The sequence below is a fragment of the Macrobrachium nipponense genome, chromosome 14, assembly GCF_015104395.2.
Source record: "Macrobrachium nipponense isolate FS-2020 chromosome 14, ASM1510439v2, whole genome shotgun sequence".
In the NCBI taxonomy this organism is placed as follows: Eukaryota; Metazoa; Arthropoda; class Malacostraca; order Decapoda; family Palaemonidae; genus Macrobrachium; species Macrobrachium nipponense.
Window position 1 is genome coordinate 24129968 of NC_087207.1, and position 72089 is coordinate 24202056.

At 38.4% G+C, this 72089-nt stretch overlaps 3 protein-coding genes and 1 long non-coding RNA gene across 10 annotated transcripts in view; all 4 read right to left on the reverse strand.

Moving 5' to 3' along the window:
• Positions 1–13111: 13111 nt before the first annotated feature.
• On the reverse strand, positions 13112–25374 carry LOC135226391 (eukaryotic translation initiation factor 3 subunit L-like). Its single transcript, XM_064265872.1, has 10 exons — positions 25241–25374; positions 19370–19557; positions 18750–18976; positions 18005–18234; positions 17445–17585; positions 16756–16968; positions 16493–16612; positions 15283–15411; positions 14680–14898; positions 13112–13371 (listed from the first exon to the last, which is right to left on the reverse strand). The coding sequence occupies exons 1-10, from the start codon at positions 25262–25264 to the stop codon at positions 13237–13239; spliced, it is 1626 nt and encodes a 541-aa protein (XP_064121942.1). The 5' UTR covers positions 25265–25374; the 3' UTR covers positions 13112–13236.
• Positions 25375–26295: 921 nt separating this feature from the next.
• LOC135226392 (ubiquitin-conjugating enzyme E2 T-like) lies at positions 26296–38991 on the reverse strand. 4 transcript variants are annotated; one of them, XM_064265874.1, is made up of 6 exons: positions 38756–38991; positions 29886–30102; positions 29057–29126; positions 28249–28453; positions 27584–27661; positions 26296–26726 (listed from the first exon to the last, which is right to left on the reverse strand). In XM_064265874.1, exons 2-6 carry the CDS (start codon positions 29995–29997, stop codon positions 26616–26618), a joined length of 576 nt encoding a protein of 191 aa, XP_064121944.1. In that variant the 5' UTR covers positions 29998–30102; positions 38756–38991; the 3' UTR covers positions 26296–26615. The 4 variants fall into 4 exon arrangements, with proteins under 4 accessions (XP_064121944.1, XP_064121943.1, XP_064121945.1 ...); XM_064265873.1 differs by having other exon boundaries at positions 38744–38991; XM_064265875.1 differs by having other exon boundaries at positions 38853–38990.
• A 2321-nt stretch (positions 38992–41312) lies between these two features.
• LOC135226393 (uncharacterized) lies at positions 41313–43317 on the reverse strand. Its single transcript, XR_010317218.1, has 2 exons — positions 41892–43317; positions 41313–41838 (listed from the first exon to the last, which is right to left on the reverse strand). It is a non-coding gene; the product is annotated as an uncharacterized LOC135226393 (long non-coding RNA).
• Positions 43318–43788: 471 nt separating this feature from the next.
• The window catches only part of LOC135226394 (inactive peptidyl-prolyl cis-trans isomerase FKBP6-like), a 125005-nt gene continuing 96704 nt past the window's right edge, over positions 43789–72089 (reverse strand). For all 4 annotated transcript variants that reach the window (XM_064265878.1, XM_064265880.1, XM_064265877.1 and 1 more), the window contains exons 2-9: positions 71335–71450; positions 69833–69996; positions 53408–53490; positions 52754–52990; positions 50784–50945; positions 49934–50086; positions 46213–46319; positions 43789–44468 (exon numbers count right to left, since the gene is read on the reverse strand). In XM_064265878.1, coding sequence (XP_064121948.1) covers positions 44018–44468; positions 46213–46319; positions 49934–50086; positions 50784–50945; positions 52754–52990; positions 53408–53490; positions 69833–69996; positions 71335–71438 — 1461 coding nt within the window. In that variant the 5' untranslated portion in view covers positions 71439–71450 and the 3' untranslated portion in view covers positions 43789–44017. The remainder of the gene's footprint in view (positions 44469–46212; positions 46320–49933; positions 50087–50783; positions 50946–52753; positions 52991–53407; positions 53491–69832; positions 69997–71334; positions 71451–72089) is intronic.

Below are 72089 nucleotides of genomic sequence, written 5' to 3' on the forward strand. Positions count from 1 at the left end.
TCTATTCGCTTCTTTTGTTCTTTATCAATCACCGATTTGACGCGAGATCGTTGACAAAATCCCGCCTAATTAATTTGATCTTCGTTCATTTCGTTTTGAGGACGGCTGGTCATTCATTCTAAAAGCAAAACTGTATATCTTTTATTAGCCTGCGAGACACACACACACACACACACACACACACACACACACACACACATATATATATATATATATATATATATATATATATATATATATATATATAGAGAGAGAGAGAGAGAGAGAGAGAGAGAGAGAGAGAGAGAGAGAGAGAGAGAGAGAGATATTATTATGCCCTCGCCCGGTCCCCGACCTCTCTCTCTCTCTCTCTCTCTCTCTCACACACACACACACACACACACACACGTACGTTACCAAAAAAAAAAAAAAAAAAAAAAAGTAGCTCGTGTTATTCCGTCAACTCACCGCAGGCCAATCGCCACAGATAGTACAATTCATGACGTCACGTCTAGTACTATGCAAGGCGGAAAATTGACCGAGTATGACATGTTACTTGCATTTGACGTAACTTTCTCGGGACGTGACGGCCTTTTCTCCTGCCTGGGGTAGCCGCCCTCACGCCCACGGTCTTATTAGCCTAACAAGGAAGCATAAAGCAAGCAGATGTGGCGATTGGCGCGTGGACGCAAAAAGGGCGACGACTTTCGCCTCGCACCGACGGCTGAAGAGAGAGAGAGAGATGCTACGGACAAACACACACGCACACATACACACTCGCTCACAGCCGCCGAAGGGCAAAATGTAGCGGAGCCGACTGGCGCCTCCCGAAGACGGTAGGATTCCCGTGGAGACTTTCGTTTCGTTTTCCTCGGCGTCCAATTAAATGGGACTGGAATGAAATTTGCATTTGCGTTTGCAATTAAATTAGAACGAGAGAGTGGCCGTTGACTTCCTCACTAAATCTCTGTCGATATGTCAAGCTTTGGTGACTTTTTTGCAAGCTTCTTCTTCCTTTTCATTATTAGTCTAGGCATGGGTTCCAGCAAGAGGTCGTCACAAGTGACCTCAGTTATATAAATTGTGGATATATAACGTCAGCGCCAGATAACTAAAATATGAGTTGAATATAGAATTTAGGCCAAAGGCCAAGCGATGGGACCCTAGAAATGGAAATTGACAGTAAAAAGTTTGAAAGGTGTAACAGGAGGAAAACCTCGCAGTTGCACTATGAATCAAATACTGTTAGGAGAGGGTGGAAAGTAAGATGAAGAAAGAGAATATGAAAGGAGGTACAGTAAAAGGAACGAAAGTGTTTGCAACTAGTGGTCGAAGGCACACTGCAAAGAACCTTAAGTAATGCCTACAATGCACCTCATATGCATATCTCTACATCATCAAATTGTGGTATTCATAGTCTAGCGTGTCGAAGACAGGAATGTAGTACAGTAAGTTCGAGAAGTGAAGCGACAAATTTCAGAGGATTTCGTTCGAAATTCACTAACTGGCAACTACAACTCGTAGCTGAAAAACTTATTTTTGTCTACAGTGAAAGCTCTATCAAGCAAAATAAAGCTTAACATATAATGCACAAATATCAAATCTATGATATTTATAACAATCATAAGAAAAATTACAGTAATAGTAATCATCTTAAAGTATGGCAATTACTTCAAACTATAGAAACGAAACAATTTGAAATTCTCGTTCAGCACAGGATTACCAACATTACCAATATATATTTCGAGCAATGTGGAAACAAATATTTAATATCATTGTGTATTATCAATTATTTTAGCGAAAATGCATAAAACCATGCAAGTATCAATAGAATGTAAAGGGAAAATCTCCGCGACATTAAACATAATCAACCATGAATGCACCTAGATTCACTAGAGAAGTTGGGTGTGATTGGTAGTTCTGATTCTAGCTTCTAGGACCGAGCATAAAACACCATGTTCGAGAAAGGCTCTAACTGCTGCTGCTACCTTCAGGTGACTAGGCCTAGTTCCGGGCATAGCAAGGCTTACAATACAGGGCCACTGTCTGTTATTTAGGCAAAGATAGAACCTTCAGGACCGATACCAGGACCTGTCCTTGCACCTGGGAAACAGACTCTAAATAAAAAATAAGAAAGACGGTCCCAAGCAACCAGAACACCCGTAAAATCACCGCCTGGTTAAGTAGGGAGACGACAGACCCCAACCACCCCTCCCCCCTCTACCTCTACCTCTACCCACAATACTAACTCCACCTTTTTCACTTCAACCTTTTACCTCAAATCTTCGAATTTGCGTAAGTGGGCGTATCATAAGGGACTGATATCACCCAAATTCATATTTCCGCGGACAACCAGTAATCAGTTCGATCCAGTCAAGCATTATTGTATAACAGAAATTTGAGTTTTTTGGGATATATATATATATATATATATATAATATATATATAAAGGTTTTTTTGCCACGAAGGAAAAAATGAAAAAGCGAGATAGCCAAGTACTTTCGGTCCTGTTCGGACCCTTTACTGAGGCAAACTGATTTTACAGAGAACAGCATAGTCAAAACAAGGCTTAATATACAAACTGACACTTCAAGATTAGCAATAAGGGCGATTTTCACTCTACAGAAAGGAGGAGCCGCTTGAGGGTAGCCACACCTTGAAGGATACACGCAGTAAACAAGTGATTCTTCCAGAAAACAGTACATTTTGAAAAAACACGGGAGCATATACAATTTAATATCATGAATTTTTACACAAATTTTCCCAAAAAAATTAATATTAATGAAAAGACGAAAGAAAATATAAATATATATATATCAAGCAAGAGAAAGAGGGAGAGAGAATATCGAACCAGAGAGAGAGAGAGAGAGAAAGAAATAATAACTATATACATGTGGGACTAATTTATTAGTTGTTCATTTATTTTAAGGTCCTTCATAAACATCTTACAAATATATGGGTCCAAATGGTATATTCCCAGACTAAGATTTAGGTTGTTTTATTAGTGGTTTGTATAATTGCCGATTCCAGTAAATTTCTTGAAACATAATCATTAGATCTAGCAATTACCGAGGTATCACCCCAATTAATACAATGAGATTTTTCACTGAGATGGATAAACAGTGCATTTGAAGTCTGGGCTGTTCTAACTGAATACATATGCTGCTTAATACGTACACATAAATTTTTACTTGATTGACCAACGTAAAACGATGGGCAATCCTTACAAGGAATTTTGTAAATGATGTTGTTATTTGTTACGGGACTATTCTTAATTAGCATATCTTTAATGGTATTGTTATAAGAGAACACTACATTAACATTAAACGATTTAAATATTGATTTTATGGTTTCAAATCCACGAAAATAAGGTAAGCTAAGTACATTTTTAGGCATTTCTTTTTCATTAATAGCAACACTATAAAACTTTTTGTGAGCTTTTTGATAACATAAATCAATTAAATGAGGTGGGTAGCAGAGATCGTTTCCTATCTTTTTTATGTATTCTATTTCTTGGTCCAGATATTGTGGACTCGTGATACGCAAAGCGCGTAGGAACATAGAAGAAAAAATTGAAATTTTAATATTAAGATGGTGGCCAGAATAAAAATGTACATATGTTAAATTATTTGTGGGTTTTCTATAAATACTGAATTTGCATTGGAAAGATTCTCTATGTATTAATACATCTAGGAAAGGGATGACATTGTTATTTTCAATTTCAACAGTGAATTTTATGGATGGCACTAAATTATTCAATTTAGATAGTAAATCATTTACATCGATACCACCAGGTAAGACTACTAAGATATTATCGACATATCGGTACCATTTTAAGGGGATAAGTTTGATATTCGGGAGGTGTTGTCTCTCAAAAAATCCCATATATAAGTTTGAAAGGAGAGGTGATAAAGGGTTACCCATGGCCATACCAAATATTTGTTGGTAATAATCTCCATTAAAAATAAATCTGCAATCACAAATACATAACTTAATTAAGGAAATTGTGTGACTAACAGACATAGGCAATTCATGCAGTACAAGTTCATTACTTAAATATTCTAGCACAGAGTTAATAGGGACTTTTGTAAACAAAGAACATACATCAAAACTGACAAAAATATCGTGGGTTTAGTACAAAACTCATAAGGAAAACAAACCTATGCGCCCAAATATTAGTACTGTAGGATCAATTGCTTATAAACTATCTAAATATCTTACTAAACTGTTATCCCCGCTACTAGGAACTGTATCTAATTCACACATCCGGAATTCACTTGATCTTGTGGAAAAATTAAATAACATTGTACTAAACCCTAGCGATATTTTTGTCAGTTTTGATGTATGTTCTTTGTTTACAAAAGTCCCTATTGACTCTGTGCTAGAATATTTAAGTAATGAATTTGTACTGCATGAATTGCCTATGTCCGTTAGTCACATAATTTCCTTAATTAAGTTATGTATTTGTGATTGCAGATTTATTTTTAATGGAGAATATTACCAACAAATATTTGGTATTGCCATGGGTAACCCTTCATCACCTCTCCTTTCAAACTTATATATGGAATTTTTTTGAGAGACAACACCTCCCGAATATCACACTTATCCCCTTAAAATGGTACCGATATGTCGATGATATCTTAGTAGTCTTACCTGGTGGTATCGATGTAAATGATTTACTGTCTAAATTGAATAATTTAGTGCCATCCATAAAATTCACTGTTGAAATTGAAAATAACAATGTCATCCCTTTCCTAGATGTATTAATAGATAGAGAATCTTTCCATTGCAAATTCAGTATTTATAGAAAACCCACAAATAATTCAACATATGTACATTTTTATTCTGGCCACCATCTTAATATTAAAATTTCAATTTTTTCTTCTATGTTCCTACGCGCTTTGCGTATCACGAGTCCACAATATCTGGACCAAGAAATAGAATACATAAAAAAGATAGGAAACGATCTCTGTTACCCACCTCATTTAATTGATTTATGTTATCAAAAAGCTCACAAAAAGTTTTATAGTGTTGCTATTAATGAAAAAGAAATGCCTAAAAATGTACTTAGCTTACCTTATTTTCGTAGATTTGAAACCATAAAATCAATATTTAAATCGTTTAATGTTAATGTAGTGTTCTCTTATAACAATACCATTAAAGATATGCTAATTAAGAATAGTCCCGTAACAAATAACAACATCATTTACAAAATTCCTTGTAAGGATTGCCCATCGTTTTACGTTGGTCAGTCAAGTAAAAATTTATGTGTAAGTATTAAGCAGCATATGTATTCAGTTAGAACAGCCCAGACTTCAAATGCACTGTTTATCCATCTCAGTGAAAAATCTCATTGTATTAATTGGGGTGATACCTCGGTAATTGCTAGATCTAATGATTATGTTTCAAGAAATTTACTGGAATCGGCAATTATACAAATCACTAATAAAAACAACCTAAATCTTAGTCTGGGAATATACCATTTGGACCCATATATTTGTAAGATGTTTATGAAGGACCTTAAAATAAATGAACAACTAATAAATTTGTCCCACATGTATATAGTTATTATTTATTTCTCTCTGTCTCTGTCTCTGTCTCTGTCTCTGTCTGTCTGTCTGTCTGTGTCTGTCTGTCTGTCTCTCTCTCTCTCTCTCTGGTTCGATATTCTCTCTCCCTCTTCTCTTGCTCAATATATATATATATTTACATTTTCTTTCGTCTTTTCATTAATAATAATTTTTTTGAAAATTTGTGTAAAAGTTCATGATATTAAATTGTATATGCTCCCGTGTTTTTTCAAAATGTACTGTTTTCTGGAAGAATCACTTGTTTACTGCGTGTATCCTTCAAGGTGTGGCTACCCTCAAGCGGCTCCTCCTTTCTGTAGAGTGAAAATCACCCTTATTGCTAATCTTGAAGTGTCAGTTTGTATATTAAGCCTTCTTTTGACTATGTTGTTCTCTGTAAAATCAGTTTGCCTCAGTAAAGGGTCCGAACAGGACCGAAAGTACTTGGCTATCTCGCTTTTTCATTTTTTCCTTCGTGGCAAAAAAAAAAACCTTTATTTATACATAGCATCACGTTTTATATACTTTGTGATCAAGTTATTCACTATATATATATATATATATATATATATATATATATAAAGAAGCTCCCGGCATGACCAATAGGCCTAGTGCTCGATTCTTAAAACAGACCTCTGGTTATTCCTGACTAGATAAAAAGGTCCTGAAGAGAGAGAGAGAGAGAGAGAGAGAGAGAGCATAACAGGAGATACTCCAATTAAGATAATGCTCGCCAAGCATATTCACACTCCTGATCGTATGTACAGGAATAGTCTCACTTATGCACTGAAAAAAAAGGTGGAAACCTACGAAAATACTTGTTTGGTGCGACCCTGAACGCAATTCCACATGCAAAAATTTGCACAATTGAGAAATTCGATGAAATTATTAACTAACAAGCTGGAAAATCAAATTTTTTAAATAGGCGTAACCATGTAACCAATGCTAAACGCGCATATAACTTGGATTTTTTTTTCTTCATACCAACTTGTGTCTTATTTATATTTCATTTAATCAGATGCTAAACTTCTCCGTGCTTTATCAAAATAAATCATAATAACTTTCGATATAACGCTATAAAAGTAGAAAGTTAATTTACAAATATTAGGCCAACGCTTAAGGTAGGTTTACACTTACGCACTTCCGTGTTGCGGGCTGTTACGGGTGGGACCGCAAGAAACCGTTACAAAATTGACGCGGTTGGGAGAAAAAATGACCGTTATTTGGCGGCGTGGGGCGGACCCGGGCGGTGGGTTACGGGCACCTCACGGCGTGTTCCTGTGGTGTCTTGCGGAGTGTTACGGAGTTGGCGCAGAGTTGGCGCGGTGTTATGGTCGTTGTTGCTATGCCAGGCCACGCGCTCTTGCGGCTTTGTTACTCCGTGTAGCGGTGTGTTGCGGGTGGGTTGCGGTGATGTTGCGGAGTAATAATAACATCATTCATAATAATGAGACAAATGAGAAGCAAATGATGGACATGTAAAGCATAGAAAGTAAGAAAATGAACATGAAAAGCATAGAAAGTAAGAAAATGAACATGAAAAGCATAGAAAGTAAGAAAATGAACATGAAAAGTATAGAATGTAAGAAAATGAAATTGGGACTTGGTTTATTCCATAACATTTTCAACCGCAAATATCATATATTAACAACTGAGGTCAATATGTCTTTAGTCTGTTACTGATTTTTCATTGTTCCCCTGTTAATAACTATGTCCAGTCAATGTTAATTATTGTTTTATTGTCATATTTGTATGTGTTCATGTTCATTTGATCATGTTCTCAATATTATATTATTGTTCTTTACCTTGTATGTTATTATATCATTTGATGGCCATATTTATTTCATGTTACATTTCATTTTATAGTTAAAGTTATTTTCCGAGTTCTATTTATTTCATATTTCATATATCATATTTCATGTTAGATTTCCTGTTATATTTCTTCATGTTATTATTCTTTATGGCCATGCTTTTTCATTTTTCAATTTCATTTCACCCGATCATATCATCGTATATATTGTCATGACATATAAATTAAGCATCAATAAGGAAAATGTAAATGCAAGTCAGTATTTCAACATATTTATTACAAAAAAAAACATTATGAATGATACAAAATGTACAAAATCATTTAATATTAAGAAAATAACTAAAAAATCATTTATCATTAAAAAAATAAAATTCTATTTATTTATACATTGTCGACAGGCTGTCAGAGCGCGAATGGTGCCCCAGTGGTTTTTGTTGTTTTTGATTAAGCTGACCTTGTGTCAGCACGGGCTCTTGCTCACAGAGCAACCCGTAAAACCCCCGTGGCCTGTCCGGCCCTTTTTATCCTCCCCAGATTGAGCGGCAACCTTCCATCCAATCGACCTATGTTTTTGTCAAAATTAAGAGGTGGTTGTGGAATTATTGATATTCAGTGTAAAGCGAAGTCAATCATGTTTAGCACATTTCTAAAATGTTTAAAAGATTGTTGTTTTGGTTACCAAATGATTATTTATTATTGCAAAGTCAGAGCAACCTACCATTTATAGAAAATGAATGCCAACATCAGGATTGCACTATTTTTACCCCTAGTTTTTATGAAAGTATGATAAATATATTACGAAGTGCTAATAAGATGACCTCTAATTCACAGATAAAAACGAAAGTGGTATATGAACATTTAATGAAAAACAGTGAATATGTTCCAAATATTGAAAAATTGTATCCACTATTCAACTGGAAACTAATTTGGGAACATGTAAATAATAAGTATATAGAAAATAAAAGTAGAGAAATTTTGTTTAAGTATGTTCATGAAGTTTTAAGTACAAATGATAGGCTATCCATGATCAAAATAAAAGATGTTAAGGAATGCGGTTGTGGATGCATAGAAACTAATATGCATATGATATATTTCTGTCCTTTGGTTAAGAATTTGTTGTCCTAGGTATTCGAATTGCTTAGAAAATTTTGTAAATTAAAAACTAATAGCAGTTTAAGGATTTTAAAACTAGATTTTGAAGCAAACTCAAAAAGGGATGAAAATACAGCAATGGTAATAATAGCAGATTTTATTTCAAGTATATGGATGGCAAGATATTTGGGAATAAGTACTGACCAGCAAATTATTAAGAATAGTCTGTTAAATACATTTAATGTAAATATTATAGGATTTAAGTCTAATGTTAACAAAATTTTCACGAATCAGTATGCTTCTAATTTAAAAACATATTTAGAAAAATAATAAATTGTAATATTTTTATATTATACATAGATCTTATAATGTATATACAAAATTGTAAAATATAATCTTGTAAAGTAATATTTCTTAATAAAAGAAAAAAGTATTGAGGTTCACCTAAACAAAAAAAACAAAAAAATCTACCAAGGGAGACGCCGTAACACGCCGCACGTCCCACAACATGTGCGAGCCATTTATTAATTGTGTATGAAGGTGCCGTAAGGGCACCTCATGGGCACCGCACGGCGCGGTGACATCATGCCATAGCACTCCCTCGCGGGTGGTACTACGTCGCACCATGTGGGGTGTGGTGCGGTGTGGCACGGCACAGTGCGGGTTCTTACCTCTTTTGTTGCGAGGCCGCGCTACACCGCATACGGCCTCGTGCGACTTCATTAAACCCGCCAGACGCCGCTCAAAAATTTGAAATGATTTAAAATCCGGGCGGTGGCGAGCGGCTTTATTGGTCATCGCCTGCCCCCGCCAGCGAGGCAGCGCGCTTTTGGTGCGTTTATAGTGCGGCTTGTAACGGTTTCTTGCGATCCCACACCGTAACAGCCCGCACCACGAAAGTGTGTAAGTGTAAACCAGTCTTTATGCACTCGGTTCCTGCTGCCACGCTATGGTGAACACTTGATATCACACTTTGAGAGCCGCAGATGGTTTCTATGGAATTTTTTTTTTTTAGAAACAATTATTGAACTAACACTGGGGAAATACTTTCTGTGCTTATACAGTTAATCACTGATACGTATTATCAGATAAATAGGATGACAATAATTGGAATAAAATATACTAACTGGCAACCCCACAAGAGTTTCTAAAGGAGTTCGATCAATTCCGAGATTTGTCACTTCACTTTTGGAACTTACTGTACAGTGCATTATTCTCCTGTATGTTGAGGGCACTCTCTCTCTCCACACACACACACACACACACACACACACACACACACATATATATATATATATATATATATATAGATATATATAATATATAATAATATATATATATATGAGAGAGAGAGAGAGAGAGAGAGAGAGAGAGAAAGGAAGCAGAGTACTTGCTCTACCGATGAAATGGATAGATAAACGATGACTTTCAATTCTATTTAGAATTCAGTGTTCCCTTGTTCGCGTAAAACAATAAAAAGAACAATAAATAAAACAAAGAAAAGAGAAAACGGGCAGTTTGTCACTCGATGACATACAATTGTTTATTGTTATACAAAATGATGTAACAATATAAATATAATTGTCACGTATAAAAAAGCGAGTGTAGTAGTATTTCTTTTTTACCAACATGCATCAAAAGTATAGAATAAGTGTTATATTGACGCTCCATTTTGATCAAAGATAACAATAGGAAACAATGTGTCTATAATGTATACATGAACGCGAAACGATGAAATAGGAAACAATAGAAAAAACGGGTCGTACCATTCAGGTGAAATACGATGATAAACTATGCTATTTTTCCTAAGGTGAAAATCTTCGTTGAATGTTGCTAGATTTTGAGACAAAACGGCCCATTTTTCAAAAATGTATTATTCAAATGTAAGCCTAGAGATGCGAATCATCTCATTGTCTTCAAAAATTCTATTTAAAGGTTATTCAAAGAATTCTTATCGAAACTGGAGGCTAAAATGATATTCACTCTGAAAGTTTGTTGCAGATTATAGTAGAGAGAGAGAGAGAGAGATAGTGTTACAATCGCTACATTAAAGCCTATATATATTGTAAAGCACAGAAAAAGAAAGAGAGACTTTAAAATCTTTAAATCAATGCCTACATTGAGAGAGAGAGAGAGAGAGAGAGAGAGAGAGAGAGAGAGAGAGAGAGAGAGAGAGAGAGAGAGAGAGAGAGAGAGAGAGAGAGAGAGAGAGAGAAAGTGCTCCAGAAAAGAAGCTTAATTTTTTGCTAGTGGGAGATTCAACCCCCTTGGGCTTAGCAATCAATGACTTTGACCATAACATCACGTGAAAAAATATGGATAGTAATTAGGAATTTAGTTTTTTTTTTAACCGCGATTTATATGCAAAATTTGCATTATTTTTATATATTCGTTTTTCCCGTGTGTTTTACTATCTTTTAGTCTTTGACACCAGAATGTTGTCGAAACTTAATGAGGAATATTTGACTTTCGTTTAACAGAGTTTGCCTCTTTCTCGAGCCTACTTTCTTCAATAAGGGTTATTAGTATCTCGATAACTGCAAAGTAACAGAGCAAAAGACAGTTGCTGGCCACTTTGAAATCTTTCTGGCCCAGGGTCATTAAAGGACAAAGATTTTACTCAAAACAGTATATGACTAATTGACTGATTTTATGAAATTTGGGCTGTCAACTTGTCAACCCAAGCAGTGGGGCACCTCTGGCCATTCAGCACTCAAGACAATGAATAGAGGCAGTTGGAGTGGCTGGACAGAAAAAGAGAGAGAGAGAGAGAGAGAGAGAGAGAGAGAGAAATGCAGTTCAAGGATCTCAAACTGGAACTGGGAGAAAACCTCACAGTTAGAGAAGTTGGACAGCAAGATTGAAGCAAGGACTTGAAAGGTATTAAAGTCAAAAGACTAAAAAGTTATTGTAGCTAGGTGCCAGAGGGAGGTAGTACACTCACTGACCTAGTTACTTAAAGATTCTAACTTTAGTGAAAAAATTCAAAGATGTATGCGGTAATCAGAGAACTGTTATGTTTACTCCGATAGTGCAAAAACTCACACAAAAAATATATATGTGAATAACCACTTGAGAAGAAAAATAATCAACTGATAGAAAATAAGAATCTACTGAAAATACTGATGCAATAGCAAAATTGTTAAAATAAGATATAAAAAAAAACATATAGCAAGACCATTGTAAAGTCTTCTTTCCCATCCTCTTTGTGTGAGTTACTTACAGTAATATTTCATCAAGGGTTAGCATAAACACCATTCAACTTGATTACATTAAGCCCTATTCAATGAAGTTTCATGAACCCTGATTTAGAAGTTTGTACACATCAAATTATACATGAAAATTGAGGAAACTTTTCAACGTCTGTATTTTCGCCCCTCCTCCCTAATTAAAACATCTAGAGAGATCCTACCATAAGGCAAAATATGAATTAATTACTTAAAGTAACCTAAGTTGTTCCCATTACAAAATGTACACACACACAAATACTCTTTGATATCCATCTCTTTAATCAGTAATCCGAGTTAGAAAGGGCCTCCTGTAAATAAACTTCCAAAACCAACAATGAAATGAGCCCTTCAAGATAGAAGCAGCTAGAAGAGGATCAATAAGAGAACCCAACTAAGGATTAACTGCAGTTTAGAATTTTGATTAAGAGCAAATAACATCTGTTGATGAAACATTCTTGATTAAGAGCAAATAACATTTGTTGATGAAACATTCTTGTTTAAGACAAAGGAGTAAAACTATTAGATTTTGGAGTACACCCATAAGGACTGCCTACTAGTTTGAAAATTATTCAGATAAAAAAATGGACCTCAACATACATTCAGCCAAAGGAGCTTGTAACCCAAGACTGGATGGTCATGAATTATCACTTAGCTGTATAAGACATCATTGCTACCTAAATCAGCAGCAAACATATTTCCCACAATTTTACAATAACTTTTGAGCAGCTTAACCAAGACAGGTCAAAATATCTAACCCTTATAGGGTTGGCTTTAAACTTCAAAAATTTATGATCTGGATAAATTGAAAATAATTGAGTTTCCCAGCTTGTCTTATTTCTTAAAATTGACATTTGTCGTTGACTGAAACTTGGACATCCCAAGATATGCATGCCTTTTAGCACTGACCTGCATTCTGTTTATACAGATTGGGTCACAATACAATGTTTGACCTGGTTAAACTTTGTAGTCATCAGGGTCATTATTCCCTACAAATGAACTTATTGTTTTCAAGCAAATCTTTACATTTCATTTGGTCACAGTAGTTGCAGCTTTGCTCCTTTTTGTAAGCATAATTTCCCTCCAGGATCATAACCTCCTTTACAATACCTTTAGATAATTTATGAAATGTGCTCTTAATTTGTTTCCAAGTTTTTATACCAACTTTTCTGAAGAACTTGAATAGCCCTTTGGTTCACTGAAAATAGAAAATTCCAATGGAGGACTATTTGTAAAATTCTAAAAATAACCTCCCGCACATTTTTAAAAAATTAACAGCAATTGGTAATTTTTTTTTTTAAGTTGTAGTAAACAATCCCAAAAATTCTGGCAAATTTCAAACATAGACTATTCACAGTTCTGCCACATACTCTGCTACACAGTCATACCTATGATTGAAAAAAATATTGATATGAAGAGGATAGAAAAACAACTTAAAAGTGTTACCTTTTATTTAGCAACCCCACAGGCTATAGATGAAAAGATATATAAATTTGTTTTTCAGTTACTAATTTTTACTTATCGCAAAACCTGAAGGTCTAGCTACTGAATGTCTTTGTTAAACTTTAACCTTAGCCAGGGATCGATTTACTTCTTCTAGCTTGTGAATCTGTCTGATAAAGAAGTCACCATACCTCTGTGCAACTTTCGTATCTGCGATGTGGATCATATTTCGGTCAATGAAGAAGTCGACCTGTAAAAAAAGGGAAAACAATAATACAATTTAGATCATAATTATTGCTTACAAGATGAAACACTTAAAAGATCACTGGTAAAAAATCTGAACTACACAACATTCGACCAATAAATTATCAAGCCCTCAGCAAAAATATCTTGGTTGCCACAGTGGTAAAAAGAAAAAAGTATGTCATAAAAAGGAGTCTGCCTAAAGGGATTACCACCTACAGTGTGCTTTGAGTTATATACTAGGTTCTTTGCAGCCACCCAGCATTAATTTTAAACTTCTACTTTATTTCATTACACATCTTCCTACTTTGCCGTTCAACTTCTCTAAATATGTTATGAAAAATATCAAGACTACAAGGACAGAACATTCATTCATGTACCTGCGTCTGAGAGCTTCCATTGATGGATGCCAGTAAAAGCCACGACAAAGTCTTCAGATACTATTAAAATAAATGTAATGCATCTACTATACAGCTAAAACCTTTAAGCCCTACGATGTGAAATATTAGTTTGTGTAACTAAGAACTGGGCGGAAAATAAATATGTGACTGTGGCAAGTCACAAAAATGTCCCATACATATTGTGGTTCTTAACCTGTAAAAAGTTCTTAATTATTTTTGCCAGCTGCCGGAATATTTGTGCTATGGGACATTTCTGAAGTTTCCTATATCCCACACATAATCTATAATAACTAACTTTATGCCAAATTATTAATTAAAATTTTTTACCATGATACACCTAGATCCTTTACAGCTTCTGTCAAAACTGCATCAAATCTGCACTTCAAAATTCCAAATTATGTATCAACATATGACCCTAATCTTATAGAATCTGACACAGAATCCATACCTAATTTACTTCATTTGCTGTAGCATTATCAAAGATTAAAACTGCATAACAATAGCAGGGCGAGATTGCAAATAACAATAATCAAGCAAAGCTGAAAGATTCACAGGCCCATACAATCATAAAATCCATATGCTACCATTTTCTTAAATTTCATTTTATCAAATAAAATTAATGGGGATTTGTAATACTGAGCTATAATCTTGTTGATATGGTCCTCATACAGATTACAGAGTTATGTGTAAAGTAAATTCTATGCTCAACAATAACAGGAAGACTAAGCTTTCACATCATTCATTTACTCAGCAAAATTAAGCTTATCATGGGTAATACTGTATTCTAATCAAGACCCTAAGCCAAACAAAACTATACAAAATTGACTCGTGTACCAATGTATGTACACCAAATATATTTGAAAGCTCTAGGAGATTTATGAATGACCAAAACTTAAGAAAAACTTGTTTCTTACCTCAGAGTCACTCTGGAAATCACCTTGTAGCCCAGATGTTCCCTTGGTCCAAACCATGTTGCGCATTTTGTGTTTAAAGCACAACAAAGCATTGCGGAAATCATCCTCGGTCATTTCTTGGAAAGTGGCCATCTTCTCCATCGGCATTGTGGTGTAGAGCTTGAGGTAAGAACGCATCACACTGATCTGCTGCTGCTGCTGAACTTCGTCTAAGAATACCTATGAAAATAAAAGATGAAGTTGTAACGTTACATTAACTATCTGATGTTAAGAGTAGTCTTTCTCAATTTTTACTCTTGGCTTGTAACTTCTTTTTGCTTTTTTGAACTGGCTAAAAAATTTGATAAACTACACTATTTACACGACTAGTGAAAGAATAACCATCAGGGATAGTGAGTTATAAAATCTCTCTAAATATAACTTAAAAAATTTAAATGTTATACTGAAAATAAATTGGAATAACTTAAATAACTCTCCTGGAGGGCACATCTTATCTGCATGAAAGGACCTATCATTCCTCAGGACAACCAAGAATTTCAAATACCTATAAACAAAGCCTTAGATAAAGTTAAAAAGTACTCCTGTATTTTTATGCACACATACCTTCAATTGCTGCTGGAAGGGCTCTCTGTGATAGTTGGTTAGATTTGAATCAAAAGGTGGAGGGACAGGGCTCAAGAATTTAGGACAAGCAAATGTGAAACAAGCCGTGAACTCTTGAGTGTCATTACGCTGAAAGAGAAAAAGGAATATATATCACATTGACTTCACTTCCCACATAAATATACAGTCACTATCCTAACATATGAGGACTATGAATTTTTGGAATGGTTTGTGATTACTTTTCCAGTTAATGGAGGTGTAGATCATCAACATTTTCTAATTTGAAATTTCAATCCATTATATTTAACTTTACAATCTGAAAAGCTATAAGGAAATGGACTAATTTATTTTTTACCTGTTCCTGTAAAATCCTTAATGTATAAAGAAATAAAGATTACTTCAACAAAAATGTATATACTAAATTTGAAATGTTAAAATTAAACTTTCATATAGTTTGCTATGAGATAACTACCTCAATTTACCTAATCAGTCAAGTACTTGATGCACAAACACACCAATATAGTTATAGATAGACTAAAAAGCCTCACAATGTCAAATAAGTTGGTGAAGCTGTCCTGACTAGAACACTTACAGAGGACCATTTTTAATCACAAATCTTACTTTAAATTGGATACTTAAGTCATATGGTACAGCATTTTCCAACCTTTTCAAAGCATACTCAATTTAATTAAAACCATAGTGCAGTTTTCATTCATCAGTGTTATACAGACACAAGAATTTATCTATATGAACTATATGAAGACTTGACATTAAAATGGTCTTCAAAATACCTTCGACTTATACACCCCACTGTTAATAGCTCACAACTCAAGTGTTTCAAAAATCAAGCCCAGATACTTTAATACAGAATGAGAAGTGAAGACTACAGTAAAAAATAAATATTCAACATTCCCAGAAATTCTCTCTACATAGGTCTTGAGATTTTTCCCCAGCTTTGTATAACTTATCACATACTTTGCTCTCTGTGAAATAATAATTCATAACAACTTATTCTTTCCTGTCCTCTAAAGTTCATTTGATTTTAATTTTAAGGCCCCAGCAGAGGTCTAATTTGATTTGGACTTTACTGACCTAAGTCAATTCTACTTTAACACAGCACTGATGTCCTGCTCTCTATCTTCAGTTATTGATTAGACATAAAATATATGAACAAACATGAGAAACATTTCCTCGTCCACACATTACTTACCGACATGCGAGACATTTTCTCAGCCAAAGTTTTCTCTCTCAATGAAGACTGTACAGCTTCATCTATTCTCTGAGGATGGAGCACCATGCATATAGCAAGAAGGGTATACATTTGCTCTGTCTGAAAAAGAAATCGCAATTCTCCATAAGTCACCAGATCCAATTGTGTTCAGTGACCTTAGGTTAAGGTATTACTGCCTTTTTTCATTGACTATTACTCTTTATTTTACACTTGTACATGAACAGAGGAGCAAGTTTCCTTACCTGTTTATTTATCTGATCATTCTGGTAATTTCTAGTCTGAAACATTGCCTTCGTACGTTGAATGTACACCAAGATGTTTGAGAATGTACGTATAGCATCTGCATATCTTCGCATCATCATGTAAGCAAAGCCAACATAATAGTAGGTTGTGATCTGACAGGCTGGCACACGAGAATACATGGACTTCTTGTTCAGCTCAATATTTTCCAGAACCTGCAAAATGAGAGGGAAAACTTATCTTACCACATACAAATGCAATTCAGTGCAATTATAGTTTCATCAATTACAAATGTAAAAATGATTTTATCCTTATTCATGACCTACACTCATATGGAACAAGCCAAAATGTCCTTTAGTTTCATAAGAAACTTTCATGTGAAAAAAAATAAAAAATAAATAAAAAATTATATTGAAGTTCTGTATATATAAATCAACTATGAAAATACTAATCTCACGTACACACTGAATATGTGATCAACTATGTTAATGTGTCCACGAAGATGAATACAATATCCTAAGATAACTGAGGGTTTATTATAAATGTTATGACACAGTTAAAGAGAGAGAGAGAGAGAGAGAGAGAGAGAGAGAGAGAGAGAGAGAGAGACGAGAGAGAGGAGAGAGAGATGAGAGAGAGAGAGAGAGAGAGAGAGAGAGAGAGAGAGAGAGAGAGAAACTACATACTGTACCTTGATAGCTTGGTAATAATCTCCAAGAAGTGAGTGGAGGCGGAGCAGACCAATCAGTGAAAAATATCCCAACATCTTGTACAAAGGATGACGTCCAAACTCTCCAGCAACACTGTCTGGATCTCCACCACTAGTGTACACCTGTAAGAAATTTCTTTAGAATGAAAGGCCTCCATAAATGAATCTTAGTACTGTTTTAAGAAGTCTAAAATAAAAGTAAATTCAAACTAAATGAATCACTTTGACAGAAATATCTACCAAACAAATTGTCCAATTTTGTGGTGTTCCAATTAGTAATATGTTGTACCTAGTCTCATTAGAGGTGCCTCACACTGAGGGACCTGGGGCAACCCGAACAAGATGTAAAATCATGTAAGATCACCAGGAGCAGTTACTAAATATACTGGTCCCTTAAGTTAACGGCAGGTAAATCTTGCCCCCCATTGCGTACATGCAAAACACTACAGCTTCTGAAGTTTTAAGTGTGGATACTCAGCAGTTAAATCTACAATACATCAGTTGCAGAGAACAAAGTACGTAAAAGAGAAAGGATAACTCACCTCAAGCTGTCTGTTGATATTGCTTTTATCCACAAGACAATGGAGAACATTAAGTACAGAATGTACATTCCAGATCTTTGGGGATTCTTTCAGCAACTCAATCTCAGGTTCACTTTTCTTGCCCAGCTTGGACCTGGACTGAGAGAAGGACTGGAACTGGTAGATGAATTCATCAATGATCTCCCAGAGCCACTGGTTGGGAAGCTCTAGAGGAACAGGAGTCTCAGCACCTGAAATATTTTAACAAAATTAATCAAAACACCCTAAAAAAGACAAAATGATAAAACGTCTGGACACACCTCCTTCTATCAAGTAACTTAGTAGAATATTTTTTCCATACCCAAACAGAGACTAAGTTTTTCTTCAACGTCAAGGTTATTGTAACGTGATCTACCTCAAAGATGAGACACAAATAAACGTAACAAAAAATGTGAAAATTAGGTGTAAACTGCAATGAAAATTATGAAAGGAAGATATTCATATCTGAATTTTCAACAATGCCAGCCATTGCTCTTCATCTGCAGTTAATTTCAACCAGCAGCTGTATCTTCCATTACACTAACCCTGTTTTTACATTAGATGTTTTCCTTGTCAGGTTCTACAGTAAAATATTTTCCAGGTGATTATGTTTAAAAATTATTCTTCCTTGATATAGATTACACATACATTTCACCACCTCTGGCAATCACAGAGGCTTACTACAGTACTTATCCAATATCAATACTTACAAAGACAGGCCACTTACTCAAAATATAGTTGAAGAGATTGCAATAATTGTAGTAGGACTCGAACCGTTGTGGTATAGTTGGCCCACCTTGGACTCTTGCATAGATGTGCCGATAATATAACTCCCGATAGAGTATAAGGAAGATGTCATCCAAACCAGCCTGCTCCACAAGTTTATTTCCATACAGATCTTCAACATCAGGCCAGGACTGTGTTTTATAATACTCCTCTGTCAAGCGGTTAAAACTGCAAATAATTAAAAACACCCAAGTTACGAAATACCAATTATAGTAAAAGTAGTTAGGCGTTCAAAAGGCACATTAATGTTAATGTGACAGAAAAGTATTGTAACAGTGAAGTCTTGTTTCCTTCGAAATCACTCTCCTAATATTCCTCTAGTATAACAATTATGATACTTGACACTAACCGATATAAAAACCTCAGAATCTTACTGTCCATTTTATAGAATTTATAATTTTGGATCACTAAGATACACTGTTGAATAGTTTTCATCCATTCAAATCTGCCTAAATTCAATTCCATAGTGATGACACTGCTAAAATAATGTACAGTACGTAATTCACATTTACTTGAATCAACTTTCTTATTATACAAAAGAACATCATACATCCTACTTACTCAATGTAAAGTGAAGGTATGTCATACACATTTCCATCTCGGATGGCATCACGGAAATAGGTGATGTATTTCTTCACCTCTTCAGGTATGGCATATGTGGGGTAATGGCCCCCCCGCTCACCATATTCACCATCAATTCGTTCCGAATAATGATAGTTATCCGTGGCCTCCAGAGGATAACTATCATACTGAAAGGGAAAAGAGAAACCTTAAATAAAATACTTTACAGCTTGACTCTAATGTAATACAGTGTAGCTGAGGGATACTGAATATATTGAAATGTTTGTTACACACTGTGCCTTAATGATACAATACAATGGTTATGACTTTAGAACCTAGGAGTCCTGACAGCTGACAGCAGATCACACGTATCAATCATTCAATTAGTTATCCTTCAATATCTATAATTCAAAGGCATATGTCCCAAGTGTACTATCAAATGTGAAATTTCAAATGCCAAGGAAACAGTAATGTATTAATTTTTACGGTTTTACAGAAATTACACAATGACTGAGAAGTAAAACATTCTACTTTTTAAACTAAAAACTAATAACCAAACAAGCTAGCTATTACCAATAATCAGTTACAAGCTCTGCAACATACAAAATAGGGACCATACAACATAAATATTAAACTCTTCCTTGTACATGTCTGAACTAGGTCAACTTTAACTCGACACAACCTACATAACTCTTGGCAGAACAATATAGTACACAAAATAAAGCCAAGAAAAAGAAACACATAGTAGGATGTACAGTACCTATTCACTCACAAAATGTTAGCATTATTTTCTATTCCCTCAAAAGTTAAGGTAATAACACTAAAGAAATAAATTTGTTAGCAGTATGGTTGACAAGGGGAATCAGCATTATAAATGGATCATCTTGGAGAAAAAAAAATACAAATTAAAACCAGCCCATTTGAGTTCTGATCAATGGCTGTTTCTTTAAAATCCATGTCACTAAATATGAAAATATGTATAACTGCAAAGCATCAAAAATACTTTCAAATTCCTACTAACAGTCCAAAAACCTTAAGACTAACTAGACCAGACAATACATCTGATTGAGCAGTTGAGAGAAAATCTTCCTATAGTCTGTCTAGAATGTCATGAAACATCGAGTAGGTTTGCGACGATGCCAAACTTCCTCAAGACTTTTAATCTGACTCAAGCTTATCCCAGCATCCTTCCATTCCGGGTCCTTTAATACGGTCGTAAAAGTTCCTTTTTAATCCCATAATCTGAATCTTTCCAGTCACACAAAAGCTGAATGGTTGCTGTGGATTAAGTTGACCTTGTGTTTCAAAAACAGCTCATAAAGTTCATTACTCTGTTTATTTTAAAAACATTCATGTAAAAAAAATTTTTTTTAGGAAGAATTCGAGTCCTTTAATACATATCACAGTTTTTCTACAACTTTTAACGTTCTGTATGCTACGATCAATATGGTTCAGTACAATACTGGAATCTTAATGTACTAAATGTTTTCGAGCTTTATTATTCTTTATATAATTTGAATTCTGATTGAATCAGTTTATATTTGAACATTATCAAATGTGTTGTCAAGTTCTTGAAGATATCTGTAGCCTGGCATCGTCATTCTCTCTCTCTCTCTCTCTCTCTCTCTCTCTCTCTCTCTCTCTCTCTCTCTCTCTCTCTCTCTCTCTCTCTCTGGTTTACCATATTTGTTGCAGAATTGATGAATGTGCCAAACATCAAATATTTCATAAAATAATATTTTTCTCCATTAAAACAATTTCTTGGATGTTAGGATGATGAAACGATAAAATTAATAGACATTTTCTTTAAAATAAGGCATTGTTTTCTCCCTTTTGAAGTACTCGTGGACATTGAATATGACTTCTCGTGTCTGAGCACTTAATTGCTGCCGTGGGAAGCCTTCCATCTTAAACCGTTACGCTTGGGTATCAGAACCAAAGTGATAAGCTACTTACCCTTCCTGACCTGAGACAGAGAGAGATGTGGCAAAGTGTATGCCAAATCTACACTGTTTTTCGCCTTAAGTGAGATTTAATGAATGAAATTGGCACAAAGCGGCAATGTCGGAAACCTACTCTATGTTTCATGACATTCTGGACAGACTATAGTACAGTATATCGTGCTGACAGATTCATACAAGGAATTTGATTAAATATAGACACATCAATTTTCTTAAAGTAATCAATTGCAATTTACTTAGGCTAGGCAGTCTCTCCTTTGTAACTCAAAAGTTATAAAGGTAACAGAATATTTTCTCACTAGAATACTAAAAATACAGAGCTGCCATCAGAAAAAAAGACAAATCTTTCAAATCTATTTGTATTTTTCATAGCTAACAAACCCTCGGTCTCAACAATAGGATAATCTTCTTGGGCACTGGAAACCGGTTAAAAACAATAAGAAATTGTAAAGCAAAGAATCTGTGACATCTAAAATAAATACAATAATTGGCAACTAATACTGAGAACCAAGGAATTTTTGCAAGTCCCAATATCATCTCATACATGTCACATGATCCATTTGGCAATTCTGCATAAGTATGAAAAAAGACATGAAATAATTTGGAGACCACTCATTCTGGGAAGATCAGTATAGAGCATGTTGAAGGGTAATACTTATACATACTTAATTCTTCACCAACACATAATTGAACATCACATATTATTAGGGGGAAACACCACCTTGGATCCATCCTCATCAAGTGGATCAGCCTTATTCACTTGATATTTAATTGGTGAAACAAGAATACAATAACTTTAAGCATATCATTCAAAAGATCGAAGTTTCGTCAACATAATGTGATATATGAAAGCGCCATACGAACTAAAATAAGCATGTGACGTCTTTGTAAAATATGTTTTCAAGGCAGTTTTTAAATCCAATATGGCGTCGACCGACTGAGGTGCCGTTCTTAACCGGCATTGATCCAACGTCCTTCCCAGCGCTGATTTGAACAATATTAGCGTATATATGTAACGTTTATTGATCTTACTCAAGATTGCAGTTGTAATCACCACAATAAAACATTTTGTTGCCTATATTAGTGAAAGTATGAAACTTCTTATTCCTGGGGTCATGGTTTGAACTGATATTCCTTTTACCTTGTAATTGGTGGTTTTATCCTTACTACCATCACAACTGAAACTCCACAGGGCTTATTTGATTGTAATTATACACATTTTGATCTTAATTCACTCCAAATTGCACTTGAACTACGTTGTTGTTCATGGTTCTTAAGCGCTCACTCCACAAACACAATTGCGGGCAGCACAAGACTACACTGTTTATGAGGTAAAGAGCTTTATTCCCTTAACTGTTTACCTTACTCATTATTTAGTTTAACTTTACTTTGTTATTTCAAAATGTTTATTTTAATTCATGTCTATTATCCCTTTTTTGCAACCCAATTAAACCCGAAAAATTACAGATATTTCTAAAGTAGATATGAACAGATGACAGCAAAATGTCACTGTAGCCAATTTAGTGGCGCTTCACACATACGTCGATGGATTTACAAACTGCTTCCATGAATTCTAATATGTATATATACAACAAATAGATATGCTAATTTCACTTATTTCCCTGGTTTTTTGTAAGTCTTATACCCAGTTTGGAGGGTAAACACATACCAATTGGCAACACTGATAAACAATAGAAGAGCACGAACAATGCCGTAGCTACTGTTCACAGGAAAACTGTTGATATTGGAGTCAAGAATCTGTTACTTTTTCAACAACAAATATTTTCAAATTAATAATCATATGTAAAAACTTTATGCAATTCATGACCTTATACTACTGCTGTTTAATTATTTATTTAAATAATTATCTAGCACACGCTTCTTCTTTTTTCTACCAAAAAATCGTAGATTCCTTGGACGTACCAGGCGGTTGGTTTCATTGTTAACAATTGTTGTGAAGAAAATGCCCTAGCGTCTATGGGTAAAAGTGGTGTGCGGATTGAACACATGGAATGGAAAGTTCATGGACACAAGCAACTCCGCAAACATCGAGATGGCGTCAATCTTCGAAATATTTATAGTTGTAAGTAAAAATTTCATAAGCGTCATGGCGGTATGTTTGCACTGCGCATGGCTAGACATCCATTAACCTCTGTTTAATCTTGAAATATGACCTTAATTTCTAACTTTGGAGAAAATACTAACTTCGAAAGGATAGTAGAGGTCTCAAGCTGTTGCTCTCACCACTGATGACTCGTGACTGGTGCCCATCTCCTGTGTCAGGATGTGTTAAAGTACTTTTTTGGAGGGTGGATCCACATGCGGTGAAAACTGGATCAACTGGTCCAGTCGGTTGTTTCCCCTAGTGGTCATGTTTTTTTCTTAAGAAGTATTAGAGCAAAACACCAAGTGGTATATTTACCAAGGAAAATATGAATACAATGCATCGTTGTTTATGTTCACCCCTTAGTATTTGAATGGAGTTTGGAAGGCCATCACCACTTGTAGTACATACACTACTCACAGGTGCTTATGTAACCTTTTTTGTTATTCTATTACACAAAATTTAATTTGAATTTGCACTTTTAAACAATTAAAACACAATAAATGCTTATGCTTGAGTAAACATGTATTTTGCAATTTTTGCATAACAGTCTACTCAGCTGAACAATGGTTTCTTGTGTGCAAGATGTGATAATGGAGATCATAAGTAGTTACATCTTTTATGTGAAATATTAAGTTCTGTATCCTTAATCTATCCCTCTGAAAGTAATGCTTTCCACTAATAAATCCATAGGTCAATCACCTAGACAGACAAAATGGAACATCAGTTGGCTAGCTGTGTAAATTGCAAATTTCAGGTAAGGCACAAAATGTATATACAATACCACGGTTGAAGAGACAGGGATGTTGCCTTGTCAGGTAGGACCTAGTGTACAAGATTAGATGATGAATTTCCATATTTCACTATCAACTTCAAAGTGAAATAAGGAATTTCAAGATTATGTTGCTATGTTGCTGGAGGTCAGGTTATAATGGGAGAAGGGGGGGGGGGAGGGATCTCTTGAGTAAGTGTCTGTCCCTCAACCTCCAATCAAGTATGACTTGGCAGCCTATATTAGGTTAGGTTAAAGAAAAGAAAGGTTAGGCTGCATTATTGTAATTAACCCATAGACTTAGAGCACTGCAGGTCAAATGGGGGTGGGGCCCTGTCAGGTAACTTAGTAATTCCAGTGAGATTAAAGCCTCCTAATTTGCAATATGGCTTACAGCACTTTATGGCAGATTATTCACGGAGGTGGGGTTTTCACCCATGCAAGACAGCAACTTAAGGTTAAGATGATCCTCTCCCACAAGGTCACAGTATGGCATCCTAAGTTAGGTTAGGAAGGGAAGGTCTGGTCAGGTCAGGACACAGCAATTTGGGAAAGGTTAGGATGTCTCACGCCTACGCCCCGTCTCCCTACTGTGCATCAGGACCCATTTTTAACCCAGATTGTACCCCTGCCTGACCTTACTACCTACTTGTCCCTAGATGGGTACAAATGGGTCCTGAATTTGGGCTAGAAAGTAACATGGGCGGCTTTCTTAACAGGCAATTACCCGGGTACCTAGCTAGGTATACGAGTGCTCAAGCTCAAATACGGTCTCCTAGTTGGCCTATACTTTATTCCTCGTTCTTACAAACACCAAATAAAATACGGAGTTTTTTTCAAAGCTTAAATACACCATACCCTACAGTTATATGTATGAAATTAACCCACAAAAAGCCTCGAACACGTTTCGGTGGGTCCCGGGATTCGGGAAGAAAGACGGGCACTTACGCCACCTTTATCTGTGAAATTACTCTACTTAACTCCATAATTATGCTTTAAACAAACACCATTCGACCTTCCGTAGATCATATTACCTCGTCGACGAATTCGTTGTACATCGTGAGCGAATTCAGTCGCTAAATATTGAGGAATTACTTGAGGCCGTACAACACAATGTTGACGTCCTCGGGAGAGAACGGAACTCGAGTACTGATTGGCTGCTGCGAAGGAGCTCTTTGTAAACAAAGAACAATGCTCAATTGTGATTGGTCCGCTGACTTATTCGCTAATAGACTGTAGCGATGCGCAGTCGAGAATTGTAAATTGTCAAAATATGACCTCATATTCCATTTATGATTCATTAACTCCAAGTTATTGATTAAAAATTAATAATTCCTGATTTATATGAAAATTATTCTATTGCCAGTAATGTTATAAAAAGATATTAGCAATGCGATTGTCGAGAATAGTTCATGACAAATATGACCTCAAATTGCATTCAGGAATAATTAATTCCACATTGTTTATTGCAAAAGTAAATACGTGAGCCCTATATGAACAATATTCTATAGCCATAATGTTCAAAACTAAGAAGTACTTCGGTTATGGTTGCAATTATGTGCTCTACTCAGTGTACAGGCAATTAGTTCATCATGAGGTAGGCTAAGCCAATCTATTGAGGCTTATGCTAATTTGACATCGGAAGGCTAACAGGTGTTACGTCGGTTAAGTATTTAAAAAATATATATATATTTTCACCAAGGAATTAGCATTTATCGTTTTTCCATTTTTAGTGTACATTAAGTACTTGCTATAGCTAGTAAGAAAGGGTTGATAGGCATGTTCATTTTTTTTCCACTATAAGGAGGATTATGGCTCAAAGTTGCTACTTAGATCATCATGGAAAACTTGCTGTGGCAAGCACTCTAAATAACTATGATCAACTTACACTTAACTGAAGTTAACTGTGTTTGGCTTCTCTACTTTGCCTCTATTACCTGCACATTTACATCTACTATAGCAATTCTCTTACAACTTCAGCATTGCCATATGAGAGAATGTTTAACTCTGAGGAGTACAGTAGTTTAGAATGAATAACATCCTTTTCAAGGTCCACATTGTTTTACATTTAGGTCTATAAAACTAAAGCTGATAAGTGGGATCATTCTATATTTTAATCTTACATCTTTTAACATAGTTCAGTCTTGTTGCTTATGCAGTGAGTCAGTGAGAAAACCTAGAAAAAAACACAACTAAGAATACTGGAAATTTGAGGGAAATATTTTTTAAATCAATAAATCTATAGTAATGTATATCAGTTCATTTAAAAAATAATAATTTAATCATAATGTACACATGGAACATTCTTCTTCACGTGCATATTACTAAAATTCTTACAGTAAAAGAAACAGGTTATAAAAAATATAACAAATATTCCTAAATTACAATAACTCGGTGGCATACAAGTCTTCAGGATTTTGTTTTTTTATTTAAGGACTTCCCTTCCTCTTTCTCTTCTGATTCCAGGGGTCGCTTCTCTGATTTTGAGCTTCCAGCTCTTGACAATTTTTCACACTGATCCTGGAAACATAAATGTGTACAAAATCAACACAAAATAATCAGTGCTCCTTTCTTCTGATTGTACCTAATACTATAATACACGATTAACTGCAATATATACAAAGATGAAGGCTGTATGATCATGCTTATGACTGACCAATCAGCATTTATGTAAATAGTTGGTCTGAATCACCACTGTAATAACTATCATTAATATTTTGGACATGTTGGTCTGCACTGTGAATACTTATTACAATTCCTGAATCTCTCTGAACATTTTCCAAAACAAAATTAAAATCTTTTATTTTTTAACTCTATAAATATTATCCCTAAACCTGACTCAGCATTATTGTTGATCAGTCAATATCCTGTGCAGCCATAGAGATTATGCTGTGATAACTGTGTTGTATCCCATAGATTCTAATAGTATTAGCATCTTCTATCCTTGTTCCACACGTAACTGACATGTACAAAATGGCCACTCATTGCCAATTCATGATGACTGCCTGAATAGTTAACCATTATTATCATTATATGAAGTTTAATGAGACCTTTTTTGAATGAAATGGTTAAAGTTAAAGTTGGGCAACTGGATGGGGATACTAAACTGTAATGGACGAAAAGTAACAGACAGAAAACAATGCAGCTGGAAGCTGGTGGGGGGAGGGGCCAGTTATACCAACTAGTATTACTATGTAGCTTGCAAGACCCAAGTGATCTGTTATCCACGACATGAATATTTCCATGTCTACCAAGATGGATACAATACCCTTAACCATTCTACCATAACTCTGTAGTTGATAAAGACTAGCATTATATATTGTTTTTGTCATCAAAGAAAATGATTTTATTTATACCAGGTCCTGTACAGTACTTACTTCACTCTTGGCAAACTTCAAAGTCCATTCACGAGCCGTTGCTTCATACTGGGTCTTCTTGAATTGGTATTCTTCTGCCTGCAACATAAATTATAGGTACGTATATATTAATTATTTATCAAGTAACATTTACAAATTTCTATATGATACAATATCATCAAAATGGATAACTTTTGAGTAGATTTCCAATTCATGATGTCAAGTAAAAGAAAAAATCAAAGCTGAACGAAATTTTCAATATATTACGTACTTCAAATATATAATAAATCCAAATATCTTTTAAATAGTCTTTAAAATAATGCTTTCTTCAAGCCTGTCTAAAACTTAATATAAAAAACTGAAAAATAAAGTACTACATATATACTGTACATATACATAAATCATTTTGAATTACACTATCGTTAAATTTCAAACTACCTGTACAACTCTTTTTTTTTTTTTTTTTCCATAAAAGCTGTACACACAAATGTGTACTGCTCAATAATTAGCTAAAAAATTAATAATTTTTTCAAATAAGAAGTACAGTATCCCATCTCCTACTTCATTGTTCAACTGCTACAGGGTTCATGGTACATAACATGCTGCACATGTAGAGTGAAAGGGTTCATATTTCAGTGAAAGTAATATGATAAGACTGTCAAAATTAAATATTAATTTTCACTTACAATATCAGTCATCAAGGGATCGTTTGGATTTGGACTTGCCATAAGAAGCCGAACTGATGTTAATACACTGGAAAGGTTATGCATGGGCCGCCAACTACCATTAGGCGGTAATTTTAAAACATCAAGACAAATACGTCCAACAGAGTCTATGTTGGGGTGGTATATTTTTGTAATGAAGCGTACATTTGGTGGCTGGAACGGATATCTGAAATAGCAGACTGAGTTACTTCCTGGGATTATATTTACATCTTAAAAAGCGTAATAGCCTATACAGGTTATATCAAATCCCAGACAAAATAATGGCTCTTTTACATTCTCAACATTTCCAACATAATGAAAATCCCCTACTGAAAAGCATTTAATGTTTCAGACATGCACAAAACTGTTTATTCCTAACATATAGCACCAATTTTAATACTACTCACAAAATTTTCACACAAGCAAGAATGAAGGTGAAACAGTCAGAACATCTTTTATATATGAAGAAATTTCCTTTGCAATATTTGTAGAATTTAGTACACTATCATATAATTTTTGTATAATTTCGTACACTATCAGATAAGTTCCAAATTCTAACAAATGATGGTCTTACCTAAATATCAATAACATTGTTTGAAATTTTTTTTTTTTTTTTTTTTTTATGAAAATAGGCCTGTTATTTGTGAATGCTATAAAACTGTCCTACTTTAGTCACATGGGAAATGCACAAAGATGTAAGAAAATTCCTCATAACCACAGTCTATAAAACAAAACTATTCACCATGACTTTAAAAACCATGGTTCAAAGATTAAATTATGCAGAACTTACTTCTCTGGAACTTCAACTTCCAGCTTGAACACACCACCATCATATACAGTGCCTTCTTCACCAAAGATAACTGAAAAAAAATATCAATATTTTATTAAAACACTGGAGCTCTTTAAAATCACACAACAGCTTCTATTAACATGTTTTACAATCCAAATGATTATGAAACTGAATTGGAAATACATAAAGCATTTACATATAGTTGAACATCATAAAGAATAAATTAAAAGTAATAAGGCTATACTATACTGTAAATATGGGAGAAACCCTTGAAGAATTAGCTGAGGGTTTTAAGATTAAACTAGGCTCCCACTTTGGTAATGAGTAGCACCTTATCAAAATTATTTTAAAAAATTATTATTATTTTAATACTATTTATAACAAGAATCATATCAAACAACAAAATTAAAAGACATTATATGTAAGTTAAGGACCCTACTTTTATACCATATCAAAAATACAAAAACATCGTCATTACTGCAGACCGAATTGTAATGTAACATTATTCAATCTTTCTTTGAAAGCTTTTCATAACAACAAGACTCAAACACATCAACAGAGTAACCATGGCCAGTGAAAATGTTTAATAAAGTCAATTAGTATATTCTAATTCTAATAAACTTCTTAATCTTTATTTCAATTATACAAAGTAAATTTACTTTTTGAGTGTATCAGTTTATATTATCAGGATATTTTATAACCTATTACAAACCACCTGCTAATCTACTCTTGTGCTACACTGATCCAAAATACAGGCTGAAAGTAGCCACATTAGTAAGGTGTTGATGAAATATGAAACAAGCAGTACTAATCTATAAGGTAAACACACCTGCTGTGAAAGTAGTGAGATCATCTGCTTCAGGCCAACAAGAAACTCCAACAGGAGGGGATTCAAGCAACTGTTGGCATTCTTTTTTTAAACGTCCCAGGCGGACAGCCATGTTTGCCTGAGATACAGCTTATTATGGAGGTGCTTTGCAGAGCTGCAAATTTTTCAGTTTATAATTATCCACTTTTTAGGGTCACCATCCACAGTGAATTTCTTCCTGTTGGTAAGATTTAAATTACAAACATGAAAATGAGGATGATTATACTATAACAATTATCATTTAGCTATATACAAAACCTGGTACGTGTTCATCACAGATCACAAACCTTGTTTTACAATAGCCAGAACTACAATATCCAAGGTCAATAAGCTAGTCTACAGAGTCAAAGGCCTTTTAAGTAATATTATCTTTAAAATTCTACATCAGTCTCAAACACACCAAGGAACTTCCAACTCTTTCCTGAGTTGGTGGACCCTTTTGTGTCAATCCTCATACCAGTGTGTTCTTTGCTGACCTGGCCAGAAGCTGGATTTCTCTTAGTTGATCAGAGGTATCAGCCATACTCAGTTTCTATAACATAATTGTTGTTAGCCTATTAACAAAGGTAAATGTTCATGAAATGCAATTATTACTACTGCATAGCTACATCAGCTAAGAATGGTAAATCACATTATTTAAGTAAAATTTTCAAGTTACCTATCTCACCTGAACTGCATCACATACAACATTGGCTATACTGTTCAGTAAAAAAATTTCATCAAACAATATTTGTGCGAGGAGCTCGTACTTAAAAATGATATTGTTATTTTACAATAAAGTTTTGTACATACTTACCTGGCAGACATATACTTAGCTTACATCTCTGACGTCACGACAGAATTCAAAACTCGCGGCTAACGCGACAGGTAGGTCCAGTGATCTTCCTTACCCGCCGCTGGGAGGCGGGTGTAAGAACCATCATACCTTTCTTGCCATATTTTTTCTCTCTTATACCTGTCTCCTGAGGGGAGGCTGGGCGGGCCATCAATCGTATATGTCTGCCAGGGAGTATGTAGTACAAAACTTTATTGTAAAATAACAATATCATTTTTGTACATGACCTTTCCTGTCAGACATATACTTAGCTGATTGACACCCTTGGTGGTGGAGGGTACAAGACAGAAAATAACAAAGAAAAGGTAAACAACACCTGTTGTAGGATAAAAATAACCTTGGTTCTTACCTGTTTAGGCTGAAGACTTCATAGATACTGTCTATTAGTCTGCATAGCCATAAGAGCTACAGCGAGGGCGTGACCTACAGCTGAAAAGACTCTTTGGGTCTACTAACGGGACTTGATATCCGCTTACTTAGTAGAATCCAAGTCGGATCATGTCAATAAAGGGGGTTCGCCCTCTTCTAGACAGAACCTGTCCACTACCAACGCAGGGAGCTTCAAACCAAATCCGATCACCTAACCAAACTAACGTTATATCATTACGAAACGAAAAAAGATGCCTACCTGCATCATTTTTCATACAACCATATGAACTCAATTACCAAAAAAAAAACAAGGGAAAAAACTACTAAGGATATGTTCCAGCTCCCTGCCCCAGCACCGAATCCGCCGATACGTACGGGCCTAACGCGAAGCACTCGTCATACGTAATACTGACGTCTTTGGTTTTAGGTAGTGGTTGGCGAATACTGAATTACATCTCCAGAATGTAGTTTTCATCAGATTCTGAAGAGACATATTCTTCTTAAAGGCCAAGGAAGTGGCAATTGCTCTTACTTCATGAGCCTTGACTTTTAGGATCTTGAAATGTTCCTCATTACAAGTTTTTATGTGCTTCTTTCACAACACTTCTAATGAAGAAAGACAGCGCATTTTTCGACAATGGTCTGCTGGGGTCCTTTACAGAGCACCATAATCTATCCTCAATGCCCTTAAGGGTTTTCTTCTTCTGAAGGTAGTATTTTAAACTCCTAACAGGGCAAAGAGTTCTTTCAGGTTCTTCCCCTACTATGGCAGATAAACCACGAACCTCAAAGTTCCTTGGCCACGGATTTGAGGGGTTCTCATTTTTGCCAAAAACGAAGGAAGGAAGGAACAAACCACGGAATCTCCTTTGAAACCTACCCTTCCTTCTAGGGCATGAATCTCACTAACCCTTTTAGCTGATGCTAAAGCCATGAGAAAGAGAGCTTTCCTCGTGAGATCTTTGAAGGAGGCTAAATGTGGTGGTTCAAACCTAGCGGACCTCAGGAAACGAAGAACCACATCCAGATTCCAACTTGGAACTTCGTTAGAAGTTTTCTTGGCAGATTCAAAAGATCTTAATAGATCATGAAGATCCTTGTTATTCGAAAGATCTAAATTCCTATGTCTGAACACCGCAGCCAGCATGCTACGGTATCCTTTGATAGTAGATACTGCCAAACCGCATTTTTCTCTGAGGAAAACTAGGAAATCTGCTATCTGAGTCACAGAGGTACTGGAAGAGGAAAAAACTTCTGGTTCCTGCACCAACGGCGAAAGACGTCCCACTTCGACTGGTAGACTTTAAGGGTCGAAGGTCTTCTAGCTGAGGCGATATAGCCTTAGCAGCTTTTGTCGAAAACCCCTTCGCTCTGACAAGACTTTTGACAGTCGAAAGCCAGTCAGATTGAGAGCGGGGAGGTTTCTGTGATACCTGTCGAAGTGGGGTTGTTTGAGCAAATCTTGTCTTTGTGGAAGTGCTCTTGGAAAGTCCACCAACCATTCCAGTACCTCTGTGAACCAATCTTGGGCGGGCCAGAACGGAGCTACTAGCGTCATTCTTGTCCTCTCCGAGATAGCAAATTTCTTGAGGGTTTGTCCTAGTACTTTGAAGGGGGGAAAGGCGTAGACGTCTAGCCCTGTCCAATCTAGGAGAAACGCATCCACTGAAACTGCTCCTGGGTCTGAGATCGGGGAGCAATAAAGTTCGATTCTTGCGTTCTTTGCTGTTGCAGAAGAGATCGATGTAGGTCTGCCCCATCTCTCCACAGGTCTTGGCATACTTCTGAGTGGAGGGTCCACTCGGAAGGCAGGAGTTGATTCTTCCTGCTCAGGAGCATCGGAGGCCCTGAAACGTATTTCCTGTTTCACCTGTACGAATCTGGTGGGAAGACTGATCTTCCTCGTTTGAGACCACAGCAGAAGATCCCTTGCTGTTTCGTACAGGGAGAAGGAGTGCGTCCCCCCCTGTTTCTTGATGTACGCCAAGGCTGTAGTGTTGTCCGAATTGACCTGCACTACTGCATTCCGGACGTGGGGTTCGAAGGCTTTCAATGCCATCCAGACTGCCATCAACTCTTTCTTGTTGATGTGCCAGGACACCTGATCCCCCTTCCAGGTGCCTGACACTTCTCTTGTCCCGATGTCGCTCCCCAACCTGCCTCCGATGTCGGAAAAACAACACATGGCTGGGGTTCGGCATGTAGAGAGACATTCCTTCCACAGTAATCGAAGTGGTCGGGTCTTCCACCACCGAAGGTCTCTCTTGATTTCTCTTGAGATCTTGAAGGAGAACTCCAGATCTAGGGAGAGACGCCTCCAGTTCTGGTATAGGAAGAACTGTAGAGGCCTGAGGATGCAACCTTCCTAGAGAAACGAATTGCTCCAGCGAGAGAGTGTCCCCAGCAGACTCATCACTCCCTCGCTGTGCATGCATCTTTCTCTAGGAAGGTCGTTATTTTCTCGTAGCAACGAGCTATCCTCTCTGGCGACGGAAAAGCCGAAAAGCCAGAGAAGCTATCCGAATCCCCAGAAGATCCTATCTTGACTGGGGATTAATTGAGACTTCTGGAAGTTCCACCAGAAGTCCCAGCGAACTTGCCAATGTAAGGGTCTTTTGAAGGTCCTCCAGACATCTTTCTTGAGACTCTGCTCTGATTAGCCAGTCGTCGAGATAAAGCGACACCCTCACATCCCTCCAAATGTAGCCACTGCGTCCATGACGTTTTTCATTACACCCCTTGTGAAAAACGTGGGGTGCAGTTGATAGGCCGAAGCACAAGGCCTTGAACTGGAAGATGTTTCCTCCATCATGAATCGTAGATACTTCCGTGAAGAAGGATGGATCGGCACATGAAAGTAAGCGTCCTGGAAGGTCTAGAGACCACCATCCAGTCCCCTGGACGAAGAGCCGCTAACACTGAGGAAGTTGTCTCCATGGCGAACTTCCTCTTCTTTTCCACAAAGACGTTCAGGGCGCTTACATCCAACACCGGTCTCCATCCTCCTGAGTTCTTCGGAACTAGGAAAAGTCTGTTGTAAAAGCCCGCAGAGCGGGGATCTTTCACTAGTTCTATAGCCTCCTTCTCTAGCATGAGATCTACTGCTAGAGAAAGGGCTTGATTCATGATGGGGTCCTTGTACTTGGCTACCAACTCCCTCGGAGTTGTCTCAATGTGTCTTGACGAGAAGGGAATGAGGTATCCTTTGCTGACAATCGATAGGGACCAACTGTCCGCCCCTTGTGGGCCCAGGACTTCGGCAATCTCAGTAGTCTGGCACCCACTGATGTCTGGAGTCCTTGACCGCTATTTCTTCCCTCTTGACTGACTTAGAGAAGGTTTTACCTCTCTTAAAAGGTCTAGTCCCTCTGGTTGCAGGAACCTCTGACAGCGGGTCCTCCTCGAAAGGGCTCCTGTCTCAGAGGAGTCTCTTTCTTGGTCTTGGTTGGAAGACAGAGCGAGGTTTCCTGGCCGCCTGGGCTAACATGTCCTGAGTAGCCTTAGCTGAAAGGGCACTCGAGACATCTTGGATAATTTTCTTGGGGAACAGAAGAGGAGAGAGTTGAGCATACAAGAGCGATGCCCTTTGTGCATGAGCACTGCCTTCGTGAGAAACGAACAGTAGACCGACCGTTTTCCTTAAGCCCACTCCAGCTCCAAACAGTGAGGAGACTTCACTCGATCCGTCTCTCACTGCTTTATCCATGCAAGTGAGTACACAGTTAAGATCTTCAGGAGACAGAGCATCTGGGGTCTTGGTCTTATTAGCCAGCAACACCTAAAGACCAATCAAGGAAGTTGAAAACTTCCAGGACTCGGAACATTCCCTTCAGTAAGTGGTCAGTCGTTCATTCCCACGTAGTCTTGGCGGACAACGAGGGCGGAACGAACGCGAGCAGCATCCACTAATGAAGAGAAGTCCGAGTCCGCAGACGAAGGGAGAGGCGAGGCCTAAAGGTTCTCCCGATTCGTACCAGAATCCCAATCTGCCGGTCAGTTTAGACGGAGGGAAAGAAAAAACCGTTCTTCCCTTTCTCTTCCTTCGAAAGGAGCCATTCTCCAAAACCTCTCAGCGCCTTCTTCATGGAAACAGTAGTTTCATCCTTACACAAGACGAAACCTTCGACGTCTTCGAAGTGGAGAATAACGAAAGAGGGAGAGGGGGCCACAGGAGAAAGGAGATCTCCAACTCTTGCAGGAGTAACTCTGTAAGTTTCTTATAGGAGGAAACTGAGGCGTCTTTAGGTCCTTCTTCTTCTGAGGGGTCCTGTTCCTCCTGAGCCGAGAGACCCTCCTGATCCTTAGAGGCGCGACTATTCTTAAAGGAGTCTCTAGAGGCAGTTAGACGTATACGTCTTGGAGACAATGCTTCAGGCAAGTGTCTACTTGCAACATCCTTCTTGTCTGGAGGAGTGCGTTTCCCAGATCCTTGAAGCCTAATAGGAGTCAGGCGGCAGTCAGGTGCAGAGCGCCTGTTTGAAGAAGAAATTCTATCAGGCTCTTGGCGCCTATCCAAAGGAGAGCGGCTACCAGGCGAACTGCGCCTGCCATACGAAAAGCGCCTACTAGGCTCTTGGCGCCTGAACCGAGGCGAGAGAATCTCTGGCGACGAGCGCCTACTAGGTGAGCGCCTACCAGGGGAGAAGCGCCTGCTAGGCTCTCGGCGCCTGACTCGAGGCGAATAAAAGTCAGGAGAAGAGCGCCTGCCAGGCGAAACGCGCCTAACAAGCTCTTGACGCCTGTCCAGCGAAAGGCGCCTGTCCGATTTAGGGCGCTTGTCAACCGGAGAGTGGAGGCGAGACGAGGAGCGGCTACGAGGCGAGTAGTGCCTACTAGGCTCTTGGCGCCTGTCAACGGGGAGCGATCCCTGTCTCGGTAGAAGAGCGTCTGTAGGGGAGGATCTTCTACGCAGTTTGCTCCTTGTCTGAAGGAGAAACTTGTCTGTCAGGCGAAGGTCGCTTAGACGCAGATTTGATCTTGTCTGAAGCAGAAAGCCTCCTGCGAGAATCCGAACGCACAGGTGAGCGCGCCTCTTCCGTCGAAAAGCGAGAGTCAGGAGAGGGGAGCTTGGACTTCTTTACAGGAAGCGAGACGTCCTTCCTGCGACGAGAAGACGACGCAAAGAGAGCCAGCCAGAGCCGAAATCTGCGCCTGAAGGTTAGCCAACACCCTTGCAGGAGAATTCACAAACTCGTGAACAGGAGAAGAGGCTCGATCTCCGCTTCCGTGAACGATACTCCTGAGATCTCATTACGCTTCTTCGCTTCCACCTCAGGCTCTTCCGAAAAAACTTCAGGGCTGGAAGGGCGGGCGCAGGGAGCATTCCAGGCTCTCTCGAAAGTAAGGCGCGAGGCTTCCGAAGAGCTCCATCCTCTTTTAGGAGAAGGTGAAGGCGACGACGAGAAGCACTGGCGCACAATTTCTCTCCTTGGAGCGATCCAAGGTAGCCTGGGAATGATCAACAGGAGCTACCGAGGGGACGCCTGACCGTTGGGGATGCTCCCTAACCTTCCTGCGGCTTTCGACTTTCCTCCTCCACTGGGACTGGGAGTCTGGAAGAGGTCTAGGCCTGGAAGCATTAGGGCGCCGATCAGACGCACCCTCCACTGCACTGGGTTCACTGCACAAATCACTATTGGAATCACTCTTACCTTCTAGTTGCTTGATTTTCCTCTCCATACTGCGAATGGTGGCTTTCATTGAGGCCACTTCCGAAGGCACATCTTCGGCTTCGGTGCAGGGAGCAGGAGCTGAAAACTGACAAAGGAGCTACTTTCTAAAATAGGATTATCTACATCCAACTCGCTAATACGAGATCTACTACTGCTCCTGGAAGAAGCTTTCCTAACTTTATCCTTTTCAAGCTTCCTCAAGTAGGAAGACAAAGACTTCCATTCATCCTCATTCAGCTTTTCACATTCATTACAAGGGTTATTAAAAGGTGCATTCATTCCCTCTACACTTCAAACATACCGTGTGAGGGTCTACCGCAGCTTTCAGTAGCCTCACCTTACACTCAGTCATACAACAAACTCTAAACATAGCAGTTTTCTTAGTATCAACATCAGACATCATGAATCCAAGAAAAATCCAAAGAAAAATCCAAAGAAAAGTCCAAAACTGTCCACAAATCGCGAATGCCCAGGCCAAAAGATCGGGTACTTCACCAAAAGTCCGTAGAAACAAGAAAACCACGCGAAAACGAGAAAAGAATCCAACTGTCAAGAGTACCGACAACAGGTGTGGTCGACACCGACGACAGAAAAAATATGCCAAGAAAGGTATGATGGTTCTTACACCCGCCTCCCAGCGGCGGGTAAGGTAGATCACCTGACCTACCTGTCGCGTTAGCCGCGAGGTTTTGAATTCTGTCGTGACGCTCAGAGATGTAAGCTAAGTATATGTCTGACAGGAAAGTTCATGTACAAAATTACTGTTATCTTAACTAAGAACTTCCCTGGCCTAGCTTAGCCTGGGGCCCACTTTAGCGGCCACAACTACCCTAAATGGTTTAGCACACCAAACTAGCTTGACACATACCTACGTAATGACTGTGAGTGTGACACAGGTAATTTTGTAGTCTGGGTTATTTCATGTCTTCAAATGACAAAGCCTACTAGGCTAATGCATGTAAGTTACCTGATGATAATCTTTAAAGGTTAGGACACTACCTACTACCTAGTTGTTTAATAAATTAGGATAGTACTAGGTTACCAAAAAAAATGAAGTTAACCATAATCGTTACGCATTCTGCTATTAAAATGTATGGTTCAAATTCTGCTATTAAAATAAGTTGAATATTGCTAGGAAAAATGGGCATTAGCCTACTAAACAAGAGCTCTGCATGAGGTATTACTTTGGAAATTGATTTTTCCTTCTATCGTATTTTGGTTGCTTAGTATTAAGAATTTACTAGGTATTACCTAGGCTATCATTTGTCGGTCGACTGAAATTAACTTTTAATTAGTGTCCTCAGATGTTGTACGTTGGGTATCCTGGGATGCTATCACAAATTGTAGGGGAGCTTTGGGTAAAAAATGGAGTTTCCTTCGAAAGGGGGTCTGCCCCCCACCTATGTAACACAAGATCTGCTAGGTTGGGTTAGGTTAGGGTAGTTCCTTTTATAATAGGCTTCCTTAGCCAATCCCTTCTTAAACATAGGCTCCCTAATGACTTGCGTATGCACGGAACTAGGTAGTATTCCAGGGTAGCCATCATTTACCTACCTAATGTGTCCGTTCTCTCGTCCGGTGTTTCACTCCACCCAAAAATCCCCCATTTCAAAGGGTCTCCGATAAAGACGTGAAGTTAATAAGTGACTGACAAATAACAACAACGCCACCACCTTCCTCAACAACATTAAAAGGCTGGAAAAATCAATTTCCATGGTAATAATAAGCGCAAAGTTAGGTATCCCGTAAATTTACCCAATAAAGAAATTGGGCAGACAGGCCAAACCCACATTTTAGAGCAACTCCCCCAAAACACACGAAAACAATCTGATGGATTCTGGCAGACTGGTTCCTTAGATTAACCATCATATTTACTGGTAAACGTTAAATATCATAAAAATAGGCATTAACATAAAAAAACACAAACAAAATTAGGTAAATACCTTGTATATTACGGTCGGCGGCTGGCGGGAATCGGGCCGTGGAAACAGTCTGCACTTTTACCAGCTGTATATTAGTATTGCTTAAGAATAACCGTAGTATTAAACGTACTTCAACTAAGTTAACGCACTGCATAAATCATTTACACTAACTGAAGGTGGAATCAATTCTGCGAAACAGTGTTTTTGTCCTTTACAGTATAGAATATCCTCAATTTGTTTACAAATTTAAACAAAATATTTGGGATATCAAGGTCAGCATGTAATCTATAAAACGGCTCCTCAGTTATTTCTGCGTTTTACACGTTACCTTTTATGCCTTCTTTCTCATACATGTATATGGCAAGATGTCTTTAATTTAATTACATTTACAGCCTCGCATAATAAGAATCCTACCTACTATTTCATTCTTGACTTCTCTTTATTTGTTACAATTTAGCAACTGTATTTCACTTCGTTCTGCCAATCCTCTTAGCAGCTTATAAAGTAAATTAATTCTTTCTCTATAGTTTTCACAAAACTTGCTAACCAACACTCCTTCTCTATGTTTAAGGTACTAATTTTCGCAGTTTGCTTATCATCTAGGTTCTCAAATTTCTCTTTTCATTTTCTTGTATGTATCTAGGGTAGTTATTACCAGGTCTTTCCGGCTCTCCCCTTCATTATTAATGCTTTCCTTGATTTTTATTTCATCTAATTCTGGCTCTTTAAAGTATCCTGTCACTGTTATCAATCATTATACTTCTTTTTCCTTCATAGCAAGATTTTTTTATACCATGAATTATTATAAATATATTCAGAAAATGAACCCTGTTCATATGGAACAGTAGGTATAACAATTAAGAAATACAGGGATACGTTATTAGAAAGAAAATAAATTAACAAATTAATTCAACTAAAAATGAACATAGATTACGAGATCCAAAGAGAATTGCTTTAGGGTATTAAATAGAATACAGAATTTAGGTCAAATTCCAAGCGCTGGGAACTATGAAGTCATTCAGCGCCGAAAGGGAAACTGGCAGTAAGGTTTTGAAACATGTAACAGGAGGAAAACCAAACAGTTGAACTATGAATCAACTGTTAGAAGAGGGTGGAAAGTCAGATGGAAGATATTATGAACGGAGGTACAGTAAAAGGAATAAAAGGGGTTGCAGCTAGGCGTCGAAGGGATACTGCAAAGACCCTCAAGTCATGCCTACATTGAAGCAAGGGAGGTGCACTAATGGCTCTACCCTTCTACGAGAATAATATATCTATAATTGTTTGATACTTCAAGTACCATATATTTTACCTCTACTTTCTGCATCTTGTCCAATGCCCTTTAAGCACTAAATGGCTGAAAATGTACTATTGCTTGACTTGACAGCCCTAAAAGTTTAATCTTCATCTGCCCATTCTATTTTAATTTATATATAAATATTTTTTTTTTTGTGGGGGTTGATATTTACATATTTGCCAGTTTTCTGATATTCTCATCACACAACTGGACCATTTCAATCTTTGATATCTTAGTAATTTGTTCAGTCTCTCAAATGTCTTGCTAATTCTTCATTTTTAATGCAATCTTCCACCATAGTCCACCCTTGCAACTTACTCAACTGGACAGCTTTGAGGTAATCTATATTTTTGTCAAAAAACACCAATATTTTGAAGATATCTTTTCCTTTTATATACAGTTAACAGTGAAACGAGTTCTTGCCACTCTCCTAAGTCTTGTGCACTTTCTACCAGCATAGATATCTGATCAAGGTACTCATCTATGCAGTTTCATAACTTCCAGGGCTTTCTTACAAGTCTGACAACTACTATGTCTGTATCTATTACTTTAATGAGTAACCTGGCATCCTTTAGCAACATTAGTCCAAACCATTTGAGTGCTATTTTAATCTATTTTCAAGCTGCTGAACACCTAATTTCTGACATTTCCCATGGCCCTCCCAACAGAATCTGCCCACAAATCTTTGTACTCCCCTTGAGTCGAGTTGAATATAAAATTTAGGCCAAAGGCCAAGCACTGGGACCTATGAGGTCCTTCAGTGCTGAAATAGAAATTGACAGTAAAAGGTTTGAAAGGTTAACTAGATGAAAACCTTACAGTTGCACTATGAATCAAGTGCCAGGAGAGGGTGGAAAGTAAGAAGAAGGAAGAGTATATGAAAGGAGGTAATGTAAAAGTAATGAAAGTGGTTGCAGCTAGGGGCCAAAGGCAGACTGCAAAGAACCTTAAAGTAATGCCTACAGTGCACTGCATGAGGTCCACTGACAGAACTATCCCCCTACGGAATTGTACTTCCCTTACTTTCTCAATTCTCCATTTTCTTTGCCAATACCTGTACACATTGCACACAGTAGTATAGACCTTATAAATTCTTTATAAGTTTTAGATGTAAATACTAATGGTATATGTATGTTTATTTCTTTTCTCATCATTCAGGCTGTAGCTACTCCACACCTTAGGTCTTAGTAAGCATAGAACCACTACAGCCAGCACTATTCAGGGTGGAGCTCTGGGACCTTTGTTTTTTTGTCTATTCTAGTAACATAATTGTTGGTCTAATAAAACATAGCCTAGTTTTTTCTTAATCATTTACTTAATCAAAATATGCAGTAAGACATTGCTGCCAACCTTTACAGAGAACCAGAATATGTATATCATGAAATGATGTCACAAGTGAGGTTACTGGAAGGCTGATCTCCAGTATAACTAAGCTTTCTTGATTAATTGATTAGTTTTCCAAAGGCAATGTTGTTCTACAGATATAATAGTATTAATGCACTATGCATCCTTTCTGCAATTCTAACACTATTAGAATCTGCTCTCAAATTTGATACTGGAAGCTCTGCAGAATCTCTGTTTTCTAGAAACTATTTCTTAAAGCATGAGGGCAATTATACTGCGACCATCACCATATACAGTAATATCCTTTCTAAACATTTCTTAAAGGTCTGTTTTAGCAGAGGACCTGAGAACTAGTACGTATACGTAACTTGTTCTGTTGGAGATGAACATCATTTTCTGTTGAGACACCACATAATAATGCTTACCTTTTAAATAATCCTGTAGTGATATTAATACTGATAACTGTAAGTTTAACCTTTAAATAATCCTGCAGTGATATTAATACTGATACGTAACTGTAAGTTTGACAGGGGCTATAATACTTTTTGGAAGTGGTATGCAACATTGCCTGTGTTTTCTTACTCGAGAGCCCGCAACATCATGATATAAGGACTCTCCATTATCATTATTATTATAACACTATCACTGTCAGGCTAGCAAAGCTTCCAGGTCTTACCTCTTGACACCAACAATCTCAATAGTTATCACATTGATTAGCGGACTGTCTATGAACACATAAAACAAATGCTAACTTAGTTGTCTGTTTACACCAAATTATATTAATAACATAAACTTCTTAATTACCAATTTCTAGATTACAAAAAATTTCAACTGCAACCTAACTTACTCTAGAAAGCCATGTATGGTAATATTAATGCTAATTCTACAAAGAAACATATGTACTATCATTAACTAAACTAGATTTTCTAAGCTTCATAATATTGCTTTGCTGACAAAAATGGTACAAAAAAAGAAGTGTGTTTACCTTTCATGAATGACTTCTGGCATACACTTCATCACTAAAATTTTTAGTGGCCCAATTAAATAAATTTGCTTTATAATGGAAGAAATACTCATAAAAAAATAATCTAACTCTTATAAATGAAGTACTATGCAAGTACGTACAGTAGTACACAAAATCCCAATACTACCTGACTACAAACCTTGTATTACAGTATATCTACAGCACCAAAAATATAAGAAAATTAAGATAAATAAACCTACACATGAAAGAATACACTTTCGCTTAGTAATAGAAGTTATTCTGATGTATGAATTGTGTTCTAAACAAAGGTACTCATTGAGAAATTTATATACATAATGTTATATAAATTCAATCAAAAACCAAAAATAGAATGTTCCAAAAAAAAGGAGTCATCTATGAATAAGGAAGTTATTAAAAAATCACAAGTCTATGTGAAACACTGAAAAAATAACAAAAGTCACAAGCAAAACATATATAAAATGTATGTATGTGTCACTTTTACCAAATACATATGTAAATGTAATACCACAATGCCCACGTAACTTGTCAAATTCTTTGCTCTTTTTTTGGATACACTTGTCACTACAAAGCCTCGAGATCTTAAGAGGGCACTGTGACAAATACATTTACAAATATATAATTATATATATATACACAGTCCCCGGTTATCGGCAGGGGGTTCTGTTCCGAGGGCTTAATGTTAAGTGAAAATCACCGATAATTGGCGCTGATAACAGGATTTTGGTGCCAATAACCAGTTAATAGTGTCTCTGTTAGGTATGTATTGGTGCCAATACTCTATTATCGGCAAAGATAACCAGAAATCGGCTCACTTTCAGCACTAGACAAACCCCATAAAACCAGATCGCCAATAACTGTGGCCACTGATAACTGGTGACTGCCTGTTTATGTTGTGTATGTATGTATGTATGTATGTATTGTGTGTGTGTGTGTGTGTGTATGTGTGTGCGTGTGATATATATATATATATATATATATATATATATATATATATATATATATATATATATATATATATATATATATATATATATATATATATATATATATATATATATATATATATATATATATATATATATATATATATATAATATATATATATATATATATATATATATATATATATATATATATATATATACATATATATATATATATATATATATATATATATATATATATATATATATATATATATATATATATATATATATATATATATATATATATATATATATATATAATATATATATATATATATATATATATATATATATATATATATATATATATATATATATATATATATATATATATATATATATATATATATATATATATATATATATACATATATATATATATATATATATATATATATATATATATATATATATATATATATATATATATATATATACACATACACACATATCACCATGTACTTTTATTACTTTAGCAACTGTTCAACTTAATGTAAGAACTATAGGTAACTACCAACTTACCAAGAGAACTACAAAGGAAAAATCATGATGTAATTTTAAGGAAAATATACAGCTACTGATCACAGCATCTCCACCTCAGGTACTTCCATACAGAAATAAAAAACATGGTAAAATTTACTGATCGTCTTTCATAAGTATCCTTATGGTTTGGCAATCTTCAAAAGAGTTTCCATTCCCCTCTGCTTAACAGTTACAAGCAGGCCAGCAGCTTTAGCTGCTGCAGCAATGTAAGCAATCTCATCCCGATTAAGGTTAAAAGGAAATGGAAGCTCATTAATATTTGGATTGGTTGAAAATTCAAAAATCTGTTTGTCTATAACCTCTCTGAACTCTGGTCGCACATCAAGGATGTTGGAGTTTTGATCTTTAGAGCTTTCTAAACCCTGACTGGCTTCTTGGTTTGCTTTGGTTTTTGGTTGAAACATTCTCTGGTACATGAACTTCTCCTGTCGTTCATACTTTTCCTTCTTGATTAGCAGGGTCTCTAAAGCTTCACTTATATCAAGATTGTGTGGTCTGAGCCTCTGAGCTCTCTTCAACTCTTTGACAGCACCATTGAAATCACAAAGCATCATTTTTGCCTTTCCATACCTGAAGTAAAAGCATATAAAGTAATCTTTGTTAACAAAAATTATCTTGATTAATCATTGCCAACAAAACAAATTAAGTACACGTTCACCAGACACCCATGCACAAGATGAATAAAGAAATCTTTTGCAAACAGTCAGTCATCCACTTTGTAATGCGCCAAAAAGGAAGAAAAATATCTAAATTTTGATACAACACTATAAAAGCATAGTCTAAGCAAAAACTTCTGAGCTTGCTGGAAGTCCAACTATTTCAGTGAGCTGGGAATCTTATCTCACTGGGTAGGATCAAACAGTTTGTTCTTACAGAAAATGATACACAATAACTAACTTATTTAATAAATGGGAAGTTCTTGAAAACTTGATATGAAATATAAAAACTATTGGGTATTACACTGACAAAAAATTCTTTATTGAATTTGTACTCAAGGCCTGTCAATCATGGTTGGCTGTTGTTTCAGCACAAATACATTTCAATTAACTTACGAAATTAATATTTAAATTTGTAATGCTAAATTTCTAAGCAAAACCAGAGACATTACGGGTAATGAGAAATGGCTTATCAGAACTTTATTACAAGACCCCACCTCCTTATGAGATTTAAAACTGTTTGTACAAATTGTGAAAAGGGACTTTACGTCTTTCATATTCAAATGTGACTTGCTTAAAGGTGTTCATAACAGAAAGCTATTTTTCCAATTGTTCTAAATTTTACTTGTATGGGTAAAGTATGGTGGGAAGATCATATTACAAATGATGAATTGGCAGTGCTCTAAACAGAAGCTGGGAAAAAAAAACAGAGACGATATTGTTGTGAAATGGGAAGGGAACGAAAGAGGTCCAGTTGCTCAGAAAAACAGTAGATACAGACAGAGCAAACCAAAAACCTATGGGAGAACCAAGAAAGCAAGGACAAAGGGATGGATTAAGACCTAGACCTAGTTATAAGTTAATGTTTAATAAAACATGTTCCAAATGGAAGGTGTATGAATAACAGACAGAACATTTCCTTGTTACAGTCCTGATATATTTCCATTGCTTGATTGGTCATAAATATTTGAGTGATCGCATATCTTTTAAACCCTAATGGCAGTCTGTAACTATTTTTCTATGAATGATTCTACTTTTTTCTTGAAAATACCAAATGACAGTAGCATTTATCTAAACTGGTTTCATTTGAAAATGACTATGAAACACATTCAGCACCCATATAACAAAAGAAATAAACCATTTCATGGTACAGTAGAATATAGTATTTGCTCATGTCAAAATGACTGAGTGAGCTGCTGTCATACTTGTATTCGTCATATATAGTAATATACTATATGATTCATTATCATTTACTGAGTTCTCTTCCCATTTTCTTTATTTTGTTACCATAAAAAATGTTAACACTCTTACATACATCTTTTTACGATTTTTATCAAAATTTTCTGAAGAGTTAGGTGAGAAGGGCTTTGGCTAATCCCAGATAGAGAGACTTAGGGATGGAGCCCGAGTGACAGTTTCTAAAATTTCATACCTTAATATTGTTTGATAACAATAACTGTTCTTGGTTTATTGGTAATTTACTTTTTCCAACCAGTCAGGGATCAATATGCAATGAAAAAGAATTGCCTTTTATTACACTGGATAACTTCACACACCAAAATATTGCATGACTACATAAACAAAGATCCCCAGATTCAGGGTTGAACTACAGTATTAACCTTAGTTTAGAAGTAAGCAGACTAATACTGAACACTTACCTGTAAAGAAGTTTAGACTTTATGTCATCAGCATCAACTCCCCTTATGCCAAGCCCTATTTTACACTGGGTACAAGCTTTTGCAGGTTCTTTCAGGTCTAAAAATACCTAGGAAAAAAAATTCCACCACATTTACAGCTTGTAGATAAAATACCTATAGTCAACATATCACATTTATTCAAATTCATTTCATTATGACAGCCTTGTGATTCTTATTATAATGGCCATGCTCTAAATTCTGATATAAGTGCAGCAGTATTTAAACATAAGTTTCAATACTATTGGTAATTTTATTGGTTAATTTACTACGTTCTTAAACATTTATAATAATCAAGGAAATTTTTCTTGATAACACCTGATGATTACTACATATTTTTAAACTTTTTTTTTTTTATAAAAATAAACATGACAAATAACATCCAAACCACTTCTGCATCAATTACATAATCAAACAGCACACAACAACAAAATTTACCTTGCAAATACAATACAGTGGTACCTCGACATACGAAAGGCTCAACTTACGAAAAATTCGAGTTATGTAAGCAAATACGAAGATTTTTTGGGCTCTACATACGAAAATAGTTCAGGATACGAAAGGCTGTTGCTGTAAAGTCCTGAGATTCGCCCAGACCACCGATAACAATTTTAAAACTCGCGCGCCGCCAACTGAGTAGACTCGCTACCATCCTCCCGCTCTCCCATTGGTTCCTGATGCTAGTCACCGCCATAAGATCCTGCTCTCCTATTGGTCAGCATCTCTCCCATGATCCCATCATGCATCTACGTAGCGGCGTGCTTTTTCGGCCACTCAGCAGCAGCATCGTTATCGTAAGCACGCGGAATTCGTTCGTTCTATACAATTTCGTTTATTAACGTAAATTCGTTAGTGATTTCGTTGTAGTACTACTTTATCGTGTTGTGTGAGAACTTTACTACATACGTATACTACATAACTTAATTACGTACAGTATATACATAGTCATGGGTCCCAAGAAAGTTGAAGTTCACAGAAAGAAGAGGATGCTTTTTTTGGAGACAAAGATGGAGACACAGGCAGTCCCCGGGTTACGACGGGTTCGGCTTACGACGTTCCGAGGTTAAGATGCTTTTCAATTATATTCATCAGAAATTATTTCCAGGGTTATGACGCATGTTCCAGGGTTACGACGCCTACAACACTGATCTGGCAGAACAAATATGACACCAAAAATGCAAAATAATCAACATTTGAAGGTTTTTTTGATGAAAAATGCAATAAGAATGCAGTTTAAATAGTTTTTAATCCACCTAAAGCATTAAAAGTAAGGTTTTCTCAGGATTTTTTATGATGTTCCGGCTTACGACGATTTTCAGGTTACAACGCGTCTCAAGAATGGAACCCCCGTCGTAATCCGGGGACTGCCAGTAATTAAAAGGTATGAAGCTGGCATGCGATTGCAAGGAATATGGCCGAAATCTGTTGACAATAGGCACCATCCTTAAGCAGAAGGAAGCCATCAAAGCAGTTACACCTTCCAAGGCCGTGACTATTTTGTCTAGCAAGAGGAGCAAAGTGCATGACGAGATGGAAAGGCTGCTTCTTGTCTGGATAAAAGACCAAGAAATCACTGGCGATACAATAACCGAGACGGCAATCTGCCACAAGGCCAGCGCTATTTTTGCCGATTTGATTGCCCAGGCCTAAGACGACGGAGGAGAAGGGACATCAACGCCAACCCCAGACTTCAAGGCTTCTCATGGGTGGTTCGAAAAATTCTGTAAACGGACTGGCATCCATTCGGTGGTGCAGCATGGGGAGGCGGCCAGCTCGGACACGAAAACGGCCGAAGCCTTTATTAAGACGTTCAACCCTTTATTAAGACGTTCAACGAGATGACGATCAAGGAAGGCTACAGGTCTCAGCAAGTCTTCAACTGTGATGAGACTGGCCTTTTTTGGAAAAAAATGCCTCATCGGATGTACATCACGCAGGAAGAGAAGAAGCTACCCGGGCATAAGCCTATGAAAGACAGGCTTTCGCTCGCACTTTGTTCCAACGCCAGTGGGGATTACAAGGTGAAGCCCCTACTTGTCTATCATTCGAAGACTCCTCGAGCAAAGTGCTAAAGGAGAAGCTTCCAGTGATGTGGAGGGCTAATGCGAAAGCCTGGGTAACGTGACTTTTGTTCACCGAGTGGGTAAATCTGTGTTTTGGCCGACAGTGAAGAAGTTCTTGGAAGAGAAGCACCTCCCTCTGAAATGTCTGCTGCTGTTGGACAATGCCCCTGCTCACCCTCCTGGCCTCGAGGAAGATATCCTAGCGGAGTATTATTTTATCAAGGTTCTTTATCTTCCGCCTAACACCACCCCTCTCCTCCAGCCCATGGACCAGCAAGTGATATCGAACTTCAAGAAGCTGTATACAAAACATCTTTTCAAGAGATGTTTCGACATCACCGATACCACAAACCTCACCTTGCGTGAATTTTAAAAGGAGCATTTCAATGTTGTGATATGCATCCGACTCATCAATCAAGCTTGCCCGAGACTTCGAGGGATTCAACATGGGCAAAGCTGGTGCTGCAGATTCAGGAACAGATGACGATCCTGAAACTGTTTCGCAACCAGATCTTGACGAGATCGTTGCACTCGGCCAAGTCCATGGGGCTGGTCGTCGACGAGGACGACATCAATGACCTTCTCGAGGAGCACCAAGAGGAGCTTACAACAGATGACCTGAAGGAGTTGGAGGCCATACAACATAACGTCGTTCAAGAAGAGTTCTCTAGCAGCAGTGAGGAGGAGGAGGACGACCCTATGACAACGGCAGAAATTAAGGATGCTCTAGCTGCTTTTCATAAGGTGCAATCATTTGTAGAAAAGAGACACCCCGAAAAGGCTTACACAGGTCGTATGCTTGCGCAGTTCGATGACGTTTGCCTGAGTCGTTTCAGGAACATAGTGAAAAGTAGGCAGAAGCAATCTTCCTTGGATAGTTATTTTTTAAAGAGGCCTTTAGTAAGCAAAAAGGAAGATCCAATTGATACTACGAAAAAACAGAAAGTTGAAAGTGGTGAAGAAATTTAAATTTTGAATAATAATAATAATAATAATAATAATAATAATAATAATAATAATTTAAAGTTTTTTGTAAAGTTAAGTGTTACAATTTTGTTAATGTGTTTCGTAAAGTTTAGTTTATGTTTCCTGACATTTTCAATGTGTTTCGTTAAGTTAAGTGTACATACTACGTAACAAATTTTCTGCCATTTGTCCTCCTCCTCTGTCGCCACTTTCGGAGATAGCCTCACTCGAAAGGTAAGGTTCCACATTTTACTACATACATACGTATGTACGTACAGTATTTCTTGTATACCATGTACACTAATACACTTTACTTACAGGTACATATTAGTAGTACGTATTAAGTTAGGTATTGAATGGTCCAAATTTTTGTAGTATTTCATTGTTTATTGGTCACTTTAGCTTTATTATAAAATTTACTGGGGTGTTTTTGTAGGGTTAGGAACGGATCAGGCATTTTACATGTAAAATGCGGTTCAAGATATGAAAAGCTCAGGTTACTAAGGCCGTCTCGGAACGGATTAATTTCGTATGTCGAGGTACCACTGTATGTAAAAGCCAATCATACAATACAATAGCTACCAATCATTCACCTATTTATATTTCATTGGTTAGTGAAAGAAACAGCAGACTCATGCAGCGAAGCACCAACTTACTTGAGCTAAGTTGCTACGAACTTTTATCAAGACAGTGCCCCACTGTTTTTCCTCTTCTTGGTTTTTCAACTTAGTGTCTTCCATGATCCACGCTGCGCGAGTGTATGCCTTTTTTGCTTCAATAAGATTACCTTCATGGTAAAGGTCATTGCCCTGAAAGCATCTACAACTATTAGCCCATGAACTATTTTTAGAGATACCAGAAATCAGAGTGGTTGAATAATACACGATGACTTGGAAGAACAGAAACATTTTCAAGTAGAGACAGATTCTGAAACAAAAATAACTAATGTCAAGATTCAAAGAACTCTCTGAGGTTTCTTTTGAATAAAAACCTCTTCAGTTTTAGCTAAACCCTGAGTAAATGAGTGACTATCTATGTATATGTTATTAGAGACTTAAAACCATTGCAGTGATATCGATCACAGGGAATCACTGTTCATCAGTGCTATTATCCCAACTTTTTTCTGTTCTGAACAAGGAGCAATATCTGTGAGATAAAGCAGTGAGGAATCCATATTACAAAGCCATTCATAAGGTATGAAACATCATAGCTGTATTGTACTTGATGAAAAGCAATTGCTTCTATTTGAAATCTAACGTGCTAAGAATCTTGGAAATACCACTTCATATCATTGAATAAGTTACTTTAATTGTAATGGAATCAAAATCTACAAAACCTGTATAATCAAAATGGTAAACAGCAAATTCATGGGAGCATTGGATATGTTTCTACTCTCAAAATTCACTAGAGTACCATAACTATTTAGCACCCTGAGTTTAACATTTCAAAAGTCTGAGAAGAATATATGCTTCATAAGTTAGTGGGAGCACAATTATATAGACTTGCCTTTCGATGGTATCCTTTTGCCCCTTCCAACTTTTCCTGAAAAGTAGCACACTGCTGGTCCTGTTGTTCGTACATGTCAGCTGCAGCAGCATCGACGAAACTTATGACCTGAACTTCATAAAGAATAGTCTCGTTGCCAGGAACTCTTGGAGGGCATCCCAACTGCAATATATCATAGAATAGTCCATGGCAATAATCTTAAAATTGAGAATTCCTTGTGATGATAAACATTACTAGCCAAAAATCTAAATTGGTTTTCAAATAATGAAATTGTGAATAAAAAAAAATAAAATATTCATAGCTCTCATTACTATTATTGAATTTAACCTTTCATCTTGTTCACATAATATGCAAAATATGTAAGAGCAATGCTTTCTGAGTAATATAATACATGAACACTTAAAACAGAAATGGATAATTAGATACTTTCTTACCCTTACAATCAACAGTAACTAATTTCAAAAATTTCTCGGTCTTAAATCAGATAATGTACAGATGTACACCATTACAATACATATGTGTATGAAGTACTGAAGAAACTCTGTTAATGACAATAACTACTGTACTTAAGTACTGATTTTTACTGAAGTAAAACAGCTGGCATACACTGTTCAGGATAATATTGAAACATAATAGCCTTCACCTGCATGAAACTTGTCCACAGGAATTACAAACCTCATTTTTAAAATTTAATTCTGTGTTTACATAATGGTGATGAAAAGCTGTATATGTATATACTACTGCTTATACAGAAGAGTATCTTACATAATATTAGCATAAAAGTGTACTGTATTATTTACTTAATGGAAGTATGTACATACGTATATCTATATTTGGGGGGGGGGGGGTTGGGGGGGGGGGGGGGATACCAGTAATGCTTCAGTCTTGCTGTCACTATTCTACACTTCCAGGTATTAAAACCAGGCACTGTGTTAGATGAGAAAGGAATTGTAAATACTCATACGTATCTCTTTTCTCGACATATTATAGTCCAACATTGCCCCTGATTTTGCATTATTTACTACTCTTTTTTTTTTTTTGTCTCTGCAGAAAGCTGACAAGATGTGATATGTGAATGTGTCAGGGAGGCCAAGCATCCAGAAAGGCTTTAACTAACTATATGGGGTCCTAAAGCAAGGTTTACCTGCAGTCACACTTGATTCATATTTAATTGATGTATAATGTCCGTTGAGTTTTTCTCCCTTCTTTCCTTAACATATCCTCTCTACATTTATCTACATCATATATGTACACATGTCTGGTTACAGAGCTATGTTTAAAAAGGGGTGAGACCACCCAACTAAAGGGAGCCTGTTCTCTTGCTTCCTGAATGCTCCCATTCCTTGCTCCTGCATTTATTGTGTTCACCCTTTGCAGAAAGGTTCCAGGGATTTAGAGTAATAAATAGACTGTAAAGCTCTGTAAGATTCTCCTGTGCAAAGGTCTGGTGTTAAATGAGGTACTGAGCCTAGATGGCTCTAAGAGAGGTTTACCAAACCACAGAGCCTTGAATTGTGCATTAATGTGATAGTCATCCACCAAGTATGAAATAAGCACATAAACAGTATGGTGAAAAACTGAACACTTACCACCACAAAATATTAAACACAATGAAGAACTATAATAACACAAGTTATACACAAACAACATAACGTGTTTTGTGGCTATCCTGCCCGAAAATGATTTTCTCTTAAAATAGTAGGAAAGTGACTAGGATCTTTTAATACCAAAAGTTTTCATAAATTATGGGTTGTTGTGAAAGAAATACATCTTATATCCAGGGTTTGTCATGAATCCTATAAGCATGGTTTTTAAAGACCATTTTTACAATGAAAAGAGAAAGTATCAGCTTCACACATAATTGGTTAATATAGCTGTTGAGAATATGTAACACCACTGTACATCACAAGGGAAAGGGATGAAAATATATGTAAAAATAATTCCTAAAGTTTACAGCATTTAGCACAAACCTTTCCAAATGCATAATATGGTTTAATAAGAAATCTAGCTGTCTCATTCTTGCGCATTGTTTTCAAAGCAATGTTCAATCCCGGTAGAAGGTCAAGTCCATCGAGGGTCCTGCGTTCAGGTTTTTTGCGAAGGACAGTGGAGTCAAAAGGTTCATCCCCATATTCTAAGAAGGCACTGTAGTGGAAGGTAATGACAGAGCCACTTGGTATGTCACTCCCAACACCGGGTCTTACTTCCTGCAAAGCACACACAAAAGAATAATACGTAGTATAAATTTTCAAACAATTTATTATTTGGATACTTACTAAGACAAAATTATAAAAATTTGCATAATAAAATTTATTATTTGGATACTTATAACAACAAAATAATATAGTACATTTTCATAATAAGATTTATTACTTGGATACTTACCTACTTTTAAAGATAGCTTATACCTCCACGCCTGTCGGCTCAGAGATATATGCTATCTTCAACAATATGTAAGATTCATCCTGAATAATATCAATACTCATCTGTCAATACGGGCCCAAACAGGTATTGGTAACACTTTAATAACCTAAAATTTATTTTTCAAAATGAAGAACAGTATGCGTACAAACATTCTTGGCAGTATATCAAAATAAGAAAAATAGCACAGCATGCTTACTAACCATTTTGAGAACTCCACCATCTCCACTAACATCTTCCATCTTGAGTGCCAGCTTTTCAAATGGTTCAGCATTATCATCTGAATCTACAATATATGCATTAAAAAGAATGATAGCTTTTTAAGGAATTATTATTCAGTATGTGAAATAGAAACCAAATCATGGCAGAACTATAAGCCAATTTTTCATAAGAAAAACAAATTTCCATAAATGTTCTTAAATTACCCTTACACTAAAAATATAATCAAAAGTATTTAAATTTATATAAGTTAATGAATGGAAGCAAAATGAATTACTAAATAGGGAAAATTATATGCAGAAATGATAAGGATACAGGGACTTTTTTGCTTACAAGGTTCTTTAGTCATTCAAAAAGCTCCAGCTTTGTATACCAAAGTTCTATGTTGATGCATCAAAGTACACATGATAAAAGGAAAAAGAAAAAGAAAATATGAAATGTTTTAAAAGGTGGAGGAAGATAAAAAAACATGCTTACAGCGCAATCTGATGTAAAATGATATTGTTATGATACAATAAAGTTTTATACTTACTTACCTGGCAGATATATACATAGCTATTGACTCCGTCGCGCCGACAGAATTTCGAATTTCGCGCACACGCTACAGGTAGGTCAGGTGATCCACCGCGCTGCCGCTGGATGGCAGGAATAGGAACCATTCCCGTTTTCCATCAGATTTTTTCTACACCATCTGTCTCCTGAGGGGAGGCTGGGTGGGTAATTTAATTGTATATATCTGCCAGGTAAGTATGTATAAAACTTTATTGTATCATAACAATATCATTTTTATACATTCAACTTACCTGTCAGATATATACATAGCTGATTCACACCATTGGAGGAGGGTAAAGACAGCTAATAACTGATTTAACAGTAATCACAACAATCGTTGTAGGTAATAATAAAATAAAACCTTGGTTCCTACCTGTTTAGACTGAAGACTTCATGGTTAATGCCCAGGAGTCTGCTTAGTCTCAAGAGCCTCAGCGAGATATTGATCTATTGCTAAGAGTTCTTGTAGGTCTGCCAAAGGGGTCTTATCCACTTACTTGGCCGATCCTATAAGGGCTATGTCAAAGGGTTTCAATCCACTTATATGACAAGAACCTTTTTTCTAAGGAGCACAATCCCGATCCCGATCACCTTAACCTAACCAAATGTTGTTTCTAAGATTGCAAGAAGTCATCCCCGAACTCCTTGCAAACAACCAAAAAACTCAATCACAATCACTTTACACCTAATTTTTTATGAAAAATAAATAAAAATAAACAAAAATAATTTCAATTTGTACTACCTCGCTTGTAAGACCTATTCACATTCTCATACTGTCAAAAGCACCAAAGGCCGCCTGTGCGACACCAAGTACTCCTGCCAGCAGAAAATCCTGATACTGTCTCAAAAGGTGAGGTTCATGTACGAATTTAGACAATGTCTTTAATACTACTCCGTTTAAAAGGCACATTTCTGGGAGTTCCTTAACTAGGCAAGGGCTACGGCCGCCTGTGCGACACCAAGCACTTTTACCAGTAGTAACACAAAAACCCGCCTCAAATAGTGGAGATCTACGTAATCAAAGACACCATTTCTATCCAAGCTTATCCTGTAAGATAAACTCACAGTTCCTTACCTAAACAAGGCCATGGCCGCCTGTGCAACAACTAGCCGTTAGGTAAGAAAGTAAGAGCCCATCCCAAAGGTATGGTATGGAAATAAGGGATTTTGACGTAAGGAAAAATCTATTTCTGGGCGATTGGCTCGTGTCGCCAGCGAAATATCCTTTAATCTATTATTTCTAGGGTAAATGTACTAACACATACCAGAGAATAAATAAAATAAAGAAAAAGGTCAGTATAACTGACTCGCTCACCCTCCAAGAGGGTGTCGGTATGAACACTATGGCGAGTGAGACCACTACCACGAGCCAAATGCCAATAGAATTCTCCCACTACAAAATCCCCCAAGAGGAGAGCCGTCCCACAGAGTGGGCAGCACTTACTACTACTACTCCATCCCATGCTGCCGACTGCTGCGCCTCTGGTGGCCATCCTGAAGTTAGCAGACAATCTTGGCGATGGGATGGGTAGGGCGGGATTTCGCTGGCGACACGAGCCAATCGCCCAGAAATAGATTTTTCCTTACGTCAAAATCCCTTTTCTGGGCTCAGCTCGTGTCGCTGCGCGAAATCGTACCAGAGAAATAGCACAAGTTTGTAAACAAAAACAACAAAAATAAAAAGAGGTCTCAATTAAAGATAAAATAAAAGTAAAAGAATATAATTGCTAATAAAGATACATATACACAGTGATACAAAATAGAAATATTGCTTAAATTACACTTAATTCTAAAAATATTTCTTAACTTAAGGTAATTTACATATATACAGGAGTGATATGTCATATATGTACCCAAATGGTATCTGTGTAAAGCTATGTATCAAAAATTTCTAGAGCAATTAACATAATAAGTTGAACAAAACAAACTCAACAATAATAATATATAAAGGAATGTATATGACTTAATATACAAAACCCGTAACCATTACAATAAGATGTATCTCCTAGCATAAAAATAAGGAGATGACATCCACGAGATCAATATCCATCATCACCTGTGAGTGTCTAGCAAAAAAAATAAGGGACACCCACCACAACATCATAAAAGCAGCTAAGACACAAGGTGACCGTAAATGAACCAGGCAGGAATAGACGAACTGTTGGGTGAGGCAGGTAGAAAGGAGGACTGGATCTTCTACTAAAGATTAGTCAGAGTCAGGGGAAACTATGTTCCCCGCTGCAACTGCTGAAAATTTCAGAGCTTCCAAGGACTTTAAGTAATGACGTTTGAAGACTGTCGGCGATTTCCATCCAGTATACTTTTTCAACTCATCGAAGTTCATATGTTGGAAATAGTTAATTGAGGTGGCTACTGCCCTGACATCATGTGCTTTTGGGAGAGTCAGGATTGGCTTGTTTAATGAAGTACAGGATTTGTTGCCTGATGCCTTTAATAGATAAAGTGCCACCTTTTTCTCTTTTAAAGAGAGGACCCGATGAGGATGAGGAGGTCCTAGATAGAAAGGCTCGTAAGGCTGAAACTGGGCAAAGAGATACATCTTGTGGAAGGGGTAGTACCTTCCATGGTTCCCACCTCATCAAAGGATCTTCATTCTTAGCTATAAAGCTACGTTCCGGAGAAAGTTATGCACTTCCCCTGTGGGAAGGAACTGAATATGATCCGGATCTCTGGATAAAGCCGACAGTTCTGAAATTCTAGCTCCTGAGGCCAAGCTTAATAAAAATAGGGTTTTTCTTAAGAGCATTATAAACGAGCATGTGTCATTATTGGTTTCTGAAGCCAGCTTTAGAACATCGTTTAAGAACCATGATACTGACGTAGGCCTTACAGAAGGTCTAAGTCTAGCACACGCCTTGGGAATAGACGAGAAGTAGGAATCTGTCAAATCTATGCCGAACCCAAATTGAAAAATCTTTTTCAAGGCTGACTTGTTTGTCGTAATTGTGCTAGCTGCTAAGCCTTTTTCAAATAAGGATCTGAAAAAGGATATAGCTGAATTGATTGTCATGATCCTAATATCTGATTCTTTCAGGAAGGTTGCTAACTTTTTGACAGCAGCATCATATTGTCTCAAAGTTGAATCTCTCTTATCGGATTCCAAGAAGAGAATATTCTGAGGGTCAATATTCGCATCCCTTTTCGCTGCAAACTTCATGAAATCCATAAAGTTAGGGTTTTTAGAATCCCTGAGGAAGCGAACACAGTCTTCGTTTGTACTGACTGGGAGAGCCTGGGATTGGGGATCCGAAGAGGGCGAAGACCCAGTTCCAGAATGAGAGGGTACCAATTGCTCTTCGGCCAGTCTGGGGCTACTAGAGCCACTTGACCCTTGAATGTCCTGAGTTTGTTTAAGACCTTCATGAGAAGATTCACTGGAGGAAAGACATAAATCTTCTCCCAGTTGTTCCAGTTTAGAGCCAGGGCGTCCGTGGCATAGGCCAGAGGGTCCAGGTTGGGGGCCACATAACACGGGAGTTTGTGGTTCGCTTGAGATGCGAAGAGATCCACCTGTAGACCTGGAACTCTCTGAAGAATCCATTGGAACGAACTGTTGTCCAGTGACCATTCCGACTCTAGAGGTACTGATTGGGATAGAGCATCTGCTATGACGTTTCTCACTCCAGCTATATGAGTGGAGGAGAGATGCCAACTGAACTTGTCCGCCAGGGAGAAGATGGCTATCATGACATGATTTAGATGACGTGACTTGGAGCCTCCTCTGTTTACACAATGTACTACCACTGCGCTGTCCAGGACTAGCTTTATGTGGGAGTACTTTGGCGGACGTAACCTTTTTAGAGTCAAGAACACTGCCATTGCTTCCAGTACGTTTATATGGAACTGACGGAACTGAGGTGACCACGTTCCTTGAACCTTCTTGAACTGGGAATATCCTCCCCAACCGCTTACTGAAGCGTCTGTGTGGATGGTGATCCCTGGTGGAGGAAACTGAAGGGGCACTGACATCGACAAGTTCTTGACTTTCGCCCACGGCCGGAGTCGATTCTTTAGAATCAGAGGGGCTGAGGATAATTTGTCCCTGGACCTGACATTTGCTCGTGAGCGCCAGATTCTGGTTAGGTCTTTCAGTTTGGCTTTCATTAGGATGTTCGTCACTGATGCAAACTGGAGAGAACCCAGGATCCTTTCCTGAGATCTTCTTGATGCCAGTTTGTGACTCAGAAATTGCTTGACTGACTTCGCTATTTCCTTCCTTTTGGATGATGGAATCGACAGAGTATGGGAGGATAGATTCCATTGAATGCCTAGCCACTGAAAGTTTGACTCTGGAGTGAGTCTTGACTTGGTCCTGTTTATCTTGAAGCCTAGATATTCCAGGAACTGAATCACTTTCAGTGTTGCTTTGTTGCATTCCTCGACTGTTGAAGCCCAGATCAACCAATCGTCGAGATACGCTACTACCATAACCCCTTGCGATCTGAGTTGTTGAACTACTACTTCCGCCAGCTTCGTAAACACCCTGGGTGCTACGTTGAGCCCGAAAGGAACTACCTTGAAGGAGAATGTCTGGTCTCCTATCTTGAAGCCCAGATACGGACGGAAGTGTCTTGCAATAGGGAGATGATAGTAAGCGTCTGTAAGATCGATAGAGGTGGTGACGGCCCCACGGGGAAGTAAGGTCCGCACCTGCGAGATCGTGAGCATCTTGAACTTGTCGCAGCGAATGGCTAAGTTTAAGCGGGACAAGTCTAAGATTACCCTTCTTTTTTGTGAGCCTTTCTTTGGCACGCTGAACAAGCGTCCTTGAAATTTTAACCTTTTGACTCTCGCTATAGCTCCTTTCTGAAGGAGATCCTCCGCATACTCCGTCAATTCCTTGGAAGGAAGTTGGCGGAAAGGTCTGGATGGGGGTGGGTTCGCTAACCAGCTCCAGCCCAGGCCTTTTGACACAATGCTCTGAGCCCACTTGCTGAAGTTCCACCGGTGGCGAAAGTGAAACAGCCTCCCTCCTACCTGAAATTCCTCATTGGTTCTGGTAGCCTCCTCGGCCTCCCCTGAAATGCTTTCCCCTATTAAAGGGACCTCCTGATCCTCTCCCACGAAAGGGACGCTTACCCCCTCTGCCTCCCTTACCCGAGCGGTCATACTTCTGTGAAGCTTGACCCTTGAAGACCTGGTTGTAGGCTGGAGAGAGGGCGTAAGAGGTGGAGGGCTGAGGCTGAGGGGAGATAACATAAATCGGCTGCGATTGAGCCTTTGAGGTGGAAGGTTGGGCTGTTTGCACTAAGGGAACAGCCGGAACTTGCTGAGAAAAGCGTGGCTGCTTTTTCTGGTAGGGCTGGAAACGTCTAGGTTTCCTTTGAGCCTTACCTTTACCGGCTAGATCCTGTCGTCTTTTGGCCGTAAGACCCCAACGGTCCTTAAGGCTCTGGTTCAATCTCGTAGCCTCTGACTGAACCTCTTTCACCATCGCTTCTGGGAAGAGGTCTGCTCCCCAGATGCTTGACGCAAGCAACCTATTCGGCTCGTGCCGAATAGTTGCTTCTTGTAGGACATGTTTCCTACAATTCGTCCTAGCAGTGGCAAACTCATACATATCTGACTGCACCGTTTGAGTCAAAGATTTGGTAAGAAGCTTGAAGAGCGGTTCCGACCCATAGGCAATGGTAGCCACCTCGGTCATAGCCATGGAATTAATGGACCTGGCTAACCGCGATTTGGCATTGAATTCTGCCTGAATAAGGCTATCTGGAAGCCTAGGTAGCTTCTCACCAAACTGCTCCATAGCACAGTCCGGTTTGAGTTTGCCAGCTGAGAAGGTGTTAGGTAAGTCTTCCCACAATTCACCGGCTGAAGGAAGTAAAGGAGATGTAGGATCTGCTTCCTTCAGTTGAGGCATGGGATCCCCCTTCTGGGCTGCTGGAATGGTAGATGTCGCGATCTTTGTCAGGAAAGGGAGCGGGGTACTCTCATCCATCGTAAAGATCGTAAACGGACTCTTGAAAGGTTGGATTTTCGTATTAGAACAATCCATGTCCTCTAGACACCTGAGCCATTCTCTCTGAGCCTGGTCACGTGAATAGAGGACTGTCTCCTTTGGTACTTTATCATCCCGGGTCATGGCTGAGGCGGTGAGCCTGGCGTAGCCGATGAACGGAGGCTGAAGGTCTTCCGGGTAGAACTCGAAGTCCTCAATCCTCCGAGTTCCACATTCCGGGATAGAGATGAGCCCGTCTTGGAAGGGGGCGTATGACGCTACTCTCCAAGGGTTGTTCATTGAGAACGGAGGTAGAGAGTCATACGGGGGAAGTTGGGCTCCACCTGTGTTGAAAGGTGGAGGAGAGGCTAGAGGAGCTTGGCTCAGTCCGGCTATAATGTTGTCCTGAGAGGTAATCCTATCCGACAACCGAGAGATCATTTGTTCCATGCTATTTTTCAGAGACCCAACCAGATCGCCTACCTGTTGTAACAGACCAGCGTTGGCGTCCAAAGCCGGAGCTGCTGCGGAGGTGGAAGGGTGGCCCTGAACTGGAACCAAGGGTAACGGAACTGACGACTCCGCTGGAGTGTGAGATCTCTCCCTGGAGGATTTATTCCTCGAGGACTTAGAGCCGGACCCAGAAGCTTTAGACCTCTCTGCTCCGGGATTCCTAGCCGGAGACTTACGAGAAGAGGATGACGCCGAAGCCGTCTTCTTAGACGACGACGACGTCTTCGTCAAGGATTTCACTGCTTGACCCTTGACCTTGGGTCTAACTGAAGCGTCAGGAGAAGAATATAATTCATTACCCGTAAAGCCTTGGAAGGATGGAGAGGTTGCAGGAGTAGAAGAAGCAGTTGCACCCAAGGGTATCCCTTGGGTGTCCAACTTACCTACCTCGACCAACAGGTCGTCTACACCTACCATAGGTTCCACATTGATATCCAGTGTCGCGACTTCCGAGGAGATGTCCTGGCCTTGGTCCGTCAACGAGGCAGCCAGCTGTTGCTGGATGAAAGCGATAGTCGGGGCCGCCTCTGCTGGGTCGACGTAGCCTGTCGCTTTGCCTCCGGGGAAGATTAGTACCGCCAACCTCTTCTCAAGGATGTAGGGCATACCCTTGGCGGCGTTCTTCCCGAAACCGCCGACCCAGGCCCGCAGGGTTGCCAGTGCGGTATCACTCACAGCCGGAGCCTGGAAGAGAGGGTATTGATTAGATTTAAGAATAACTTAAAACTAAAACTAACTTAAAGCGTAACTTAAAATTATAGGGGCTATAAGACCCTCTGAATTTTTCCTTAAGTTAGAGTGATTAATGTAAAAACTTAAGCACTATAACAAATGAGGACCAGATACCGGAGTTGGAATACTTACCCCGTCTAAGAGCTGGCTCACCAGATCGTAACAGATGGTACACGTCTCGTGGTACCAGACCTGGATGTCCCCGTGCGGAGTCGCGCATGGAGCATGGGACCGGCAAACTTCGTGTCCACATGGGTCCTGAAGTGTGGCGGCGCATCCCGGATGCTCACAGTTGGTGGTCTGTAAGTGAAAAGACACATGAGTATCTTAAAGACTATCACTTACAGGCTAAAGGACAGAAGAACTCCGTTGCATGCCGGAGCTCGGAAAAAATTTGGGCATAACCCCTCCCTTAATCGCCTGAATAGGCTATAACCCCGGAGGGATCCGGTGAGACAGGAAGGGAGGGGGGATGGTTTAAGGTACTTAAGATAAACTTAATAGTTTAACATAATAGATCTTAAACCTAAAAACTCGAACGTACCGGACTAAGTCCAGTGCGTGGCGGAGTGTTGTAACTCAGCGAGACGGAGTGGTTAGAAGGGACCGACTGTATGTTCCGGTCCACCCTGCTGGGTGGACTAGCACCTTTCCGCTGGATGCCAGGACTCCGGTGGTAAAGGAGCCCTAGTAAGGTGGGAAAGAGCAAGAGGACATACAGACTCGGGCTAGTAATGGAGCGACGGGGTAGCAACGGAGGGGGGGAAGGCCAGTCCCCCCCACCTTACCATCCGGCCGGACCGAGAAGCCGGAGAGGTCGAGACCAGTCTGGGTCTGTCCCGTCCCTCTACCCCCTCCGCCTGGGGGGAGAGAGGGAGGCAGGCTCGGGTATGCGGAGCGAGCATGGGCAGACCGACCCACCCCCCGACTCTATAGAAGAGCGGGAGGGGGGGAAGGTGACTGGACAGGCGTCTGGCTGCCTCGTGATCACGTAGTGACCACGAGGCGATAAGAACAACAACTAAGCCTAGAAACATAACCAACTGATCAGAGAGATGCTATCGGGAAGCAACCGAACTGAAGAGCGGTAGTATATAGGCCCAATGGGCCATGACCTAGGCTAAGCAAGCCAGACGCCTAGCTAACCTAACAAATATCATATAATTAATTCAAATGAATAACAAAATGAAAGAAAGAAAACAATATAGTAGGAGAAAAAATCCAGGAGTGTACGACTAACTCGAAGGCAAGTCTACCACTCAAAGCCAGCCGAGGCCGATACTAAGAGCCGTGGCTAGGGTCTGGATGGAAGGAGCCTACATAAGGTAAAAGACATGCATGCATGACAAAACCGTGTAGACCGTACCCTAAACAAAGCGGATAATTAAAATAGAGCGTACATAAGTAAGGGGATGTTCTGGGTATGGGCGACCCAGAACGAACCCACCACGAGGCAGAACCATGCTGCCATGCTTCCGACCTAGAGTTCGTATTTATACCTAAAAAACGGCAAATACGGGCTCAGGGCCGGAAAAAACCAATTAGCAATAAACACTGAGTACTTAACTTAGCTGCTGCGATGGCTGCACGCTCCATGGTAAATAAATCCAAAGGAAAGGGCACAAAAAACACCGAGTAAAAAATGGCACGTGTGAACTGAGTGCGCTAACTGAAAAGGATGACCACCAGAGGCGCAGCAGTCGGCAGCATGGGATGGAGAAGTAGTAGTAAGTGCTGCCCACTCTGTGGGACGGCTCTCCTCTTGGGGGATTTTGTAGTGGGAGAATTCTATTGGCATTTGGCTCGTGGTAGTGGTCTCACTCGCCATAGTGTTCATACCGACACCCTCTTGGAGGGTGAGCGAGTCAGTTATACTGACCTTTTTCTTTATTTTATTTATTCTCTGGTATGTGTTAGTACATTTACCCTAGAAATAATAGATTAAAGGATATTTCGCGCAGCGACACGAGCTGAGCCCAGAAATTAGACTTTTAATAAAAGTTTAAGGATCGGTATGTTTCCTCAGTCCCAGCACTGTATCCGTAGACACAAAAGGACCTACAGAGAAGCACTTGTCATAGGTAATTTTAACATCTCTAAGATAGTGGGATGCGAATACCGAGTTGCATCTCCAATAGGTCGCATTAATAATATCCTTCATGGACATATTCTTTTGGAATGATAATGATGTTGCCACTGCTCTTACCTCATGAGCCTTAACTCGTAATATTTTAAAGGAATCCTCTGCACAATCGCTATGAGCCTCCATAATAACACTTCTAATAAAATACGCTAGCGCATTCTTGGACATTGGTCTTTTCGTGTCCTGAACTGCGCACCATAGACTTTGTTTACATGCTTTTAACTCTTCTTTCTTTTTAAGATAGAACCTAAGAGCTCTAACTGGGCATAAAGTTCTTTCAATTTCGTCTCCCACAAATGTTGAAAGACTTTTCACTTCAAAACTCCTTGGCCATGGTTTCGAAGGGTTCTCATTTTTTGCCAAAAACAGAGTTTGAAAAGAACAGATGGCTGCGTCTTTCTTAAAACCCACCCGAGAATCTAGGGCATGGATTTCACTTATTCTCTTAGCCGTCGCTAAGGCTATGAGAAAAACGCACTTTCTCGTCCAATCTCTGAACGAGGCACGGTCGGGAGGTTCAAATTTTTCTGATGTAAGGAATTTGAGCACAACATCCAGCTTCCAACTTGGAGGAGTAGCGGATATAGATTTTGAAGTCTCAAACGATCTTATCAGATCGTGCAAATCTCTATCCTCTGCCAAGTTTAAACCTCTATTTCTAAATACCGCTGAGAGCATACTTCGGTATCCCTTTATGGTAGGCACGGAAAGATTGGATTCCTCTCTCAGGAATAACAGAAAATCTGCTATATTGGTCACAGAGGTATTGGAGGAGGACAGCTTATTCTTCCTACACCATCTTCTAAACACATCCCACTTCGATTGGTAGACCCGAATAGTTGACGATCTTCGGGCTCTAGCAATTGCTTTCGAAGCCTTGCTTGAAAAGCCTCTCACTCTGACCAATCTTTCGATAGTCGAAAGGCAGTCAGAGCGAGAGCGGGGAGGTTTTGATGGAACCTCTCGAAGTGGGGTTGTCTGAGAAGATCTATCCTGTTTGGAAGAGATTTTGGGTAGTCTACTGTCCATTCCTGTACCTCTGTGAACCAATCTTGGGATGGCCAAAACGGGGCGATGAGAGTTAATCTCGTCCCTGTTGATGCTACGAACTTCTTCATCACTACTCCTAGCAACTTGAAAGGAGGGAAAGCGTAAGCGTCGAGTCCCGACCACTCCAGTAGCATGGCATCCACCGCTATCGCTCTCGGGTCTTCTACTAGGGAGCAGAAGTTCTCTATTCTCTTTGACAGGAACGTCGCAAACAAATCTATCTGCGGCCTTCCCCACAGGTTCCACAGTCTTTGGCAGACTTGCTCGTGCAGAGTCCACTCCGTGGGGAGAACTTGGTTTGTCCTGCTGAGCCTGTCTGCTCTGACATTTCTTTCCCCTTTTACAAATCTGGTCAGGAGGGTGATATTCCTCTCCTCCGTCCATGACAACAGATCCTTCGTTATCTCGAATAGGGAAAACGAGTGCGTCCCCCCTTGTTTTTTTATATAAGCCAACGCCGTGGTGCTGTCTGCGTTGACTTGAATCACTTGATTTCTTACTTCTGACTCAAAGAATTTTAATGCCAGAAACACTGCATATAGCTCTTTGGCATTTATATGCCAATCCTTTTGCTCTTTCTTCCATTTGCCAGAGACTTCTCTTGCCCCTAGAGTCGCTCCCCATCCCGTCTCTGAAGCGTCTGAGAACAAGATTTGGTTTGGGTTCCGAACCTCTAAGGACACTCCCTCGTTCTTTTTGAGTGGGAGCAGCCACCACTTAAGGTGTTTCTTCACCTCTATTGTTACCGGAAAATGTCCGACAGATGGCCCTTCTTCCAAGTCCAAGATCTCTTTAGGAAGAATTGCAGAGGCCTTAGATGAAGTCTTCCTAGGGACACAAATTGTTCCAGGGAAGAAAGAGTCCCTAGAAGGCTCAGCCACTCCCTGGCTGAACTCCTGTCCTTCTTTAGGAAGGATGTTACTTTCTGAATCCCTCGAAGAATCCTTTCTTGGGACGGAAAAACCCGAAAATCCCGAGAATTCATCTGAATCCCCAAATAGACTAAGTCCTGACTTGGGATCATCTGCGATTTCTCGAGATTCACAAGAAGTCCTAACTCTTTTGTAAATTCTAGTGTTTTCTTCAGATCCTCCAAACATTGTTCCTGGGATTTTGCTCTTATCAGCCAATCGTCTAGGTAAAGAGAGATGCTTATGCCTTCCAGGTGTAGCCATCTGGCTACGTTCCGCATCAGGTACGTAAATACCTGTGGAGCCGTGGAGAGGCCAAAGCACAAGGCCCTGAACTGGTAGACCTTCCCTTGTATCACAAACCTGAGATACTTCTTTGATGACGGGTGAATAGGAACGTGGAAATATGCATCCTGCAGGTCTAGAGAGACCATCCAGTCTCCTCTTCGCAGGGCTGAAAGTACCGAGGCAGAAGTCTCCATCGAGAACTTTTTCTTTTCCACATATTTGTTCAGAATGCTCATGTCCAAGACTGGCCTCCATCCTCCGGATGCCTTTGGAACTAAAAACAGGCGGTTGTAAAACCCCGGAGAGGAAGGATCCTGAACCTCTTCTATTGCCTCTTTGTCCTTCATTCCTATCACCATCTGAAGAAGTGTCTCTCTCAGAACAGGGTCCTTGTACTTCGCCGACAGTTCCTTTGGGGAATTTGACAAAGGTGGTCTGTCCTGAAAAGGTATAATGTAACCTTTCCCCAAGACTGCTAGCGTCCAAGGATCGGCTTTCCTTATCGCCCAAGCCCCTAAGAAGTTTAGGAGTCTGGCCCCTACAGATGTTTGGAGGACTTCGCTGCTACTTTGATCTCTTGAAAGACCGAAAGGAGGACCTTCCTCGCTTTTCTGCTGCCTTCCTTTTTGTTGGAGGACGAGAGGTGGAACCTCTCCGAAAGGGCACTACCGGAGTACGAGTAGTCTTCCTCGCCACTGGTACTGTTGGTCTCGTTTTCTTGGAGGATTGTACTAATAGATCTTGGGTTGCCTTTTCAGCAAGAGACTTAGAAATCTCCTTCACCAATTGCGAAGGGAACAGGTGATCCGAGAGAGGAGCGTATAAAAGAGCTGACCTTTGTGAAGGAGATACCGCTTTGGTTAGAAATGAACCAAATAATGATCTCTTCTTCACTACTCCTGCTCCAAATAGAGATGACAATTCTCCCGAACCATCCTGAACCGCCTTATCCATACAGGATAAGATGCAATGTAACACCTCAGGCTCTAAAACGTTGGTTCATTTGCCTTCTTGGCCAGCACTCCAAGGGACCAATCCAAGAAGTTAAAAACTTCTAGTACATGGAAAAGTCCCTTGAGGTGCTGATCCAATTCTGACATGCTCCAATATGCTTTAGCTGTATTCAAAGCATGTCTCCTCGATGCTTCAACCAAGCTTGAAAAATCCGCCTCTGCGGAAGATGGAAGCATAAGTCCCATCGCTTCCTCTGTTCTGTACCATATTCCTCTATTACCCCCGAGCTTACATGGAGGAGTGCAAAAAACTGTCTTTTGAGCCTCCTTCTTCACCTTCATCCAATTATTTAAAGATTGAATAGCCTTCTTCATTGATATGGCTGGCTTCATTTTTAAATACGAAGAAGATTTAGGAATCTTCGTACTCGAGAACAGAGATTTTGGGGAAGGAGGAGCTGCAGGGCTTAGATAGTCTCCAAATTCTTGCAGGAGAAGAGAGGCTAACACTTTGTAATTAGATACCCCCTCATTGTTCGGGGTTTCTTCCTCCGACACTTCGTCCAACTCCATCATAGAAAGAGAGCGAGCTCTTTTATGAGAGTCTTTGTCCGTAGATTTATTCCCTTTAGGAGAAATACTCCTAGAAGGAGAGAGACTGACAGATCTAGAAGCTCTCCCTTTCCTTTCCCCTAAAACATCCCCTGGCTGGCGCCTCGTGCCCCGAACGCGCGGGTCTGTGAAAAATAGACCCTTCATCCGAAGAAGAATCTTCTTTTCTGGGAGGTTGATAGTAAGGATTTTTTTACTTCTTCACAGGAAGATTAACATCCTTTCTTCTTGGAGGATCTCTCGAAAGAACCCCGACTAGAGAAGCAATAGACTCTTGCATATCTTTGAATATTTTAGTCGTTTCTTCTCTTTGGTCTAAACGAGAGGAAGGAGAGAATTCTTTCTCCATTCTCCACGACTTAGCGGGAGAAGCCAAAACCTTTGCTTTCTTGATCTCCGTCGGGGAATCCTCCGAAAAACGTTCCGGACTCGAGTTTATTCCCGATTCTTCCCAGATCCTCTTCAATGGACGAGAACGATTCGCTGATCTCCATCCTCTTTTAGGTGAGGAATTCTCCGAAGACGAAAAACATTTACGTAGAACGCTTTTTCTAATGCGTTCTCTGGCAGTCTGTGACGTTACAGATTCTGCCGAAGAGACTTCTGACTGGTGGGGATCCTCCATAACCTCCGTAAGGCTTTTGACATTCCTTCTCCTCTGGGCTTGGGAGCTTGAAAGAGGTCTAGGCCTGGGAGCGTTGTGAAGCCAATCAGACGCCTCCTCCACTTCACTGGGGAAATTCACATCACTTTCCACAGCACTACTTTGCTTACCTTCTATGGCAGCCATTTTATGCTCCATTTTCATAAGCGCAGCTTTAAGACTTGCGATCTCCGAAGCAGAGTCCGTAGGATCTGCATTCGGAGAAGGTCCTGAAATATTACAAGGAGCGTTCATAATGTTAGAGGGTACAATATTACTCACCAAACCACTTGAAGATAGAGAGCTAGGCTTGGTTTTGGAAGATGACTTCCTTAACTGGTCTTTCTCTAATTTCTTTAAATAAGAAGTTAAGAAACTTCCACCCTTCAGCACTCAAACTCTCACATTCATGACAAGTGTTATCCATCGAGCATTCATACTTCCTGCATATTTTACATACAGTGTGAGGATCAACCGAAGCTTTCGGCATTCTTACCTTGCACCCTTCATTCACACACATTCTCACCACACTTCCAGAATCAGACATCATGATGAAAATTCCAAGCCAAAATCCAAATAACGATCCACAAAAAGCGTATGCCAATACAACGATCCAAATACGTCACCAAAGGGTCCAAAATGATGATCAATTGTATCCAAAAACGAAATCCAGCCGGAGATACCAACAACGATGTTGCCAGTATGGCCGACAGAAAAAATCTGATGGAAAACGGGAATGGTTCCTATTCCTGCCACCCAGCGGCAGCGCGGTGGATCACCTGACCTACCTGTAGCGTGTGCGCAAAATTCGAAATTCTGTCGGCGCGACGGAGTCAATAGCTATGTATATATCTGACAGGTAAGTTGAATGTATAAAATTTCCATTTACTGCATCTTATCTGTCTTATATTACAACTACCGAGAAAAGAATTTTAGGTAAAAACAATTTCAGTGATGACAGTTAAGAAAATCCCAATGTGGTTTACTTGCAAGAAGGGAAAACAGTGTGCCAGATTAACAAGCAACCCAGTGAGATACCTCTAGCATTACCGGGGGGAAGCTGGCCCTACTAGGAGGGGAGCAAAGGACCAAATGACTCCTTTACCTCATTTTGTTACTGCAATCTAAAGCCACTTTGAAGTCAGGCTTGTAGTACAGGAAAAATGAATATCAAAATTGTTCATTAGCTCCTAAATAAAAAAATCTTCCACAACATGCTCAGAAGAACTGGGGAGGACTGTATCAAGAGACTGACGGCACTGAAAATTATGGTGAGTAGAACAAAAGTTGCCTAAAGTAAGTTCCCCACTGCTTAGAGATAACAGCATAAATATGATAATTGGTATATACCAAAGACTTCTGGGTGGATGATTATACGTTAGAATACTCTAAGAAGGCTGTCAAGAAAATATATGTATGTGTATACGTTACGTGTATATATATATATATATATACAGAGCTGAAAAAACGTACACTGGATATGAAAAACCAGAAGAAAGAAGTTCATCATAAACACAACAGGTGAAACCTTCAGGTAGGAGAAAAGGGCAATGTAGGTCTGTGCAATAATTTTTATGAAAGTGTCTTCACTTGTAAATGGTTCCTACATGTCAGAAATTACATGATACATGACAATTATGCCAATTAGATTTATTGTCCTTAATGGCCTGCTCTAACAGTTTTTCAATTTAATTTTTTTTTTTTTACATAAAACAGAGGTTTGCACTTGTATATGAATTACTGATAAATAGCAGGATTTAGGTCCAAAATCCCACCTCAGCGCCATATTTTCAGAATGTTTTAAGTTGTTACTGAAAAATTCTTTTTACTTTTTTTGTTTGTTTTAAACTGACCACTATAAATTGCAGAAAAAGTATTCTGCTTTGAAATTAGACTAAGAATGAATATTAACTTGACAGACAACAGTTAACAAGGATAAAATACCACTTACCACAGCTCTACCTCTGGAACAGATACGACTAGCAAACACACAGAGATTGAAAACGTTAAGCTACAGACTACTCTCAAAGAAAATGAAAAAGGAAATTACTTAAACTGTCTTCTTCCTCAAACATCCCACTGCCAGCTCCAAGAGACAAGCTTTTGATGAGGGATTCATCACAAAAGAAATCATCCATGTCCCCAGAGTCCCCTGGCATGTCATCTTGATCCTCTGCTATTTCAAACACAGTACCTTTTCCCGAAGCTACATCGCTAAAGAAAAATATTATTTTACATTCAAGCAACAAGCAGTGCTGCAAAAGAAGTATCATACGCTGATTAATAATGAGGAGCATCCCTATTCAACAACAAATCAAAATGTGGGTGCATTATGCTTATACCTCATGCACACATCAAAATGCAAAAGCAATATGCTTATACCTCATGCACGCATCAAAATGCAAAAGCAATATGCTTATACCTCATGCACACATCAAAATGTAAAAGCAATATGCTTATTCCTCATGCACACATAAAAATGCAAAAGCAATATGCTTATTCCTCATGCACACAGTAAAGAGAATAACAATGTTGAAGATAATTAAAACTCTAATGAAAAAATGAATGCACATATTAATTTAGGCCTCGCCGATATTCACGAATAGCTAAAACATGTTCAGGAGAAATTATTTAGAAGACTAGAAAGTTAAGTAATAATAAAGAATGAGGAGAAATCATTTGGCAAAGTGATAGATATGGAAATGGTACAGTATTAGTCACTGGGAAGGCCAATAAAGTTATGGAGAAAGTAGGGCTTTCATGAACAATATCAAAATTCAGGAGAAAATTTCCTTAGAGATAAAAGACTGGAGAGAGCTCATCTAGCAACTAATAATGTACAACATACAGTACTACTTGAATATTTGACTTGTTTCTGATTCTGAAATTTGAATCTAAATGCTGGTAGTTTTAAAATGTTTTCTGAATGCATATGCTGACAGTTAAAAAGTTTTTATTATCAAGCTATCAAGCATTCTGTACGTACTAATGTCAAATAGGTCTTATGTGGCTATCATTTCAAAATGACTGAACAACAATGTACATTATTAACTGTACTGTATCTCAGCAGATAAATGTACATTTTATGGAAGTGTGTTAGGTAGTATTTGCATTGAGAACATAATAGGACGAGAAGCTTTTCATTAGAGATCCAATTATCTCAGCAACTTTCATGCAAATTCATGCAATAATACTCACTTCATTAGTACAAACATTCAGATATTAACAAAGGGGACAGTATATTAAAATTGTTCACACCGCTTGCCTTTGCCACACATAAGTTCAAACTTTGTTTTTACACGATTTTATATCATACTGTATTAAATAGGCAAGAAGAGTACAGTAACCAGTTTACAAACAATTCAAAATACAAATGGCCATCCAAAATGTAGTATGTAATTCATTCATAAGTAGGAAGGTGTCTATTACTCTTCAATACTCCTTATATCTTAATATACTCTTCTGGCTTTTTCTTGAAATATTCCAAAGACCAAATAAGAGGTGTCACAAACAAGGGCAGATGCAAAACTAAAATGAGATTGAATAACCTACCTCATATTAATCTTATGGGCAAGTCGGACTTTGTGTTGTAAGTACTCGCTTTCCTCCGAGAAGTATTTGTCGTCCTCCTTCTGAAAAGTTTGTTGTGTCTCCATGTTGAGTGGTTTCTGAAAGAATTAAAATGAGACTTATCATGTAAGTTCTAGTAACTGATATAAAATTTAACATAAAAATCAAAATATAAAATTGGCACACTGGGAAAATCACTAGGTCACAAGTCATCCAGGTCTGAAACAATAAACACAACTGGCTTTTTTTTTTTTTTTTAACAAAGTTGCTATGCTTAAAAGGTTTTACCAACTATAACAGGAACTTTCTGTCTATTCACTGATTTCTTGATTAATGTGTAACTTCAGCTTTTTGAAATGTTTTGAGGCAAAATTGTAAGTGAAAATATTACAAATTTCTACAGAAGACCCATTTCAAAGTCAAATACGCAATAAATTTATGCAATTCATGGCCTTATTCTGGTGTTTAACTTATTATTCAAATAATTAATTGGCGAGCTCTTCTTTTTTCTGAAAAATCGCCAGGTTTCCTTGGCTGCAGATTCATCATCGTTTAAGATTGTTGTAAAGAAAGTGTACCAACGTCTATGGGTACAAATGGTTTGCGGATTTAGCACAGGAAATGGGAAGTTTGTTTACACAAGTGACTCCGCAAACATTGAGATGGCGTCAAGTCCATGTTCTACTAAATGTAAGGTGTTTTAAGTTATAATTTCAAAAGCGTCATGGAGGTAAGTT

What these genes read in the sequence shown, in the direction of transcription:
- LOC135226391 (XM_064265872.1), bottom strand. Translation starts at nt 25,264, where the DNA reads ATGTACAACGAATTCGTCGACGAG. An exon ending in TCTCTTCAACTATATTTTGA is followed by an intron (nt 18,235 to 18,749) that starts GTAAGTGGCCTG and finishes AAAATATTTCAG; the next exon opens with GTGCTGAGACTCCTGTTCCT. An exon ending in ATATCAACAGACAGCTTGAG is followed by an intron (nt 17,586 to 18,004) that starts GTGAGTTATCCT and finishes AATTTCTTACAG; the next exon opens with GTGTACACTAGTGGTGGAGA.
- LOC135226392 (XM_064265874.1), bottom strand. Translation starts at nt 29,997, where the DNA reads ATGGCTGTCCGCCTGGGACGTTTAAAAAAAGAATGCCAACAGTTGCTT. An exon ending in TCTCACTACTTTCACAGCAG is followed by an intron (nt 29,127 to 29,885) that starts GTGTGTTTACCT and finishes ATTTTTTTTCAG; the next exon opens with TTATCTTTGGTGAAGAAGGC. An exon ending in GAAGTTGAAGTTCCAGAGAA is followed by an intron (nt 28,454 to 29,056) that starts GTAAGTTCTGCA and finishes CTGCTATTTCAG; the next exon opens with ATATCCGTTCCAGCCACCAA.